The sequence below is a fragment of the Notamacropus eugenii genome, chromosome 2 (assembly GCF_028372415.1).
Source record: "Notamacropus eugenii isolate mMacEug1 chromosome 2, mMacEug1.pri_v2, whole genome shotgun sequence".
Classification (NCBI taxonomy): Eukaryota; Metazoa; Chordata; class Mammalia; order Diprotodontia; family Macropodidae; genus Notamacropus; species Notamacropus eugenii.
Genome location: NC_092873.1, coordinates 267,354,245 through 267,415,192, shown reverse-complemented (window position 1 = coordinate 267,415,192; position 60,948 = coordinate 267,354,245). Strand labels below are relative to the sequence as shown.

The 60,948-nt window shown below is 39.3% G+C and overlaps 4 protein-coding genes and 1 pseudogene across 7 annotated transcripts in view; 3 read left to right on the top strand and 2 right to left on the bottom strand.

Moving 5' to 3' along the window:
* The first annotated feature begins 9,517 nt into the window (after positions 1-9,517).
* PDCD2 (programmed cell death 2) lies at positions 9,518-25,668 on the top strand. Its single transcript, XM_072643958.1, is given in 8 exon segments — positions 9,518-9,577; positions 9,579-9,675; positions 9,678-9,971; positions 13,006-13,248; positions 14,773-14,931; positions 20,187-20,290; positions 21,449-21,562; positions 24,725-25,668. Coding segments are annotated over 8 exon segments (1,230 nt in total). The 3' UTR covers positions 24,884-25,668.
* LOC140530432 (large ribosomal subunit protein uL23-like) lies at positions 13,619-14,254 on the top strand. The gene is made up of 2 exons (XM_072649949.1): positions 13,619-13,625; positions 13,717-14,254. Exons 1-2 carry the CDS (start codon positions 13,619-13,621, stop codon positions 14,208-14,210), a joined length of 501 nt encoding a protein of 166 aa, XP_072506050.1. The 3' UTR covers positions 14,211-14,254.
* LOC140527202 (eukaryotic translation initiation factor 3 subunit H pseudogene) lies at positions 15,075-16,330 on the bottom strand (annotated as a pseudogene).
* Positions 25,669-31,204: 5,536 nt separating the features above from the next.
* Positions 31,205-49,853, bottom strand: TBP (TATA-box binding protein). Of its 4 annotated transcripts, none has more exons than XM_072643961.1 (8): positions 49,635-49,853; positions 42,988-43,180; positions 41,440-41,783; positions 40,613-40,700; positions 39,101-39,192; positions 36,493-36,660; positions 33,180-33,274; positions 31,205-31,899 (listed from the first exon to the last, which is right to left on the bottom strand). In XM_072643961.1, the coding sequence occupies exons 2-8, from the start codon at positions 43,039-43,041 to the stop codon at positions 31,820-31,822; spliced, it is 921 nt and encodes a 306-aa protein (XP_072500062.1). In that variant the 5' UTR covers positions 43,042-43,180; positions 49,635-49,853; the 3' UTR covers positions 31,205-31,819. The 4 variants fall into 4 exon arrangements, with proteins under 4 accessions (XP_072500062.1, XP_072500061.1, XP_072500060.1 ...); XM_072643960.1 differs by having other exon boundaries at positions 49,677-49,830; XM_072643959.1 differs by lacking the exon at positions 49,635-49,853 and adding an exon at positions 49,141-49,520 and having other exon boundaries at positions 42,988-43,182.
* Positions 49,854-53,877: 4,024 nt separating this feature from the next.
* PSMB1 (proteasome 20S subunit beta 1) overlaps positions 53,878-60,948 on the top strand; it is a 13,175-nt gene continuing 6,104 nt past the window's right edge. Inside the window, exons 1-3 of the mRNA XM_072643957.1 lie at positions 53,878-54,188; positions 59,256-59,363; positions 60,746-60,827. Coding sequence (XP_072500058.1) covers positions 54,067-54,188; positions 59,256-59,363; positions 60,746-60,827 — 312 coding nt within the window. The 5' untranslated portion in view covers positions 53,878-54,066. The remainder of the gene's footprint in view (positions 54,189-59,255; positions 59,364-60,745; positions 60,828-60,948) is intronic.

The following is a 60,948-nucleotide window of genomic DNA, read 5'->3' as shown; positions in this document are numbered from 1 at the left end:
GAGAGCTACACCTAGGGCAAACTTCATGAGTACCCCACAAAGGGAAAAAAGGACTTTCAGGGTTTGGAGGTAGCCTTTTGCTACGTGTAATCTACATATGTACCTTACTATAACTATTATAAATTTGAGCTTACTCTTCTCTGGGATTCTTATGTGTACAAGACAAGAATGTTCCCCTGATTTGGGGGTGGAGGGCTATTTTGTACCAATTGTTCTTACTATACCTTCTTAATAAATATCTTTTGTAAAAGCTAATTGTCTGGTTGGCTAATTACTGATGGGGAATATATCAATGGACATTTGTGAGTGAATGTATTAAAACCTTGGCCCATCAAGCTCCCCTCTAGATTAGAACCCTAAGAGCAAATAGCAGCTACTTTCTGGGTACTCTAAACCTTGGTAGTGAGTATGAGTTGGGGAAATAGTCATAGAAATGCTACATAACATTTCAGCCTTTCTGAATTTATAAGTCCTTTATTCCTGATATAGTACACTACATATTTTACCTAATGAATTAGAGTTAAATTGGGGTACATAGAAATCAACTGAAAATGAAACTGAGATTTCCATATTGTTGTTTTCCAGTCATATCTGACTCTGTGACCCCATCTGGGGTTTTCTTGGCAAAGATACTAGAGTGGTTTGCCATTTCCTTCTCCAACCCATTTTACAGAAGAGGAACTGAGGCAAACAGGGTTAGGGGACTTGCCCAGGGTCACTTAGCTAGGAAGTGTCTGAGGCCAGACTTGAACTCATGAAGATGACTCTTTCTGACTACTGGCCTAGCACTCTATCCACTACACCACCTAGCTGCCCTATATCTATATTCCCTCCTATATTTTTTGGAAATTGGCCTCTAATGACTAATTTTATGATAAACTAACAGCCACCTACCCAGAGTAAAAGATACTGGCCATATGTACAGAATTTACATATCCTAATTGAGTTTATTGAAGGATATACTCCATAGCCAGTAGGGGTCTCTGGGGCACTGGAAATGAATTGAAACATTGCCTAATCTATATTGGCTCTCTACCAGCTATCTGAGTAGCATTACTACAGAGGCCTGAGGTTTTAGGATCAGCCTTAGTGGAGTGATGACTGATGGAGGTTTAGTACCAAAAATGGCACTAAAGAGGGTTACATATATGAGGGACCAGTGCTGTGAATGAAGTAGAGGGAGTACAGACTTCAAAAATAGCTCACCAGCTTTTCCTTTATATACAGAAAAAAAAAAAAAGGTCCCACATAAATTAAGGACTGTAAGTCAGTGATTATCTAGAAGAGATTGTAGATATATAGGATTAGAGGGCTCATCTTTAATATCTGCAGAATTCAGAAACTTGTAATCTATAAGAACTAATGTGCTAAAAGAAACGATTGCACATTATTTAAAAAAAATATTCATTTTGAACTTAAATACATGAAAACAACAACAACAAAAGAAAACATTTTCATGAACACAGCATAACCTAAAAAGAGGATTCACTATAAAACTATGAATTGACATTTTGTATCATTTCTTTTTTTTTTTTAAAAAACCATAGAATAAGTTTTACTCCTTTTTGAAGCTGCTCTGCTTTCTATGTTTCTTTCTTCATTTTCTTTTATTCTCTGCTGTGCACTTTTTATATTTTTTCCCATCCAGACTTCTGTTTATCAGTTCTTTCTCTGGAAGTGGATAGCATCTTTCTTCATAGGTCCTTTGCAGTTCATTTGAATATTTATAAAATTCAAAATGACTTATTCACTCAAAGCTGTTCTTAAAACAATATTGCTGTTAACTGTATACAATATTTTCTTGGTTCTTCTCATTTTGCTCTTTATTATTTCATGCAAGTCTTTCCTTGTTTTTCTAAAATCAACCAGCTCATCATTTCTTAAAGCACAGTAGTATTCTATCACAATCATATACCACAACATATTTAGCCATTCCCCAATTGATAGGCATTTCCCCAATTTCCTGTTCTTTACCACACTATGAAGAGAGTTCCTATAAATATTTTAGAACATACAGGTTCTTTTCCTTTTTCCCAAGTCATCTTGCGAAATAGACCTAATTGTGGAATTGCCGAGTCAAAAGGTATAAAGCAGTTTAATAACTCTTTGTGAATAATTCCAGATTGTTTTACAAAATGGTTGGATCAGTTCACAGTTCCACCAACAGTGAACCAGTGTCCCAATTTTTCCACATCCTCTCCAATGTTTGTTGCTTTCTCCCTTTATCATTTTAGCCAATCTGATAGGTGTAAAGTGATATCTTAAGGTTGTTTTAATGTGCATTTCTCTAATCAGTAATGATTTAGAGCATTTTTATATGACTAAAAGTTGTTTTAATTTCTTCATCTGAAACTGCCTATTCATATTCTTTGCCCATTTATCAATTGGGGACTGTTCATACAGATTTGACAAAGTTCTTTATATAGTTGAGATATGAGACCTTTATCTGAGAAACTGTCTATAAAACTTCCCCCCCAATTTTCTGCTTTCCTTCTGATCTTAGTTAGCTACATTGTTTTTATTTGTACAAAACCTTTTAATTCAATGTAATCAAAATTATCCATTTTATACCTCACAATGCTCTGTCTCTTGTATATTCATAAATTGTTTACCTATCCATAAACCTGACAGGTAACATGTTTCATGTTCCTCTAATTTTCTTGTAATATCTCCCTTTATATCTAGGTCACATATCTATTTTGACCTTGTCTTGGTAAACAGCGTTTCTGCCAGAAGACTTACCAGTTCTCACAACAATTTTTACCAAGTAATGAATTTAAGTCTTTACCCTTGTCAAACACAAGGTTACTATAGGCATTTGCTGCTGTATGTTGTATGTCTACTCTGTTCCACTGATCTACCTTTCTATTTCTTAGTCAGTATCAGAGAGTTTGATAATTACTGCCTTATAATATAGCTTCAGATGTGGTACTGCTAGAAGGGCAGCTAGGTGGTGCAGTGGATAGAGCACCAGTGCAGGAGTCAGGAGGATCTGAGTTCAAATCTCACTTCAGACACTTGACACTCACAAGCTGTGTGACCTTGGGCAAGTCACTTAACCCCAATTGCTTCATCCTGGGTCATCTCCAGTCATCCTCATGAATATCTGGTCACTGGATTCAGATGGCTCTGGAGGAGGAGTGAGGCTGGTGACCTGCACAGCCCTCCCTCACTCAAAAACAAAGTCAAGTGCAAATCATGTCATTCCTTTCTCTGATGGCATGGTCTTCTTCTGCAATGAAGGATGAACATACACACACTGCTAAACCTTCTTTTACATTTTTCATGATTTCCTTTGACATTCTTGATCTTTTGTTCTTCCAAATGAATTTTGTTATTTTTTTCCTGATTCAGTAAAATAATTTTTGGTAATTTAATTGGGATGGCAGTGAATATATAATTTAGGCAAAATCATCATTTTTATTATATTGGCCGTGCCTACCCATGAACAATGAATATTTCTCTAATTATTTAAATTTGACTTTATTTGTATAAAAAGTCTTTTTTAAAATTTTGTTTATATAGTTTCTGGGTTTGTTCTGGCAGGTGGGTACCACTCCTGAGTATTTTATACTGTCTGCAATTATTTTAAATGGAGTATCTCTTACTACCTTTTCTTGCAGGGTTTTGTTGGTGATATATAGGAATCTTGATGATTTATGTGAATTTACTTTATATTCTAAGAGGCTGTCATTATTATAAATTTGGAAGTAGAGAGAAATCTTCCCAAAAGATGTAAGACAGAATAGCAAAATTGCAATAAGTTTCCTAAGAAAGTGGGAAAACAAAGAAAGTGTTTTAGGGAGTATTTTTTATCTTTTAACTAGATACAATACTCTGGGTGTTGGATTGATTACATTATAGACAGACTTTATGAAATGTTATAGTTTTGTTTAGACCAAAATAATGTCCTACTATGTGACTGGTTTTTGTGTAAAGGCATTGTTGATACTAAGCAGACTTCTTAACATTCCCATTCAACAATAACCAAAGATCCATCATAGCTACATTTTCTTTTTTTTTTTTTTTTCCTTTTTTTTTTTTATTTAGCTTTTAACATTCATTTTCACAAAATTTTGGGTTACAAATTTTCTCCCCTTTTCTCCCCTCCCCCCTCAAATGCCAAGCATTCTAATTGCCCCTATGACCAATCTGCTCTCTCTTCTATCATCCCTCTCTGCCCTTGTCTCTGTCTTCTCTTTTGTCCTGTAGGGCCAGATAGCTTTCTATACCCCTTTACCTGTATTTCTTATTTCCTAGTGGTAAGAACATTACAGTTGATCCTAACACTTTGAGTTCCAACTTCTTTAGCTCCCTCCCTCTCCACCCCTTCCCTTTGGAAGGCAAGCAATTCAATATAGGCCAAATCTGTGTAGTTTTGCAAATGACTTCCATAATAGTTGTGTTGTATAGGACTAACTATATTTCCCTCCATCCTATCCTGTCCCCCATTACTTCTATTCTCTTTTTGATCCAATCCCTCCCCATGAGTGTTGACCTCAAATTGCACTCTCCTCCCCATGCCCTCCCTTCTATCATCCCCCCCCACTCTGCTTATCCCCTTATCCTCCACTTTCCTGTATTGTAAGATAGGTTTTCATACCAAAATGAGTAGGCATTTTATTCTTTCCTTTAGTGGAATGTGATGAGAGTAGACTTCATGTTTTTCTCTCACCTCCCCTCTTTATCCCTCCACTAATGAGTCTTTTGCTTGCCTCTTTTATGAGAGATAATTTGCCCCATTCAGTTCTCCCTTTCTCCTCCCAATATCTTTCTCTCTCACTGCTTGATTTCATTTTTTTTTAAGATATGATCCCATCCTCTTCAATTCACTCTGTGCACTCTGTCTCTATGTGTATGTGCATGTGTGCATGTGTGTGTGTGTAATCCCACCCAGTACCCAGATACTGAAATGTTTCAAGAGTTACAAATATTGTCTTTCCATGTAGGAATGCAAACAGTTCAACTTTAGTAAGTCCCTTATGACTTCTCTTTGCTGTTCACCTTTTCATGGTTCTCTTCATTCTTGTGTTTGGAAGTCAAATTTTCTTTTCAGCTCTGGTCTTTTCATCAAGAATGCTTGAAAATCCTCTATTTCATTGAAAGACCAATTTTTCCCCTGAAGTATTATACTCAGTTTTGCTGGGTAGGTGATTCTTGGTTTTAGTCCTAGTTCCTTTGACTTCTGGAATATCCTATTCCATGCCCTTCGATCCCGTAATGTAGAAGCTGCTAGATCTTGTGTTATCCTGATTGTATTTCCACAATACTTGAATTGTTTCTTTCTAGCTGCTTGCAATATTTTCTCTTTCACCTGGGAGTTCTGGAATTTGGCCACAATGTTCCTAGGAGTTTCTCTTTTTGGATCTCTTTCATGCGGTGTTCTGTGGATTCCTTGAATATTTATTTTGCCCTCTGGTTCTAGAATCTCAGGGCAGTTTTCATTGATAATTTCATGAAAGATGATGTCTAGGCTCTTCTTTTGATCATGGCTTTCAGGTAGTCCCATAATTTTTAAATTGTCTCTCCTGGATCTATTTTCAAGGTCAGTTGTTTTTCCAATGAGATATTTCACATTATCTTCCATTTTTCCATTCCTCTGGCTTTGTTCTGTGATTTCTTGCTTTCTCATAAAGTCCTTAGCCTCCATCTGTGCCATTCTAATTTTGAAAGAACTATTTTCTTCAGTGAGCTTTTGAATCTCCTTTTCCATTTGGCTAATTCTGCTTTTGAAAGCATTCTTCTCCTCATTGGCTTTTTGAACCTCTTTTGCCAATTGAGTTAGGCTAGTTTTCAAGGTGTTATTTTCTTCAACATTTTTTTGGGTCTCCTTTAGCAGGGAGCTGATCTGCTGTTCATGCTTTGACTTCATGTCTCTCATTTCTCTTCCCAGCTTTTCCTCCACCTCTCTAACTTGATTTTCAAAATTCTTTTTAAGCTCTTCCATGGCCTGAGCCCATTGAGTGGGCTGGGACACAGAAGCCTTGATTTCTGTGTCTTTGCCTGATGGTAAACATTGTTCTTCCTCATCAGAAAGGAAGGGAGGAAATGCCTGTTCACCGAGAAAGTAACCTTCTATAGTCTTATTTCTTTTCCCTTTTCTGGGCATTTTCCCAGCCAGTGACTTGACCTCTGAATATTTTCCTCACACCCACCTCACCTCCTGATCCTCCCAGCCAGTGTTTGGGGTCTGAGATTCAAATGCTGCTTCCAGCCTCAGGGCTTTGGGCGGGGGCCCATAGCTACATTTTCTAACATTTTGTTTAGATCAACTTCTTTGCCATTTATATTTCTATGAGATTTGTCAGAAAGAGCAATGTTAAAGCCTACTGTAATTATTTTAGTACTTTCTAGGTGTTATTTTAATGTTAGAAGCTCTTAGATAATAAAAAAAAATCTCAGCGGAGTAAGCATGTGGCATTTCTAGTAAGAACAATGTTGTAAGGTTTATATCATATTTGTTCTTGTTTGGAAGAGGGTCACACCTATGTAATGAGATACTTTGGAGTCTCAAAAGATGTAAAGGATGAAAATACTGTCAACATTTCTTAGTGAAGGGAGCAGCTAAAAGAAACCTGCCAATTGAGTAACTTCTGATCATAAGAACTCTGGCAGACACAGGAACAACAGAGTTTTGCTAAGAAAGAACAATGTTCAAGGAACACATAAATTAACAGATTAGTGGGTAGCTATCCCATTCTAAGCTGTTGAGAGCTTGGGTAACTTGCCTCTTTACCGAATTGTCGCCAACAGTGACAGTGAGATGGGAGAGTTACATGAACTCTCTGATGAACAGGTGGAGAGAAATGCTAGACATTCACCTCAGTGGATTCTAAGCAAAAGAGACCACTCATCAGTTGTATAAGGACTGCCTAAATCAGATAATTTATAAAGGAGCATTGCCGTTGAAAAAACACCACCACCACTACTCTATACTGTTACTCAACTTTGCTTTAAATTGAGGAAAATCGTAATTTAGAAAAGGGGAAAGGATCAGTTATAGAACAAAGAGAATTCACAGGGCATTGAAATGTTGGCTTTTCAACAAGTTCAGGTGTAAAGATGGAAGGACTGTGATTGTGAAAGGGATGATCATCAGTCTCATTCGAGAGGTTTAGGGGCAGAAAGGTCACAACTGATGTTCTAGGTAAAACTGGAGAAGTGGTTACACATGACACCAGGTGACAATCTAGACATACAAGATGCCTTGGATATAACTGCATATACATGTTTGAATTGTGTTCCTACTTGATTATTTGGCTGTTAACATTTGTTTCTGTGCTAATATAACACAATAACTCCTGTGTTAGTTCATCATTTTATTACCTTTTTACATGTATCCTAACGTTTATGCATGTTTTTTTCTTTTTAGGTCTATTCATATCACTATTGCTGGGTTTTTTTTGCTACTATGAAACAGAATGGAAAAGCATTTATTAAGCACTTTTAAACATTGTACTAAGTCCTTTCTCTCAAGGAACCTACATTTTAATTACAAAAATAAAAGATTTAGCTTCTGGAAGATGATAAGCTACAGGGTTATGATTATACTTTATATGATCACTATACTTTAAGCAACTAAGGGGCACAGTAGATAGAGCATTAGTTCTGGAATCAAGAAGACCTAAACTGAAATTTAGCCTCAGATACTCTTTGGTTAGCTACAGTTTTTTTTCCCATCATCAGCCTTTCGTAGGGATAGGTGGTAACCTAGGATTGGTAGCAGCTTTGTTCTCTTTAACTTCCTACACCCCGAAGTCCGACACACCGCCAGGCAGGGCACAGGGACAATTTGCTTTTACGGGGTTCCCCAAGCAAGGGAGCCCCCCACTGCTTATGATGATCATATCTATCCCATTTCCCAGGTTCCAGTCAGGTCTCATGCAGATGAGTGGCTGGAAACAAAGGTATAAGGGCAGTCTTGTGCACTAGAGACAGATTCAGTCATAAAATAAGGATGTAGATTATTATTTAATTAAATTATATTTATAAATTAAATTACATTTATTTAATTCTATAATTTATATAATGATCTATTTACAATACTCTGGGTGTTGGATCGATTACAGATCAATGCAGGTGACTGCTGAATCCCTCACTGCAACTATAAATGAATTCTTTCCACTTGTGAGAACACAGCCCCACAATGTTAATTAACTCAGGATAATGAATAGGCTCCTTTTATAAGAATTCTCTTCATCCTTCACCGATGAGGCAGCTGTCAAAGTTGAATCAGTTCCGCTCTCCATTGTACTTCCAGGCTGGGCCACCAGGGGCGCCATAGTGCAGAGTGCTCTTCTTCCCTAGTTCAAATATGACCGCAGACCCTTCCAAGGTCTGGCTCTGGGCAGTCACTTGGGTCTCTCATTTCCTCATCTATAAAAGCAGCTGGAGCAGGGAATGACAAACCACCGCAGTCTTTACCAAGACAACCCCCACCATGGGGCTGAAGAGGTTCAGGGGTGCTGGGGACCCCAAAACACCGACAGTCCGGGTCGTGCTCGAATGGATTCGACTCAAGCCTTCTTAAAGCCAAAGAAAACAACGTTTATTAAAGATTCGCCAAATTGGGTTGCCTTTTAAGGAGCCTAAGCATTTGTGAAGCTTGTATTCACAAGCGGGCCAGACAGAATCCCAGCTAGACAGTCTGAGGTGGATTGCATCTGAGCGCCTTCATGGAGGCGCGGTGGAACTTAAATACAGAAAAGAGTATAGGAGGAATGGGGGGTGGGAGGTGGGGGGGGTCTGGTAGTCTAGAGTGATGGGAGGGGGGGTTTAGGAAGGGGGTTCAAGGAGGGAATCCAAGGAATGTCAAAGGCTGGAAACAGCTGGAGGCCATCAGGAGACATCAGACTAAGGAGGCTTTGGGTGGGAAGCAGGTGGGGCAATGCAGAGATCTAGATTGGGACTGTATGGGAATGAATACAGATCTTGATGGGAGTAGTCGGCAGCCTGGGGAAGGGGGTTTTGGTGGGATCAAGGGTGGGGGGTGCAACAGAGACCGGAGCAGAATGGTAATGAAAAGCCCTTGGGCTTCCGAGACTGCCGGAACAAATGGGAAGATTAGATTTGAGTAAGAAAGGCCAGATTAAGTGGGAAGATTCAGGGGGAGCTCCCGGAGGCTCCCAGAGTCTGAACCTCATCAGGGCCACGAAGAGTCGGACACGACTGGCATGGATTCGTAGTGGACCTGGAGGCCGGAAGACCGGAGTTTAAACGTAGCCTAGACACGGCAGTAGACTAGATCCTGGTCTGTCTGCCTCAGTCTCCTCATTTGTCAAACGGAGATAATAAATAGCACCTGTCTGGAAGGGCTGTTGTGAGGATAAGATGAGAAAAATGTAAGATAAAACGTTGTAACCCTTAAAGAAGCACGGGCTTGTTAGCTACCATTGTTTGCCCTTTGCAAACTTTAAAATGTTCCATAAATACCAGTTATCATTTCCCCATAATCATTACTTCTCAATTATGTTATTCTCTGCGTTCCTCCCTCCCTCCCCAACAAGAGCAGAGCGGAATGACTCTGACTGGGAACCTACCATCCCACGTCCTGGGTGTCCGGTGTGCGCCGGACACGGTTCCCCCCGGGCACGCTTCCGGTGGCGGCAGGGCTATTTCCGCTTCGCGGCCTTCGGGAGGAACGTGAGAGTTGTCTCCCCGGTCTTGGTGCCGGGGTGCCGTCATGGCGTCGGCCGCAGGCCCGGCCCCGGCAGTGGAGCTGGGCTTCGCCGTCGAAGCGCCAGGCTGGCGCCTGCGGAGCGAGCAGTTCCCCAGCAAGGTGGGCGGCCGGCCGGCCTGGCTTTCGGAGCGCGGCCTTCCGGGCCTCGCGGAGCTGGCGTGCCCGCTGTGCCGCCGGCCGCTCGCCTTCCTGCTGCAGCTGTACGCGCCGCTCCCGGACCGCGCCGACGCCTTCCACCGCAGCCTCTTTGTCTTCTGCTGTCGGGAGCCTCCGTGCTGCGCCGCCCTCCGAGGTCAGCCCCGCCCCCCCTCCCCCCTGCGGGGCCGGCCCTGGCCAGGCCCGCTCGGCCTTTGTTAGAGCTGTGCCCGGGAGGGAACCCGAGCCGCGCCCGCAGGGCCCACTGGTGCCGAGTGTTCTCTCACTCGGTCCTCGCAGCCACTCCAGGAGGCAGGTACTGTTATTATTCCCGCTTTCCAGGTGAGGACACTGAGGCAAGCAGGGCTAAGTGACTGGCTCAGGGTCACACAGCTGGTAAGCGTCTGAGGCCGGAATCGAACTCGGTCTTCCCGACTCCAGGAGCGGGGGGAGGGGGACCTAGGAAAAGAGGGGAGCCGGAAGCCCTACTGTGTGTATGTGTGTGGGGGGCGTTGGGAGAGAAGTGCTGTGGAGTTCAGGTTTTCAGCTATTTACCAGTACTCCCTCCTCTCTTTTTTTCCACCCTCTGCCTTAATTATTTCTTTGCTCCTTTAAAAATTTCCCTCTGATTTCCTTCTCGCCCCCGTTTGGATTTTGGCTCCTTTGAAAACAAAGTTAGCCTCCTAGGTACCCGGAGCTCAGAAGGACTTGCTACAATTGTTAGCCCCAGTTTATAAGTGAAAGCAGAGAGGACCAGAAAAAATGAAGAATTGCTACATGGTGGGTTACAGTAGCTGGCAGAGGCTGGGGGCAGCTCGGCGGTGCAGCGAATGCAGAGTGCTGGGCCTGGAGAGGGAAGACCCGAGTTCAAGTGGACCTCACGTACTTACCAGCCGTGTGACCATGGGGAAGGGACTTAGCCTTTGTTTGACTCTTTGTTTCATCAGCTGAAAAAACGGGGATAATAGTACTTACCTCGCAGGTAAGTTGTTGTGGAGATCAGATGAGATAGTTGTAAAGCCTCTAGCACATAGCGAGTGCCATATAAATGTTAGTCATTATTAGGTCTCTTCGTTATTAGTGTGTGCTGTGCTTGTGTTGCCTGTGATGTCAGGCACTTGAAAGGCTGACATGAAAGAGGGATTACATTTGCTCTGTTTGGCCTCAGATAACAATAGTAATGATGGTGATAATAAGTCAGGCTTTTGTGGTGCTTTAATGTTTACAAAACACTTTAGAAATATTGCTTCATTTCAATCTCACCACGAGCCTTTGAGGTATATACTATTAATGCCTCACTTCTACAGGTGAGAAGCTAAGCTGAAAGAGACTAAGTGACTTGCCCAGGGTGACAGTTATTAAATGTCTTGAAGAAGAATTGAAACCTAGATGTGCCTGTTTCAAGTCTATAGCTTTTATCCACCAGTTTGGGTTAACTCCTCAGCATGTAGACCTACTAACAGCGGGTGCAATATGTAGCAGATAAGCAGATTTAGGATTAGGTACAAAATACCTACAGAAGTAAATATATGGTAATGTTAGGGGCACCAGCAACTGGGGCAGGAAATCTGAAGAAAGGCCACTTAACTTGACCCTTTAATGTAGTCTGGACTTCTGGAGAACAGGAGGGAGAGCATTCCAGGGGTGAGGCACCACCTGTGCAAAGTCATGGAGGTGGGGGAATTGGATGTTATGTTTGGGGAACAGCATGTAAGTCCATTCGACTGAAATGTGAAAGTCTCATGTGGTAATGTGTAATCAACTTGGGAAGAGGCTGGTGTGAGGTTGTGAAGGGTTTTAAATCACAAACAGGAGTTTATATTTATCCTACAGGCAGTGGCGATCTGCTGAAGCTTTTAGAACCTGGGAGTGACATAGTCAGACCTGTGCTTTAGGAATATCAATTTGGCAGCTATGTGGAAGGTGGTTTGCTGAGGGGAATGACTGGAGACAGGGAGACCAATTAGAAGTCTTTTGTAATAGTCCAGGTAAGAGTTGATGAGGGCCTGAATGAGAATGGTTGTAGTGAGAATAGAGAGAATGAGACAGATGAGAGGGATGTTGTGGAGGTAAAATTCACAGGACTTGGCTGTTGAATTGACATGGAGGGATGAGTATAAGGAAAGAGTGTCACCCTCAAAGGATGGTGATGTCACTGATGTAAATCAGGAAGTTAGGACAATGAGTTTAGAGTGAAAATTGTATTTTAGACTTGCAAAGTTTCAGATATCTGTGGAACATAGAGGTGGAAGTGTCTGGTAGACAGTAGATGATGGGTCCAGGATAGAGCCAGAGGGTACACCCACCTCAAGACTGGGATATGCATGATGATGTTTCAGAGGAGGTTGAAAAGAATCAGTGACATAGGTGGGAGGGAGTGGTTGGCAACTTCACATACTACAGAGAGCTCTGGGAAGATGAGGACCAAGAAAAGGATTTTTGTTGATATTTTTTTAAAACTCTTATTGTATGATTTTTTGTGCCATGTTTATGTTCATAAAGCTTGAAAGTATAAAAGGTGGGATTCAGATCTAGATACCTTCTGACTTTCAAGTCTAATGCTGTTTTTGGTACATCATGCTTCTAGAAAAAAAGATATTTTCTTTCATTTTTTAATAGTTCAAACTGATAGTTAAGTTATTATGTTGAGTTGAAATTTGCCTTCACTAAAAAAAATTGCCAGTTCCTCAATTTGGCATATCTAGGAGTTAGGGACCTCAAAGATTGTCTTGTCCAGTCTTTGCTTAAAGCAGGAATTCCCCACCAGCATATTTCTAAAATGTTGTCTAATAAGTATTTCCATGAAAAAAATTCAGAGCAAATGAGGAAAAAAGTCAAATTATACCTGATAAAGAAACAAATGAAATGGAAAACTTATCTAAAAAGGAATGTTCACAACAATGTAACATTCCCTGTTATCTTTAGATTAAACTGGAGGCAAGAGTCTGTATTTTTGAACAGTTTATGAATTGTTCAGCCCAACTCTGTTTGTGACCACTCAGTAAGTAACAGATTCTTTCACATTATGAGCAACTCCAGAATCATTGAAGCACTGAACCAGGGTTGTTACTCTAATACCAGCTTCCTGTGAATGCCATAATTTTTCCTTTGACATAATTTAGAGAACTCTCTTTTTAGTGGCATACTATTTTTATGGATATATTTTGACTATTTTCATCCTACTTTTCTAGTTTTTAGGAATCAGCTACCCAGGAAAAATGATCATTACTCTTATGAACCACCATCTGAGGAGCCACCAGATAAAGAAGATGATTCTCTAAGTATGCAGCTTCGATCTGGTGTTCATCTCTGTAGGGTTTGTGGCTGTTTGGGTCCCAAAGTTTGTTCCAAGTGTCATAAGGCCCATTATTGTAGTAAGGATCATCAGACTCTCGATTGGAAGTTGGGACATAAGCAGTCTTGTACAACATCAGGTAAGTTAAATACTTAAAAAAATCATTTTCCAAGTAATTTTCCTTCAGCTCCCTGTCCTTCTATTTTGAGTTCTTAATAGTGATGTCAGTTCTTCTATCTGAGTTCTTAATAGTGATGTCAGTTCTTCTATCTGAGTTCTTAATAGTGATGTCAAAAATGATTTTGTTTTCAAAAGATGAGCCGCTGGGGTGTACTTAATTTTTAAAATAAAATTTTATTGATATATTTTGTTCACATCACTTGCCTTTCCCACTGTGCTCCTCTTCCCATCTCCCTCCCAGAGTCAGTCAGACCTCTCTGATAAAGAATTTAAGAAGAAAAATAAAAAGGTCACATAAAACTAATCAAAATACTGAAAAGGTTGACATTATGCACAGTATTTCACAGCTGCAGACCCCTTTCTTATGCAAAGAAGAGAGAGGATGGCAAGGAGGGCACACTTCAAGTTAGCTCTATAAGCTCCTGAGAAGCACCGCGGAAGACCCTTTCCCCCAAGATTGCGCTGAAGGTGAAGAAGGAAGCCGTCCCGCCCAAGACAGAAGCCAAGTCCAGGGCCTTGAAGGCCAAGAAAGCAGTGTTGAAGGGTGTCCATAGCCACAAAAAGAAGAAGATCCGAACATCCCCCACCTTCCAGCAACCCAAGACACTAAGACTACAAAGGCAGCCCAAATGCCCTCGGAAAAGTGCCCATCGGAGAAACAAGCTTGATCACTATGCCATCATTAAGTTTCCCTTGACCACTGAGTCTGTTATGAAGAAGATTGAGGACAATAACACCCTAGTTTTCATTGTGGACAAGGCCAACAAACATCAGATCAAGCAGACAGTAAAGAAGCTGTATGATATCGATGTGGCCAAGGTCAACACACTGATCCCCCCTGCTGGAGGGAAGAAAGCTTATGTCCGTCTTGCTCCAGACTATGATGCTTTGGATGTTGCCAACAAAATTGGAATCATCTAAACTGTGTCCAGCTGTCTCACTGCACCTACAATAAAAAGTTTTCTTTGATTTAAAAAAAAAAAAAGGAGGGCACACTTCCTTGTAAAGTGACACTTTTGACTGTTAAAGCTGGAAGAGATGATTACTTTCTATGTAATTTATTATATTACATCATATGATGTGATTTAGTATCTTCTGGATGGATATCATTAATTGAAATATTAAAGCATGAATGGAATTATCAAAAAACATGTTAGAATTTCTGATAATGTTCTTTAAGAATCTTGGTGTGTAAAAATAGGTAGGTCTCCATGTACAAAAATATTTATAGCAACTCTTTTTGTGGTGGCCAAAAACTGGAAATTGATAGGATGCCCATCAGTTGGGGAATGGCTGAACAAGTTGTGTTACCACATCCCTTCTAAGTAAGCCTTTCCTCAGCATACATCATTCCTGAACCCAATAAATACTTTTATTTGAAGGGCTACCAAATAAAGATCATGAACTTTTTAAGAGGCCCACAGAGTCATTTTTCTATTACCTATAACTTTACATGCTTATTAATGCAGATATATTCTTTTAGATAATTTGAATAGTACAATCCCAGACCACGAGTTCCTTTTTCCGGAATATGAAATTGTAATAGAAACAGAAGAGATAGAGCCTGACGATGTTCCTGTTGCTGACTGCATTCCTGAAGGCCTGGAAAAGTGTGAAGACTCAGAGCTCATAGGCAGTATGGGTAAGATAAATTTTTTTTTTTTTTCAGAGAAAGCAGGGAAACTTTTATTCACTGTTTTGTACATGCATTCAAGACAGGGAGCAACTCAGTTGCAGATCAGAGTAAGGACCAAATCAGAAAACAGTAAGAATATTAAAAACAGATTTTATTTTTTTCATAAGAACAATTTTACTGTCAAAGTGAGTCAATGATGTCAAATGAGTACTGTCATTTTCATTAAGAAAATTCTATTTCTTGGAAGGGCTGTCCACAGGTGACCTCAGAGTATGTATGAGCACCTTTATCTGGAAACAATTTATCAGACGAGAAGTCATGGGTTTTCTCTTTCTAGTTGTTGTATTCTTGGAGAGCCTGAGCCATGAAGAGTTTGCCCAAGTTCTGTGCAGTGAACTCTTTGATATTTTGGCAGTAAGTATTAATTTGGCCTGCAATAAGGAGTGAATCCATCCTAGCAAGAGGCTGAGGAGGTTTAAAGAGTTTGGACATGTCTTCTTCAGGGAGAGGAGGTTCTCCTCTGCTCTGGCGCTGTAGATTCTCCTGCTGACGGCGTTGCTGATACTGATGTTTCTGCTGCTGCTGCTTACTGGTGTTTCTCATATAGGTGTTATATTTAACAATATCCTGGCTCATTTCATCCACTCTGTCCATCAATAATTGTAGGCTCTTCCCCAGATGATTACTGCTGGCTAGACTAAGTAATTCATGTTTATCTGCCACAGCTGATTTCTTTTCTAGTTCCCACATTAGTATGTTGATCAGATGTGAATTTTTAATTATAATTGGCACTTCTTCAAACATGTGCTCAAAGGTGATATTTGCCTTTTTCAATGCTTCAGGAGAAAAATCTTTCTCTTTACAAACTTCCATCAGTTTAGGACTCACCCTGTATGCCTTCAAGGATAGAGACCCTTGAGCAGTTTTTATGGGATCATAAATGAGAACTACAGACTCTTCGATTGCATGTTGGTAACTGAATTGAGAATCCAGGAAAGCATGGGTGACAAAAGAGCCATAGTATGTAGACTGGTACCAACCAACATGAAGATGATCAATATTTACGTGACGAAGACTGCGCATCATTTCCATCTGATATTGGACTTCATCAAAATCAGCATCATCCTCTGTGTGTTGGGGAAAGGGAAAACAATTGGTGATTTCAAGTCTGTCTTCCACCACCAGACCCAAAAGTACTCCTTGGACAACTTTATTGCCCTGTCTTTCTTCTTAATGTTTAATTATTTTCAAAACAACCAGGCCGTCGATCTGCACTTGCTTCACGGCTGAATCCCCCGAGCTGCCTTTGCCTTTTCCTTTGCCCAGCGACGCCGGTTGTAGAAGTCAAACTGGCGGAACCAGAGCCGGTACCTTCTTTACAGGACGCCATCTTAGTGGAGGACCGGAGGAAAGAGCAAGAAATAAATTTTAAGAAGACAGTTCATTCGCAGATAAATAGAATATAACTGCAAAGATAATCTCATTGTTATTAGCTAGGCAGATGTGCCAACTATAAGTGAAGGAAAAAGAAGGCTAACTTGTGCTGTTCTGTTCTGACTCCATTATGTAATAGGATAGAAGCAGAGGCAGTATGGAATAGTGGATAGAGAACTGGCCTTGGGTTCCAGTCCTGGCTCTGCCATATACTGGTGTTGTGATCCTGAGGAGGTCATTTAACTTCTCAGTGACCTAGCCAGCATGCATTTTTAGAGGGAAGTTCTTCACCCAGAGCATTGGTGAAATCACAGGACCAGTCAAAATAAAAACAAATGACAGGATAAAAGCACAGAATATCAGAAAATATCAGAAAAGACTTTCTTAGTTTTTTAGCAATAATTTGCAATAGATCATTTGGATTCTTGGCTCTCAGTGATGATTTTCACCACTAGATATCAATGAGCCTTTCTCACTAAACATCTAGGATTCTATCCCTCCCTAGTAGAGAAAATGCTAGGATTCCAGTCATTCCAGTTGGCTCAGGTCCAGGCCAAATGTCACTGATCTAGCCACCTCACTAGCTGCAGCCTATAAATAAAAGTGTTGCAGATTGAAAATATATATATATCTTCTCCCTCTTAGCTTCCTTAGTTCTAGTTCACCCTTGCAGTTTTTTGTAGCTTCATAAAAGAAAAAGAATGTAGTCCATGATACTATATATAAATGTGGCTGTTAACATCAGGAGAAAGTTTATCAATTCATCAGGAAAATTTTAATTCCCTTGTCTTGGGAGGCATTTTCTAATTAATGGTGGCCACTGAAGTGGTTAGAGAGTTATACTCACCCAGAGAAATTAGATGTTTTGTCTTAAGCAGTTTACCCTAATTTAGCCCGTTCATACAACCCAAGTTAATACCTTGTATATATCTGCCAATAATTTGACAGAATAAGCCATTTCAAGGCAGTTGGAATAGTATCAAATTTGTGTTGAGAGTCCAGGTTTAAATCCAATTCTAGCGTTAATGTGGAGTTGAGAAAAAATTTAGTTTCTAGCTATACAGTGGAATAACACATTCAACAAAATTGTGTACAAAGTATTTGAAAATTACATAGAAACTACATTTTCATAAATATTTTTAGGCTACTATGATAAGAAGTTTTTTTAGTGCTAACTACCTATAATTTGAATTATAAATACCCAAATTTGAAGGCTTATTTGGTTTTGATTTTTTTTCCTCTCAATATCAGGTTGCATTTAAGTTCTTTTGGACTTGGGAATTTTGAATTCTTAAAAGCTTTCCCTCCCTTTCCTTTATGGAGAAAATAAAAGTAATTGGGCATGAGTTTACTCATCTTCTATCTTCTTTAGCTTAATATTCTGCCTCTCACCAGTCTCTTTTATCCCTTATTTTTGCTACCACAACAAAAGTGTGCCTCTAAATGTTTTTATATAAATCCTTCCATTTGTCTTTGGTCTCCTTGGGGTATGTGTCCAGTAGTAGTATTACTGGGTCATAGGGTATATACAGTACATTGACTTTTCTAGCTTCCAGATACTTCCAAATTGCTTTCCAGAATAGTATGACTAATTTGCAGCTACACTAGGAGGATTAGTATGCTTTGTCCTTCTAAAGGCCCTCTAACATTAATCATTTTAATTTTTTGTTATCTTTGCCAGTCTGATAGGTGTGAGGAGACACCTCACTCTGTTTTTAGTTATAGCTCTTATTTGTGTTTTGGAGTATTCTTTCATATGACTGATAGTTTCCATTTTTTTCTTTTAAAAACTATTTTATGTCCTTTAGCAACTGTATCTATTGGGAAATAAATCATTGACTTTTTACCCTCAGTATACAACTATGTCCAAATCTCCTACCTTGGAGGGAAAATTTTATTTCACCTTGTTCTCACTGTAATTCTTCTGTTTACAGTCAGATTTTTTGAACTGATTAGTTTTTATTGGCTAATTCTACTTTCTTACTGCATTGCAATAGCTCATGATTGGGCCATTATAATAGTTTGTCACATCTTTTTCCTTTTCCAATTCCTTTGGCACCTTGATGCCAGCTAGATGGTTCAGTGGATAGACTGCTGGGCTGGGAGTCAGGAAAATCTGAGTTCTGATACAGTCTCAGACATTTCCAAGCTATGTGACCCTGAGCAAGTCACTTAGTTTTTGTCTGTCTCTGTTTCCTCGTCTGTAAAATGAGGATAATAATAGCACCTACCTTGTAAAGTTGTTGTGAGGATCAGATGAGATTGTCATTATTATTAAAGGCAGCTCTCATCTTGTTATCCTCTTGCCTGAAAACCTCTAGTGGTATCCCATTACCTGCCAAATGGTCTTGACTTATTTGCTTTGTCATTCAAGTCTTCTCATAAACTGGTCTCAACTTCTATTTTATACTTCATCACTACTCCCTTGTGTGAACCTTATACTTTAGTTGGCTTGTCTTCTCAGCTTTCCTGAACTTGTCTTTGTCTTGCCTTCTTCTGAGCTTCTCCTTGTGCCATCACCTCTATCTGAAGTGCCTGTTAGACTCCATATTGCCTTCTCTGCTTGTCATCATTTATGTGTCTCACAAGTCCCAGCTCATGTTACCTCCATTCAGTTTTCTCTGATTCCTTCCCCACGCCCCCTCAGAGAAGACTATCTCCTCTGTAAGGTATAGACTCTGGCCCTTGTCTTTTGTTGTGATCATTTTGTCTGGGGAAACCACTTTACTTCTCTTTTGTTCCCTCTTTTGTAAAATGGAGATGTTAATAGCCAGTATCTTGTAGGATCTCAAATGAGGTAATATCTGTACAGTGCTTTGTAAACCTTAAAGTGCTCTGTAAATGTTAAATAGTATTTTAATTTTTCATATGGGCTAGAGTACATAACACAAAGAAACAGCAATTAACTTTTATACTGTACTGCTACTATGTTTACAACCTAGCTATTACCATACAAAGAAGGAAATGGGAATGATGTAATGAAAGGGATAGAATTTGAAGCTTGGATAGGATTCAGATCCTGAGGAAGGCAGTGAAAATAGCTGCCTTTAATTTTTTAACATACTTACAGGAAAATATATGCATGGCATCTCTCTGCCTTCTTTGAGAAGTGAGAGATTATGGGTATAAAATGTTGTATATCCTGTTAGACTCAGCTGATATATATTGGTGCGTTTTGCAGTCTTCTTTTTTCTTTTTTTTATTCTTTGTTTACTAGGGATGGCTTGCTGGGAAAAGGAGAGGTAGGAATATTTGAATCAATGATTGAATGAAAAAGCATTTATGCTGGAAGGAAACATTTATTAAGTACTTACTATGTGTCTGGCACTCTTAAAAACTTTACAGAGATCACATTTGATCCTCACAACAACCCTGGGAGGTAGGTACTATTACATTCCTCATGTTGCAGATGAAGAAACTGAGGCAGACAGAAGTTAAGTGACTTCCCCAGAGTCACACAGTTATTGTCTGATTTGAACTCAGATTATCCTGACTCCAGGGCCTGCCTACACACCTCACTTAAATTTTAGAAATAAAGGGGGTATAAAAATAGAAGATAAAACCATAAAAAAAGATGTAAGTGCATGAAAGTTACTTTGAATAGATTTACCATGATATGGTATAGTAGGAAGGACCCCCTGACAAGTTACTAACATCTGTGATCCTCAGTACTGTAATCTGTAAAATGGGGATAATATTGTTAACAGTTACATCACAGTTGTTAAGAAAGCTCTCTGTGAACTATAAAGTGCTAAATAAGTGGATTATTGTTATTGTATATCTATTGCCATTAGAATTTGTTTATAGCATTTGTTTGTTTCTTTCAGATGAAGCACTTGAGGCAGAATTGGATTCCATAGCAAAGCATGAATCTAGAGAAGATAAAATCTTCCAGAAATTTAAAACTCAAATAGCCCTTGAGCCAGACCAGGTAAAGTAGAAAAAGAGTAATTTTTATATCTTTTACCTTAGAAAAATATTTTTTGAGTAATTACCATAGAAGGTAAAAATCTACCACAACATATTTTTTACAAAGGACTGTGCCTTGATGGGCAGTCTATAAAAACAATGCTCTGTAATATGGTTGCGTTAGTACTTTACAACTGATAATTTTTACAGAAATTTTTTTCTTTTTACGATGTCTTTGCATCCTTGTATGATGGGGTCTATGCAGTTTGCCTTTTCGGGAAGAAGATAATTTACTCTCCTTTTTTGCTTTGTGGGACTCTGTACTTTTCAGTTTGAATATTTCTCTTCACCTCAAACATGCTAGCTACCTGAAAAAAGCCCATTTAAGTTTGTGTAAGTCCCATCCCTAAAATATAATGAGACCCAAGTAACAAGCTCAGAAGTGAGCAAGGGTATAAGTGGGAGGAAATTCAGATCATTACTTCATATGATGTTTGGATCTTATGAGTGAAGTGTGTGATTTCTAGCTGGGTATTAATTTTCACAGTATCCCGTTAGAGCAGAGTGAATATTTGGTAGAGTTGATTCATTAAAGGATTTTACCTTAGAGTGTTTCTTCTGGCATTTGTTCAGTTTTTCTCTTTGTTTCTTAATTCTTCTGGCTAACCTTAAACATATATCTTAAGTATAGGATGCTGAAGAGCTGAGTGCTGCACTGGAGATGTATTCTGCTGGACCATAGGCTAGATTTAGACTGGACACTCTGCTTTCTTATTTACTGCTCTGCTACCAGCTGCACTAAGTAGAATGCAAAGATAGTGACAAATGGAATAAGCATATAAGCATGGAATAATTTTGAGATCTTTCTGTTGAATCATAATGCTTTCATTACTGATGAACTGAGTAGATTTGTCAGCTTTGACATCACAGTGTATGTTTTAAGAAAGCATTACTGTTGCATAATAACATAGGTATTTTCTGGCAAATGTATATGTGTTATGTTATATATCAGACTATTTCAGATAATTATTTCTGCCACATTTAGGAGAACTTTAAACTTCTGTAAGCTTTCCAAAGCTATCTGTAAAGCCACATTATTGATGGAAAATCTTTACCTCATAACTCTTTTTGTAAGATTTGTGACTGATAATGTGTTAAGAACTTTCCTGTTTGATTTTAGATTCTTAGATATGGCAGAGGTATTGAGCCTATCTGGATTTCGGGTGAAAATATTCCTCAAGAACAAGATATTCCAAATTGTTCATGTGGTGCCAGGAGGATATTTGAATTCCAGGTATAAGTTCTGACTTAAGGGATGATCAAGGTTAAAAATTAGTCCATTTTCTGAATTATTAATTTTTTTTATCTATATATTTGTCCTTGATATATAAAAGGAATGGATCCTCTATGGAACATTTGTGAAAAGTCATAAATTAGAATCACATGGGGTGACAAAACATTGGGAAGAGGTGATCTGCATCAGGGAAAGTACTCACAGTGATGAACATGGATCTATCAGACTATAAGAAGTATTTGCCTCTGTAGTTGGCTGTAAACAGGATCCTTTTCAAACAGAGACCCATATGTACAAAAATAGTTATAATAGCTCTTTTTTGTGGTAGCAAAGAACTGGAAACTGAGAACGAGTTATAGTATGTGAAAGTAATGGAATACTGTTGTATTGGAAGAAATGATGAAAGGGAAGATTTCAGAAAGACTTATTATGAACTGATGCAGAGTGATGTGAGCATAAGGAAGAGAATAACTTATACAGTAACATTAGTATTATAAAGACACATCTTTGATAGACTTAAGAATTCTAAGCAACACAGTGACCAACTGGGATTCCAAAGGACCCATGAGGAAACATGACATATACTTTTTGACTTAAGGTACATAACGGGACATTAATTTTTTAGACATGGCCAGTGCAGAAATTAGTTTAGTTCGACTGTGTATAGTTGTTACAAGGATTTTGTTTTCTTTCTTTTCACTGAGTAGAGGGAATTGGGAGAGAACCAGATCTTTAAAAAATCTAGATATTTTTATATCATATGGACTAATACCATTGAAACCTATATGCATTTAGTGGAAATGTCCTGAAAACATAGTTTCATTATTCGGTGGTGAATAGGGACTATATTTTGTAAGAGGATTTTAGGTAGGAATTTATTTTTTCCATATATCAACTTGACATTGATTTTTAAAGCACTAAAGTGTGTCTCCTAGTGGGTTATTTTGGAATTGCAGTGATTTTTAGATTAACTAGTATATGATCTTATTATAGGACACAATTTCAAGAAGAATTATATTGCCCCGATTCTAACTTTTTACTCTTTTCTCAAAATAAATCAGTAGGTTATAGTTTCTGTATACATTGTTATTTATAGTATTCATTCTTAACATTAGAATATTTTAAATTTAAAAAGAATTTTTAAATAAAAATTTAACAAAAATTTTTTTCATTCTCCTCAAAGGAGGGGGAGGGATCAAAACCTTTGTAACAGATATGCACAGTCAAACAGAACTTAATTTTGCATTGGCCATGTCTAAAAATGTCTCATTCTGTAACCTGAATAGGGGTGGGTGGCATGTTTTCTTATGGATCCTCTGGAGTAGTAGTTGGCCATTGTGTCGTTCAGAGTTCCTAAGTCTTTCAAAGTAGTTTTTCTTTATTCTTGTTATTGTATAAATAGTTCTTTAGGTTCTGCTTACTTGACTGTTAGACTGTCCATGTTTGCTCACTCTGGCAATGCTTGTATCAACATCATTGTCAATGTGTACATCCCTGGAAAGTATACTACCAAGGTAAGTGAACTTATCCACAGCATTCAAAACTTCTCCATTTGTTGTATCCGATGGTTCCACATGGATGGTGTGGTGGTGGCTCAGTGTTTGGGAGGCTCCAAAGAAAAGTTTGGGAGAGAAGAAGTATTAGACTGACTACCAAACTGAAGGTTTACAGAGCCATTGTGCTGACCTCATTGTTATATGCTTGTGAAATATGGACAGTCTACCAGCACCTTGCTAGGAAACTGAATTGCTTCCATTTGAACTGTCTTAGGAAGATTCTGAGGATCACCTGGCAGGATAAGGTACCAGACACTGAAGTCTTTGTTTGAGCTGAACTGCCAAGTATTCAAACTGTGCTTCAGAGAACACAACCCTGATGGGCTGGCCACGTTGTTTGAATGCCAAATGTACGCTTGCCAAAAAGACTTTTATGGAGAACTCACATGGGGCAGGCAATCACATGGTGGTCAGAAGAAACAATACAAGGTCACTCTCAAGATCTCTCTCAAGAATTTTGGATTTGACTATGCAACATGGGAGACACTGGCACAGGACCACTCAGCATGGCATGCCCCCGTCAGAAAGGGTGCTGTGCTCTTCAAGCAAAGCAGAATTGAAACAGCACAAAGTCAACGCAGGATATGCAAATTTGGGATATCCACCCCAAATATTCAAGTGGACTGTGCCCAACCTGTGGTAGAGCATTTCGAGCTCATATTGGCCTGATCAGCCAGTCGGACACACTGAAACTTCACTTTATCTTGGTGATGTCACTTTGGTCCTCTTTGAAGACAAAGGACAACGACCAACCAACTTGACTCTTATCAGTTCATGTATGTCTTCTCAAGTTTGTCATGTTTTTACCTTTAATTTCTTAGATTTGTATATCAATATTTAGCTGTTCCCCAAGTGATGGGCATCTCCTTAAGTTTTCAGTTCTTGACTTTCACAAAAAACCCCTATAAATATTTTTGTACATATGGGTCCTCTTACTCTTTCTTTGATCTCTTTGGGTTTTAGTCCTAATAGTGGTATCACTGGATGAAGGAGTATATGCATGTTTCAGTGACTTTTTAGGTTTTGGTTCCAAATTATTTTACAGAATGACTGGGCTAATTCACAGCTTCACCAACAGCCTGTTTTTCTATAGCCTCGCCAACATCTGTCATTGTCCTTTTTTGTTAGCTTTGCCAGTCTGATAGATGTGAGTTGGAATTTCAAGAGTTGTTTTAATTTGCCTTTTCTCTTGGAGCATATTTTTGTATGGCCTTTGGTAGTTTGGAGTTCTTTGGAAAACTACTTATTTGTGTCCCTTGACTAATTATAAAATGAGGTAACATTAGTGTTCTTAACATTTTTAGTAACTGTAACTGTTAGAACTATTTTAATAAAAAACAGCCAGGACAGATGATCTCTCCAGGACTTATAGATTGTGAAGAGACTTGCACCTACTTACTTAGTTGGCTGCTCCTTCCCAATAAAGAGGCATATGTTAAACAGAAGGCTACATGGAGCTGGAGAATGTCAGTTATGTAGTAGATCTTTCTTAAAGAGTTTAAATAATTTAAGATAAAAGTATAAAAACCAAGCTTGTTATAATTAGCCTTAATCTGAACAAGAACAGGGGTGTGCTGCTCTCCAATTCTGTGTTGTCTTTTCTCAGGTTATGCCACAGCTTCTAAATTACCTGAAGGCTGACAGATTGGGCAGAAGTGTTGATTGGGGGACTCTGGCTGTATTTACCTGTTCGGAGAACTGTAACATGGGCACCGAGTACACAGAAGAATTTGTTTGGAAACAAGACTTTACAAACACAAGTTAAAATCATGAAAGATAAATCTCTAGTCTGGTTATTTTGTACCCTTCGCATTTTACAATAACCAAAGGATCTTCAAGTCTTGAGTGTATTGGTGTAATGAGGAAAAAAGCTAATGTTATAGTAATCTAGATAAAACTCAACACAACAATCCCAGCGTCTACTGGCAGGCTGACTGTGATGGCCATTTAGTTTAATGTACATGCTGATGTGCTTGCTAAGTCATGGGAGGAAGGATTTTATTAGTGAACTGTAAAGCCTGGATATTAGGGAACTTATGATTAGGTCATAATCAGGTATCAATTTATTGATGGTTTTTTGTTTTTACAATTAACAGAACCCAAAGCCCTTGCAGTACTATTTTGTACATGTTCAGTATGCTGACATAGGATAGTACAAAGCCATACCTTTATCCTTTTAATGATAAAAAATCTTTTTTTATCTTTTTAACGCTTCAGCAGATCAACTAGGTTGTGGTAGGGAATGACAGGAGTAATTGAACTCCCTTTTGCATATGAGGCTGCTAATCACTTCATTCCTTAAATCTAAGGTTGGATGTTTTGTTTTATTTTCCCCTTTGCCTTGTGTCATCTTTTTTTCTGTCTCCTCCCTTTTGTCTTATTTGTTTTTCCTTATATTCTCTGTAGCTCTCAGACGATAACACCTTCCTAAACTAATCCTTTTTTGCCTTAACTGCCAGAAGTTCAGTGCTCATCTGGAGTGAAGAATTTATCACATTTGCTCCTTTTAATTGTTTAAAAAAAATAAAAATTTCCTGTCTTTTGTGTTAACTTGTATACATTGTTTCAAACTATCTGAAAGTAGCAGGGCTATAAATCATAAATTGTAAAACATTCTGACTTACCTTTTTTCCCCTTCCAACTTTGGTCATGAGCATTGTGTAGGAGAGAAAGTGCTGGATTTGGTTTTGGAGGGACTTGAGTTTAAACCCTGGCTGTACCATAGGTAAGTTCATTGAGTGACTGAGCAAGTTGCTTCGCCTCTCCAGGCCTCATTTATCTCATCTCTAAAATGAACTGATTGAACTGAGGAGCCTCTAAGCGTCTAATCATATGACTAGAGACTTTAAAGAAAATTAAAATGTTATCTAGGTCTAGATTTCTTTCCCTTTGGGTAACAAATTACTGACAAACAGATTATGGCTCCAAATTTTGCATATTGGCAATAGTTTCATCTTTTATCTTGCTATTTTAGTCACTCACTGTTCACAAGAATACTTTTTTTTGGTAATTTTGAATTAGCTGTTTTATCAGTTTGAGTTTTAGCTCTGATGTGGACCATATCCCTTTCTCCACTTCCTTACACTTTCTTATCCTGGTTGATTTTAGTTTTGTTTCTCATAGATGTTCCAGAGGAGCTCAGTGTTTGCTGGAGGCAAAAAGAAACAGCACATTAAGCTGAATGATAAAAGGAGGCTTTTATTATCAGGATGAATATCACACTATGTGAACAATCTACTTCCCTTTCTGGTCATAGGGATCTACTGATGTATTTTGATGTATCTCACTCTATTTGGGCAAAAATTTGTTATTGGTAAACATGCTATATGATTTTGCCTACCATGTTTCTATTGCCCTCTGCATGACTTATAATTTTAATTCTTACAATGTTATGGTGCTCCATAATTCTGAAGTATCACCGGGCACTAGAATCCTCACTGGATAGAGCATTCTGGCCTTAGCCTTTGTTTGCCTTAGTCCACTGGAGAAGAAAATGGCAAACCACGAAGAGTAGGCCACAACTGAACAGTAACAACGTGGCATCACCAGAATGTTGTTCTAAATACGTGAGCTTTTGCACTAGCAGAGATTTTTGAGATTTTGAACGCACTGTGGAGTTTCCTAGTGCAGTCCATCTTGACATACTCCACTTCTAGGTTCCTAGCTCACTGTTGGTCAGTACATCTTATATGTGTACAAGATTACAATGTCTTAGTAACATGTTGAAAGGTTTTGTACTTAGCATAAAGGGAGGCAGTTATTGGGGGAAGCTGAGTTGTACTTGTAGCTCCCAATTGTCCAAGAGTTAAGGAGTACATTACTTCAATATTTTGAAGATTGGAAGTACACTCTTCACTGTTAACAGATCACACATCTTGCATACTTTTAAAGATACTCAATTTGCTGTGGTCAAAATCACTGGTTAACTGGTGGTGAGCCTCTCCGAACTTAACATTGATGGTCTGGTAATGGATATATTAGACTTGCCAAACCTGTACTCCAAATGGTTCCATTGTAGGTACGAGATTTCACCACAACTTGACTCCTTTGATAGCCACACCTCTTTTAAAAAAATTACTGATACTTTTATTTTTTAATTATCTACCCTGCCAAATCCCTCCAGCCCCCAGTGGAACCCTCCCTTCAGCAAAAAGCAACCAAGTTTAACAATGTGTGTAACATTCTGCATCATCATCATCACCCTCACCTGAGAATAGAGAAACATTTTTCATTTGTTTTTCAGAGAAAGGTTACCTGATCAAGAACCCAGGGTCAGCTATACTAGGATGAGGGAACTGAGTAATGTCAATGTTAAGATTATCCTTGGTGACTAATCAGAGTATTATGGAAGATACTGAGATTTCATCTTTAAAAAAATATTTTTTTAAAACAGAGGTTTAAAAATGTCCATAGTGGAGAACTACATAGTAACTACTAAAATGGAATTTTAATTTAGACTACCCAAAGCTATATACTGCCTGACCATTATAAATTGTACTGGTTTACAAATTTATTATTTTTATGTAGGCTAAGATTTCTCCTGTATTCCTTTCTCCTCCTGATGAGTGTCAGGAAAGATACAGGAACCTTGAGTCTTGAGTTCCCTGGGTGGGTTGTCTGGAATGAAATCAGACTCAAGAATTCTTGAAGTCAAGGTGGTAAAGATTTATTGTTATGCTTTTCAGTGGGCATGAGTTCTTAGGGAACCTGCAACATTAGAGGGGTACAGGTAAAGTTTATATATTCTGTAGTATTGCATGTGCCAAATAGGCTAATTAGGTGATTTAGGGTGGCATTAGGGAGTGGTTGGTTCTTAAAGAACATGTACTTTTAGTATTGCACAAATATTTTACCCAGAATTCATCAGAAAATAGCCCAAGGGGGGGTGGGGCTACATGGAGGTGTGGTTTTAGGCCTGAAATGTCACTAAGTGAAGTAACAGGGCTGACTGCTATCAGTGTTAGGCTGCTCCCATCAATGTCTTTGTTAGACGAGATAGACTTACATCTAAGTCTAGGATACATATGATTGATCAGTGAGTAGTAAATCAGTACACAGCCACTTCAACTAGTACGTAAGCTGGTTCAACAGATTTTTACACCAGCTGGCTTCTGTATCAGGAAGAGAGATACAGGTTTTGCTAGAGCAGGCTGTCTTCTGGCTGGAGAGAACCTGCCAGGGATAATGCTTTGAGGCTAGACAGAAATGCGATTTTGGAATTGGGATCCAAGCACAGGCTCCCAAGCACCCCATCACTCCCACCTCAGAACCATTCCATATAAAAATTTTTTTGGAAAGAAAAGCATCAAATATATTAAACATCTGATATTATGCAGTGTTCTATATATGTAGAACCCTCTCCCACCCCTGCAAAGGTGGTGGAGAGGCATATTTCTTTGGAACCAAGTGCATGTGATCCAAGGCTGAGCTTGGCAGAGCACAATTGGTGATATGCTAAGGGGGCCCTACCAAGGAAGACAGCATAAAAGTTTAACTGGCTCAAGATGGGGGAAAGATGAGTGTAGTTAGTGTGGGGGAGAAAACAGTTTTGAGAGACTGGAAGTTACAATGTGAATACAGAATGGGGTTTCATGAAGGAAGGCAGAGGGCAAAGTAAAAGCTTAAAAAGATTGTAGTAAGATAAGGGTATTTCAGAACTCTTGAACACAGAGATATGGTGCCTTGGTGAGTGATGACAAGATCAAGAGTATGACCATTTTTCAATGAAGCTGAGGTAGGGAGGAGTAGGTCATGGAGAAATGAGTTAGAATGAGGAACTGTATGGTTATGGTGTTTGAGTATGGGGAAGTCCCCTACTGTGAGGATAGTTGAGAGATAAATTGTGATCCAGATTGTGGTTTGTCCCTCATTTTTGAAGAGGACCATCAAATTGGGAAGGTGATACCATGGCTTGCAAGTGAATTGGATTTAAGCAAGGCAGGGCTCTGCAAAGTCTCTGTCCTCCAGAGCCATCTGGGTCCTGGAGCAACATATAGATCAGGACAACTGGAGATGACCCAGGAAGCACAGGGAGATCTTGGCCTTTCTAAATTAAGGTCTTTCCCAGGTCTCAGTTGATCTAAGGCAATGCTCATTCAGTGATTAAGGCTAGGTAAGAAATGAGGCAAAGAAGTGGCCTCTTTTACCTAGTTTAAAAAGAAATCATTTTGGGAGGGGAAGTTCCTGAAGGTTTCTGGCCCAAACAGAAACAAATGATACTTACATTCACTCTGAGCCATCAGAATCCAAACAGAAACCAAGGTAGGCTTGGGCTGGGACTGATTGTTGGCCAGTCAGTAAGAGTGAGAGTGATTTAAGGCATGGTCCTTAAAAAAGAAATCTAGCCTGTAAAACACTAGATATATCTTGTTTTTCAGATCCAGGTACTGAACTTGCTGAGGGAGGAAGGGGAGTTGACCTAGTCTATAGATAACAGCTACTAGATGTTGTTGGGTGGTAGATAGCAACAGTGTGAATCAATGGAGAAGAGGTTACTGATCCATGGAGGAAGTGGGAGAACTGGAAGCGGCTGATGGTGAGTAACTCACTTCAACCAGAGAGGTTCTGTCAGCAGGGGAGGAATCTTGGCTTCTCTGAAGACTGAGGAGGAAGTGGAATTGGGTGCCTAGGGGGCACATTGGAAGGGATAGGTGGCGTTGGTTACAAATTGGGTACCAATCACTGGTCTGGCAAGAAAAAAAAAAAGCAGTAAAGATATGGTTGGGGCTGGAAACTTACATTTCCTGTACTTCCTTGCCTAAATTACCTTGACTCCTAACATTCTTTGAGGTAGAAAAAAAAACTAAAACCAAAAGCAAGTGCCTATGATTTAGGAAGCACCTAAATTGTGATAAATTAATGTAATAGGCTGTAATAAAATAGTATGAATTGATGCAGACTAAAAAAAATGTAATTATGAAAGAACATTCACTTACTATAATGTTGAGCAAAAATAACACTAGGCAGTCCCTCCCTGAACTTCTGGGCTCACTGTAGATTATAGGCAGTGGGTCCACACAATACCCTTTCTAGCTCCAGCCTAAGCTTCTGTATACCATGGTGAACAAACAACTGTATTTATTTTCAGGCAGAAGGGATTCCTCCTCAGGCAGCTTAGACAGCAGCATTGGTGGGCATTTAAGGAAAAGCCTTAGAGTTAGGCCTTCATTTTCAGAGGAGGGCTATCCTAAGGGTGCCTGGTCTGTGCCACACTGGGTTCCTTTCTCTGCCCTGCGTTGTAGGCAGGATTTTAGGCACAGATGCCTCTACGAATGCAGAACAAATATCTCTTTGTTGTTACCCAATGTAACCCAACTATTTACTAATGGCGATAGGTGTACTTTTGCCCTAGCTGTAACACAGAAAGATACATTCTCATTATTCCATGATCCATTTTCTACTGTTCTCTGACCTTGCTGTTGTCATAGGGAAATCCTTGGTATTTAAGAGTATTAATAACCTCAAATTTCATCGTGACAAGATTATACATCCCAGCCTATTTGAATACCATTTTGCATGGGAAAACTTTACTGTGGTACAAAAATTTAAGTCCATCCAATGAAGGCTCTTTTTGGTAGAGTAACAGTTCATTCAGTAAGCATTTATTAAACACCTATGTCCATATTGTACAAATGAAGGTTTGTACAATGTAAATGCTTATCAAACTCAATTATCTTCCATGTGTAGCTGGGACCCTTTGTCTCTCGGGGTTTATTTTCTTCCTGTGGTGAGGAGATTGGACAATTGTCTCTAAAACCCTTCCTAGCTCAGATACAATGACTCAATGGAAGGTTCACAAATTACTCTTGGGGGTACTTATTGTGGCTGTATTAACAGAGCTGTAGGGAAGTACCCTAAATTATTTTTGTAGGGTATCTTAGGGTAATCATGCTGCTGGAAGTTAGCTGGCCATTTATTTGCCAACAATGTCACAAAAGAAATTTTTGCTCAAGCACAGTTAGGATTAGGTGGAAATCCTTTTTACTTGGATTCAGTATACATGAAGAGATGATACCAGATGCTGTATCTAATATACTGTCTTTTTGTAATATGAACACCTCAACCTTGTGAGATAACATTAAAACAATTTCTCACACTTGTATAAACAGCATTTATTGTACAGAGTGCTCTGAAGAAATAGGATAGTTCTGGTCTCAAAAGAAGAATATGTACAGCCAAGCTTTTAGTAATACATCTGTTTTGTCCTGCAACACTGGAAAGGGAATGTGTGGCACAAAACAAAAACAAAACCCTTTTAAGTTATAAATCAGAAATAAACACTTTTAAAAAGGTTTCATTTTATGGTACAAATATAAAAATTATGGTTTATGGGTGAAAGTTTAAAACAAACCCCCCCCCCCAACAATGGAAGTAGTTTTTAACACTTAGTAACACAGTTTTTGTCTTTTAAACCAACTTGTGAATTACAATTGAAGATTAAAGTGTTTAAAATCTAAACATAAATAAATGGACAGTGCTGCTCCAAAACAGCTCCACAAAAGCAACTCACAGTAATGCCGCATAGATGTTCTCTGTAAGAAATAATAGTTTCTTCAACAGTGCCAGGAAATAGGCACTAGAAAAGTATCTTAAGTGTTGCAGTTTGCAGCTGAAAGTCCATCTCATTTCTGTGCTGTACACAATAACACCATGTAATGTACCAAGACAACTTGTAAAAAAAAATACAAATGTGAGAAAACAGTTACGTTGTTTTCCTGAATCCTTTTAGAATAGGGTAAATGTTTTCAAATGCTTCATATATCTCTGCTCTGACCTTAGCACCTAAGGGAATATGACAGAGAAAAGAAAGATGTTTAAGCACATTTTGTAAACATCCATTCAGTTTACTTAAATGTAGCAAACACTAAGTAGCCACTGTGCAGGGCACTGTGTTCGGTGTGATAAGAGTGTGTGTGCGTGCGCGTTCGGTGTGATAAGAGTGTGTGTGTGTAAAATAGAAGCCACAGTTATGGGGAAAACGTGCCCCTCCCCCTCCAATAATTCTGTGTGTGAGAGACAGACAGGCAGGCAGACAGCCAGAAACACACACACTGCACATGCATGTGTGCCCTCACTCATTCTGGACTTTCTTAACTTCTCCACTATCTGCTGGGTGTAAACCCCTCCCCCGCCATCAGATTGTTTGTGTACTGCTTTCCAGCATTAGACTGTAGGCTCCTTGAACGCAGGGATTAAACTCTGTCATATTTGTCTCCCTAGTGCTTAGTACCGTGCCTGTCTCCTAACAGGCGCTTAACACATTACTAACACCATCTGTGATAAATGCAATCACCACAAAGGAACACCAGGGAAAGGCTTCATTAAGGAAGGGGTGTCTAAGTTGGGCTCATAAACTTTTTTTAAAAATACATGATAACTGTAGTTCAATATAATTGATTTCCCTTTGTAACTCTATATATTTGAAGCATTTAAAAATATTCTGAGAAAGGTTCCACTGGTTTCACCAGACTGCCACAGGGCTGTGTTATGAAAAGGTTAAGGACCCCTACTGCAGAGAATGCAAAAGGAAAAGAGGACTAAGATCATGAGCCAAGGCAAGGAGGCCCAACAGGTCTGGGGAATGCTACCCAGGGGAGTAACATGAGCTAAGGCTGCAAAGCAGAGTGCTGCTTTATGGAAAGTTCTGCTTACAGGACTGTGAACTTAAACACTGTCAGTAATCTTGGTGTTAGAGAAGACACGAGGAAATGCCCCTCCTGCCTTTCTTTGTAAGAGTGAAGGACAATGGCTATGGAATGAGGGCATATGTTGTCAGAGAGGATCAGCGTACTGAATGGTTTTGCTTAAGGCTTTCCCCTACTTTGTTACAAGGAAAGTGCTCTGGAGGTAGGAGGAGGAAAGGGCGCAGCAGGAAACAACTAATGATTTTAAAACAAAAGGCATCAAAACTTCACAACAAAGTATTTAAACTTCTCTACACTCAAGTAGACTTAAGAGAGAAGTACATTTAACACATCGGTAACTAATTATTTTCAATATGAATCACTGACCCATATGGCCAACCATTAAAACTCTAGTATGCCAAACACCTTCCAACTTACCAGTTAATACAACTTTTCCCGAAACAAAAATAAGCAGGACAATTCTGGGCTTGATCATTCTGTAGATTAGTCCAGGAAATAACTCTGGCTCATAACTGAAGGAAAATGAAAAAGAAGGTTAGTTACTACATATGATCACTTACCCCTTTAGCCAGTATTTTGAAGGCCTTGCTCATTACATTTGTACTCAAAATTTTTGAAAGTGTTACTGTTAAATTCACTTATTCACAAATGCCTTTATCATCTTCCCAGACCTATGGAATTAATGTTTTTAAAAATTTGTGAGCAGAGATGCATGTTGTTTAATTCAAAAAGGGTAATTCAGTTTGAGTGGAGCACAGAACACATTAAGGGGAGTAACAGGAAAGAGAAGGCTAAAAACCAGGCAGGGTGGTACTAGATTTTGAAGGATCCTGAATATCATACTGAGTCCCAGAAAATTTCTGAGCAATGGAATCAAACAACCAGATTGATGCATGAAATATTTCTTAGTAAGGAAGACTTGTACTAGAGAGGCAGCTGTGAAAAAAGAGAAGGGAGGAAAGGAGAGGAGGAATGGACAAGACTCACAGTTGGATATGAAAAGTTAAGGGAGAAGGATGACTCAAAGATAAAAACCAAGGTTTTCAACATGGGAGACTGGATGAATGGTGCTGTCACGCACAGAAACAGTAAAGTCAGTGGGAAGAGGAAATGTAGAAAAAAAGGACAATGAGCTCAGTTTTGGACAAGTTAGGTTTGGGGTGTTAGTAATATCTCAGTACTGAAGGCAGATGGAGATGCCAATCTGTTGGATACCATATGGATAGATATGATAGTTAAGACTTTCAATAGCGTGTGTGGTGATGTGTAAAAGAGTGTGCCAAGGTCATGTCTTTGTAAAATATCCACATTAAAAAGTAGGACAGAGGATGAAGAGTCAGCAAAGGAGATTGAGAAGGTGTGAGAGAGGAAAACAAAGGTAAATTCCATCTATTCACCAAATATTTATCAAGCACCAGAAGCTGACATTCTATTGGGAGGGATGTATGGACACAAAAACACGAAGGCAATTTGAGAGAAAAAACACTAATAATGAAGATTAGATGAGGCCTATAGAGGAAAAGTTGAGCCTTTTAGGAAAGTAAAGATTTGAGGAGACAGAATTGAGGAGGAATTATGTTCTAGGCATGGGAATAGTTTTGAGTGAATACATTAGTGGAAAATAACACGGTTGAGTTTAGGGAACACTCTAGTTTGCCTGAAACAGAAGAAATAAAGTGAAATAAGCTAATAGTACCATATAGGAAGGGGTAGGTCATCAATATTGACAAATGATGTGGAGAGGTCACTGTGGATGAGGCCAAGGATCTGATCATGATTTCATTTGAACAAACAAATGTGCCTACTATGTGCCAGGCCACTCAGCATCACATGCCTGTAGGAAACAGGCTATGCTCTATGAGCAAAGCAGAATTTCAGTAGCTCAAAAGAAACTCGAGATGCACAAATTTAGATATTATCTTCACTCCAAATGTTCATGTGGACTATTTGTGCCCAACCTATGGTACAGCATCCCAACCTTATACTGGTCTGATCAATTTGGGTCCTCTTCTACAATAAAGAACAATAACCAACCAATTAGTTTATCACTGATTATCTCTGTGAGATCAAATAGAGTGGTGGGGATACCAGACTGCAAAGGAGGAAGGGAAAAACTAAAGCAAAAAGGATGGATAAATATTCCAAGGAATTTAGGTGTACAGATGAGAAGAGATATCGCCAGTTGCTATATGGGGGAAGAGAGTCAAGGAAGGTATTTTTATGACTAGGGAGATATGAATATGTATTATGCAAATGGGAAAAGGCCAGTGGAGAATGGGATGGAGGCCACAGAGAGAGGAATAAGGATAGCTCTGCTTCTATGTCCAGAGAGGAGTTCGTCAGTGAAAAATAATTTGTTATGCCCTTCCTAGGTGTCAGGCACCCTGCTAAGGGTGGGATATAAAGAAAGGAAAAACATCACCCTTACACCAGTATGAATTTTTTTTTAGGGGTGGCATTTAATAGATATTCATAATACTAAAAAAGATAGTAACGACGAACAGAAAGGATGTTTTTCATTAAGTTCTAGCTGTCAAACTACTAAAATACGCTTTTCTTTAAACTTTCACAACGAGCACAGGTATTGTCCATGGTATGAAAGAAAATGTTTCTGTTACCTGCTAAAGATTTCAATTAGACACAAATTAAAATCTATCAAATATTCTTGGGAAATGACTGTGCTATTCAGTTTTCCTAAATTTTAGTTTTTCTCTAATTTAGTTAACTAATTCATTTTTAAAATATGAGGCACAGATTGGGAAACCTAACTAGTTTGACAAGTTATAACTGATTTAATAAAAAATATTTTTGCTTCAAAAATGATTTTTACTACTTTTAAAAATTAGAACATATGTGAAAATTAAATAAATCAGAGAAACAATGATAGCCTCCACTTGCAGTACCTCATCATACTTTAATAACACATATACACTTCCTTTTAAAGTTGATGTGAATCATGACTGGCCTTTGGCAATAAATGGGTATGAACCTTAATGAGATTTTTTCAAAAATGCTTTCCAACACCTTGCATTGCTCATACGTGGTCACAAAGCAGAATCATTTCCGTAAGGTGGATCTTCAATAAATAAGTTATTTCTGGGGGTCATAGCTTCCAAGAAGTTCAATTCTAGTTGTGTAGTTTTTAACTTCATTAACTTTTCTATTCAAATCTCTCAGACTGCTTTCATCTATATATAGTTTATAATCAAAAGATGAGGAAGTCTACTTTGGTAATCTGCCTGGTAATAAGATTCATGGTAACGCTATGTTGCTTTATGCAAGTTTGCCCTTAATAATCAGCAAGGTTTCTTATTTCAGTGCAAATGTTGCTGCACTGTCTCTTCAGCTTATCTGATATTTTAATCAGTTACAACTTTCCTAAAAACTTTCTGCTATGGATGAGTAAGAAGTATTACCCACACTTATGAAATGCAAAGACTTGGTCCCCTTTATGGCTATTTTTCATTCCTACTCTACAAATCTCTTTTCATATTAAAGAAAAAGATGGGGCAAAAACCATAGGAGTGAAATCAAATTAATTCCAGTGAAAGGGAATTCTGATTTGATGAAGTGAACTAAAAGCTGGAAAATTAGCGGGTGAAGGCAGAAGATTTATAGATAACCCAGGCAACTAATCAGAAGTTTAAAATTCTGGATACAATTACACAAGTATTAGATTTATTTTGGAAGCATAGTCTCCAACACAAATTCCTTACACTTTTTTCCTTACCTACTAAATTGTTGATGTGTCAGTACCAGCCCTTCTAACCTTATGGGAAACTTCACATCGCAACTCCCCACCATATTTTGAATCTTAAAATCCAAGAACTTGGCTGGAAAGCCCAATTTCTGTACAACTCTGGCATATTTCCTGGCCGCTAATCTGGACTGTTCTTCACTGAGGAGAAAAAACACAAAAATATTTCTAGCCCCAAATAGTCAAAAGATGATATAAAGCAAAAACAAGTACTATAAAAGAAACAGAATGTGTCATCTGGTAATCAACCAACAACAGGAAAGAAAAACAAATCATGACTGTTCTTTAATGCTATATCAGAAAATTTGCCTTAAGCTTTGGCCTTGAAAAAAGTATGAAGATGTGGTCAGTTTTACTCTTTGTGACATTATTTGGTAATTGTCCCTAAATTTCCAAGGAAAGTAGGAAAAGGGAGGAAGGAAGAAAGAATAAGTCTACTCTTACCGACTCCCTACCTCATTCTCATTTAGACTTCTCAATAGCCTTGTGGGGCAAGTACCATTGGTATTATTATCTCCACACTACAGGAAAGTTAAATGATCTGCCCATGGCATATAGCTAGTTAAGTGTTAGAGAAAGGATTCAAATTTGCTTCTAACACTACAACTCGAATGTTTTTTCCTTTATACCAAGCAGTCTTTCCTGTCCTTAAAGGTGATGTTCCTGAAGGTTCTCTTCTCTACTCTTCTCATTCAATAGGCAATTTAATTCATTCCCTGGGCTTCAACTATGCCCTCTATATAGACACCTTATCCTTTTCTCCTCAATTCCAGACCTACAGTAATTTCCCATATGACAGCTCCATTTGGATGTCTAATTGACAACTCAAATATAACCTGTATAAAAATGACCTTATCAATTGATTCATTACTTCTTTCAGTAGCAGTGCCATTTGCCCACAACTCAAAGGCTTAATGTTCTCTTTGGAAGTTCCCTCTTCTTTCTTTTATCTAATCAGTCACCACATACTGTCAGTATCTCTCCCATCCACACCATTACTTCCAACTCTGTTCCCACAGCCACCATCCTAGCATGAGCATTCTGCCTTTGTTACACTCCGCTTTGTTCCCACCATTCCCAATATATACTTTACTGGGCAGTTGATCTTTTAAATTCACATTTCAGTACATTACTCTTCTGCTTAAAACACCTTTAATGATTCCTTTCTGCCTACTTAGTAAAGTTCAAACTCCTAGCCTAGCATTGAAGAGCCTCACTCTCAAGACTGATTTCACACCATTGCACTCCAGTAACACTGCTCTGGAGTTGGAGGACCATTCCCTACCTTCCTAAATTAGCTTTCTTTCCCCATACCTTCTGCTCACGTGGTTCCTTTTTTTTTTTTTCAGAAACTTAAATGCATTCCTTAGAGTCCAATTCAAATTCTACTTCCTTTCTTGATTTGCAGTTAGTGATGCCTCTTCACTTCCTGTCTCTCAGATAGCACACTGCTCATACCTCTTTTATGCATGTAGCATGTTCAAGTGTTTCTTATGTTTTAATCATACCCCCTATTAAGCTGTAAGTTATGTTAAGGTAACAAGGGCTTCTTATCTAAATTTTGTATCACTCCTCTGCAGCCCATGTCCTATATGCAATAGGGGCTTAAACATATTTGTTGTTTAATCATGTTTGACTCTTCATGACCCCCATTTGGGATTTTTTTGGCAGAGATATTGGAGAAGTTTTCCACTTCCTTCTCCAGCTCATTTTACAGATGAGGAACTGAGGCAAATGGAGTTAAATGCCTTGCCAAGGGTCACATAGCTAGTAAGCATCTGAGGCCAGCTTTGAACTCATGAAGATGAGTCTTCCTGACTCCAAGCCTAGTTTTCACTCCACTACATCACCTAGCTGCCCATTAAAAAAAAAAAAGGCAGTGGAGAAAAATATTTATGGAACTGCACTTTTAAAAGGAAAAGATGAAACAAAGGAGTATTTATCTCTATCCAAAAAGTTTACTTTGCCTATTTCTTTACCCCAGTGTCAAACTCAAATAGAAAAAATTCCTGGAGCAGCATATTGACTTAGAAAACCACAAATGAACATTATCTATGTTTCCTATTCTTTCTCTAGCTACATATCTTTGTGTGGCTAGATTTTCCTAATATACTTCAACCAAAATAAAAAAGGGTAACAGAATGAATCTGGAAGCAGACAGAAGAATCCAGGTGTCTTCTATTAAACCCGATATTAAACCAATGTCATTTTCTGTACTAAAAATTTTTTGGAAAAGTTATTTTTCATAAAAATGTTATTTATGTTAACATGTAATTAGTTTGGTATTATTTTTAAATGAGTATTATAAAACATTTATTAGTTTTAATTTTAAATATGGAAAATACTGAATCCACATAAATAAAAACTCTTTGGGGTTCTCAATAATTTTTAAGAGTATAAGGGAGTCCTGAGACCAAAAATTTTGAGAACCACTAGCCTAAGAGCTTGGAAGCTAACTTTACTAACAGAAAGACAATTAAAACACCAAAGCAAACTTTTAATTTATCCTAATAGTTCCCAAACCCGGGTCATGATCTTTTCCTTAAATGTTCACCAAGAGGAAAGCGATGCTTGCTCCTACCTTTTAGCTCCTGTGCATACCATCTTCCCAGAACTGAAAATAAGGGCAGTAGTCCTTGGCTCTCTTATTCTCATGATGACTGCAGCAAAACGCTGAAATGTTATCACAGAAAATCCTCAGTTACTGAACAGTGATTCTACTAAACGATGGAGGGCTTGACTTACAAAGCATTCTACCAAAATGTCAATGCTCCTTTCTGGAGGTCTTACTCTAAAAGAACTTTCTGAAGCTAAACAGCAATTAGTTAGAGGATATTAGTGCTGTGAATATTATCAGTTTTTCAAATTCCCATTTGTTCAGTGTATATTTTGTTTAGTTAAATTTTAAAAAATGTCTTTTGTTTTAACACTGCCTAAATTTCCCCATGTATCCCTGCCCCTCCCAAAGATCCATCTCCTATAACAAGGATTTAAAAGAAAAAAGAGGAAGAGAGAAAAAAAATTAAGCAAAAGCTATCAATATACTGGAAAAAAAAATTTGATAATATATACAATGTTCCACACTCATGGTGACAGTCCCAGTTCTATAAAGCATCAGGGGAAGGTTTCTTTTCATGTCTCTTTGGGACCAAACCTGTTCTCTATGACTTTGCAACATTTATTTTTGATTGCTTTGTACTGATTTCCCCCTATTTACACTGTTGTAGTCACTGTGTATAGTTTTCCTCTTACTTCACTCTGCATTACTTCATGTGTGTCTTTCCATACTTCTCTGTGTTCACCATATTCATCATTTCTACAGTACAATAATATTCCATTACACTCATGCGGCACAATTTGTTTAGGCATTCTCCAACTGAGAACTGTTTCCAGATCTTTGCTCTAAGAAAAAGCCCTGCTACAGATATTTTGGTGTATATGGAACCTTTCTTTTAACCCCCTGGGAGTATATGCTTAGCAGAATTTCAATTTTTTTCCTGTCCCCAGAGACAATATTCATAACAAATATATGGAAAGAGTGGCAGTCTCCACACTGGTATTCCACACATGCACAGTTTTGCTTAAAAATATTATGTCAATGCAAGACAGAAAGAATAAAAGTTCCATGTTTAGCACTGACATGTGACTAGTCAATGGTAAGGTAAATTTAACATATCTCTCTAGGAGAGTTTCTTTGGATAGGCAAGTAAGTTAAGAGGAAAAAAATAATTTGAGTTTTCAGAACATTATTTACTCATGATCTATAACAGTTTTATTTGTTAGTTAAATTTCACAATATCCAGTAGAAACTATGTGGCAATTCTCTTACCCATCTTAAGCAAAGGCAGGGGAGATCTCTCTAAAGTTATAGTGAACCTATGCTTTAAGCTAGAAACATAATTTAGAGCAGTTGTCAACTTTTTCTATTAGCCACTGAAAAATATTCTGTTTAAAGACTATCACTTTATATATATAAAAAGAAGAATTCTGGGTTTTGTAGTCTTGTTTTGGAGATTGAAAGAAACCTGCAAATGTGATACAAGATGTGTTCTGATATAATTTAAAATTTTGAGAATGTTAAACCAGCTTTTACCTTGGGATTGTATTCAGCATTTCGGGCACGAAGTGCAATGGTTTTTAGGTCGAGTTTACAACCAAGATTCACTGTGGATACAATGTTCCTATAAACAATTTAAAGAGAAAATAGAATAATTTACATAATCATTTAACCACTACAATATACTAACATAAAGAATGGACTAGGAGTAACAGTTGCATAAGAATACTGAAAGCTCTGCCTAAAAAACCACCAATGAATTTAGTATTAATGAAGAAGACACAAGAGAACAAAAGTCTACTTATTCACAAATTAGAGCAATACAAGTAAATAAGATAGACCAAACCTATCTTCTAAAGTAAACATCTCTGGGCAAAAGGTGATAGACTCAGGCTCTATGTTACAGTCTTCTATTTAGGACAAAAAACTCTGTCTCCTTTTCTTGATCAAGTGGGTTACCACTGACCAAAGAGAAAAAAAAAATTGTCTGTGAAAGGAGGACTGGAAGGGGAAAGAATATTTAAAATAGTCTCTGATCAGTAGGTTAATTTTAATTATTGACTATTCAGGGGAGTAAACAAAGGACCCTCTTGAATCCCATTATCTCAAGTTCACACATGCAATTTAATTCAACAAATAATTATTCAGTGCCTTCTATACAGTACAAAATTAAAGGGAGTTAGAGGCAGATAAAATACAAAAAATAATCCACTTACTAAAAGCTCATATACAGAGGCTTCTTTGAGATTTGTAAGAAATAGTCGTTTTAACTAAGATATTACTACGGACATTTAAAAAATGAATAAACCACCAAAAGAAATACTTTCTCTACTAACTCAGCAGGTGGAAGTAGAAAGACTTACTGTAGTTGTGGTACAATTCCAGAGCTTTCAGATGCAGGTGTGGCTGGTGTAATGGGGGTCATAGGGGTCATTGGGGAAGGATACAAGGGGGTAGTGCCCGGCAGAGGGGCTGTGGTAAGAGTCTGTGAATGGAAGAGCTGTGGGGTTTGGCCAGAAGTTCCCTGTGTTGCTTGCTGAGATGTAGACTGTTGGGCGGCTTGCTGCTGCTGTTGCTGCTGCTGCTGCTGCCTCTGCTGCTCCTCCAGAATAGAAAGGCTGCTAGTGCTTTGGACAGGCTGCGGAGTCAGTCCTGTGCCATAGGGCATCATTGGGCTAAAGATAGGAATTCCAGGAGTCATGGCACCCTGTAGAGAACAAGAATAAAATAAATTACACAGGCATTTGGCTGAGTGTATATGGTTTGACTGGCATTTGACATTAGTAAAATATTGGGAAGAGAATGTTCTCATTTTAACATTCAGTCCTAACCCTAAATTTATGATCTGAGGTCCTATCTAAGTCTGGGATACTGAAAACAAAAGAGATTGCTTTCAAAAATGACCAAAATCATTATTCTCTATTCAAAAGTGCCTAAAAGAGTTGAATTCTACTCCTCACAAAAAAGGCAAAATGAATAGTCTTCCATCATCTACATGAATATCCTGCAATTCTAAAATTATTTCTAACTTTTAAAGTCATACTCATGTAGATTATTTCATCCTCACAAATATAGAGCTAGTTAAGAACAGCATAATTATTCTCAATTTTGCAGTTAAACAAGTCTCAGTTTTCTGAAGTTTATAGCACGAGGTAATGGCTATGCAAGGGAGTTTAGAACCCACACTTTCTATTTATCTCTGCTCCACTAGACTATACATGCTAATAACCAAGAGATACTAGAGATTCACAACTTTTTCCTACCTACAACATAGGGCAGAAAGTATGAACTCTTTCTATTTCAAAGGAATAAAATATTTCCATTAAGTAGTTTCCACCACCCAAAATATTGGTAGAAACAAGACAGACTAGAAATGGGAAAAAAAAACACATACTAAAAGTTCTAATATTATGTGCATGTGCTTACTTTATTAAACTATCTACTTAAAGGTTCAAAAACACATTTACAGCATGCAGAACAACCTGATTGACACACCATTTAGAGCTGATGCAAAGTAATCATTACTACTAGATTTTTTTAAAAAATAGGCCTGTGGTTTAGGATTTTAAACATATAGGCTTTAAGGATAAAACTAGAAACCTAATATTTATGACAAGTTTTTTAAATCTGACTCTATGATTATTTGGTATACCTCTAGGATTTACCTGAAAATTAGGTAGTCCCATTGTAAAAAAAATACTTTTACTAGTTTAAAATAAAATCCTGACTATGACAAAAGCCTTTGTAATTTCTATTCAAAACCTGGTGGAGTTGTCTGAACAAACAGTAACAACACAAGGTTCAAACAATAAATGCAAATCCATGCCAATATTTCAACAATTCACCTCCCTTCCCTCCCTCTTACCTGTCCCTTACAATGCAGCTTTCTACCCATGGTCCAACTGTATTACCTGAGGAGAGGCCAAGCCCTGGGCATAAGGCGGCAAGCTGTTGTTTTGATCCATGATGTTCACTTCCTTCTTAGACAAACCAAAGAGTTCCGGTCCCTTTGCTTCAGTTTGTCCTTCAAAGCATCACAAGTATTTATGTCTTAGCTCCTTTCAAAACTCTTTAGGTTATATCCACTTCAAGGAAATGTGATGTCTCTTGGGGGAAAAAAAATCAGGAGCTTACATAGGGAAACTGTGAAGTCAACAATATCTTAAAACCATGTCTCACAAAATACCAACATTACATTACAATAACGTAATCCTCTGCACCTCACACTATGGGGTGCCACACTCTTCCCATATCTTCAAATTTACCATTTCTATGAAAATGTTAATAACACATTATAATACCTCATCTGAATCTATGGTGTGAAAGTCACTCATCTGACTAAATTAATTATCGGGTGACAGTTAACTCATGTTACCTAGGCATGACAAGTATGCCACATAAAGGTTGTGACCTCTATAAAAAAAGATTTAATTTTTGCATTCTAAGGCATGTTATAAGCAATGTGTATTATCAGTCCCAAAATACTAACCACCAATTGTGAACCTGTTGCTCTTTTAGATACCAGTCACAAAGTGTGGCCTCTACTTGTTAATTTGTAATTTAAAGCAAGAGGTTCTTAATCTTTTCTGGACCCCTATGGCAGTCTGGTGAAGTTTATGAACCATTTCTCAGAATGATGTTTTTCAGTGCATAAAATAAAATACACAGGATTACAAGGAAACAATATTGAAATATGTTGAAATAGTTATCAAAATATTTTTTAAAAGAGTTTCTTGGACCCAAGTTGAGAACCCTTGATTCACAGGGTTGAATGATACATTTTGATAAAATAAACACACATATACATACAAACATGCATACATGTTATTTTTGGTCCCAAACTACAATCTCATCCCTGTAGGGAACATCCTATTCCAATCAAGCAGATAAGCAACTCTGACACTGAAAACCTGACTGGTTTATGATCATGAAGCAGAGACGTTTAAACCTAGGACTTCATGACTCAAAGGCTGTTTCTTTACCCATAGTCCATATTGTTTCTCAAGTATGCATACATATACATTTAAAAATTATACATTTTGCTATTTGTTTCTTTTTAATCTTTTAGAAAAAGATTACAAGTTGTTTTAGGATTGTGTATACACTGTGAAGGGGAATACTGTAAATATAGGCATATCCAAAGAAAGCTTATAATAGAGAAAGCTAGGAAATAAGGTAACTATAAATCGAGCTGGGCTTAAAAGGAAAAGATTCTAAGAAGTGTGCCAAGATCTTTTTGTTTCTGTAATGGCTGATAAACTCTTTGATCTGCCCCTTACTATGGCAAAAGAAATGCTAAATCTGTTACTATATACCCTTTAAATTCTTACTTATCTTCTGCTTCAAAAAGGAGAAACACCCATTTTTGTGCAAGCTAAAATTTATACATTTAAAAATATTCTTTATAATTTGAATATTGGAACAGCCCCTGGACCAACTGGAGGTCCCTTCAATTAAAAACATGCATTCTTGTTGCAAGAATATCAGGAACCATTTGCAAATTTGTAGTGTCACATATTAAGACTTGAATTTAGAGTAACAGAGCCTGGTCTTGGATCCTAGCTCTGCTCCTGACTATCTCAGACAAGTTCTTGACACTTTCTGGGCATCAGTGCTTTTATCGGAAAAATTTAGGAGATCCCTCAAGGTTTTTTCCCCAGCTCTAAAATTTATTATCCTAATATAAGTTGAATGTTCACACTAAATTTGAAATTTCTAAAAAGTTACTCTATCAAGTTTGGAAAAATAATACTACTTTGTGCTTTTTATGCTCCCTGAGAAATTTAAAAGTGCAAAAAAAGTGCTTTCACTATTGCCTCAACTTATTCTTACTTAATATTACAATAGGAATTTTATACATACACACGCACATGCACACACACACACCCCTTCATGTTGTCACCTCTTGATTTACTACTACCCTAACTATAGCTTATACCACACTGGATAGTTAATACTCATAATGTTGGCAGTATAAGTGATGATGAGGCAAGAGATATTGGGGTGGTAAAACCTCGACAGGACTTCGCACCTTAATGAATGTGAGGAGAAATAGTTTTAGCAGCTAGGATCACTGAGGTTCCATGTAAGGTCTAAGAACATGATGAGTATCACCATCAAAACAGGAAAGTTGGGATGCCTGGAGAATACAGATCAGTTCAGTTTCAGGCAGATCAAACATCCCAACAGGTGTTGGGAGGTCATTCTGGCATAAAATGTCTGATGTTTAAGAGTCACTTTAGGATACAAAACTGGAACTCAAAAGAGGTATTTGAGGATGGATAACCAAGACTTAGAAGTCTCTGTAGAAATGTGACCATGGAACTTCTGGGAACAAGTAAAATCAGCAAGAGGAATAGTACTGCCAAATAAGAGAAGAGGACCCAGGCCAGAGTCTTAAGTGATATCCATCATTTAGGCAGTTCAAAGTCCATTAGGCAATCCAAAGATTCTGTATCCCTTATTGTTCAGTCCTGTTTGACTCTTCGTGATCCCATGGACCATACTGTCCACAGGATTTTCTTGGTAAAGATACTGGAGTGATTTGGCATTTCCTTCTCTAGCACATAAAGACAAATAGAGGTTAAGTGACCTGTCCAGGATCATAAAGCTAGTGTCTGTTTCATGCAAAAATGGGCATGATAAAAGAAAAAAATGGTAGGGACCTAACAAGCAGAAGAGATTAAGCAAGTGACAAGATACACAAAAGAACTATACAAGAAAAATCTCAAATCACCAAAGAGCCAAATATCCTACCGAATGAAGTCAAGTGGGCCTTCAGAAGCATTGCTAACAATAAGGCTAGTGGAGGTACTGGAATTACAGCTGAGCTATTAAAAACCCTAAAAGATGATGCTTTTAAAGTGCTACACTCAATATGCCAGCAAATTTGGAAAACTTGACAGTGGCCACTAGATTGAAAATGATTTATGTTCCAATCCTAAAGGAGGACAATGCCAAGGAATGTACAAATTACTGAGCAACTGCACTCATTTCACACACCAGTAAGGTAATACTTAAGATTCTGCAAGCTAGACTTCAGAAATAAGTGAACTGAGAATTATCAGAAAAGCAGGCTGGCTTTCAAAGAGGCAGAAGAAGTAGAGACCAAATTGTCAACACTTGCTGGATTATGAAGAAAGCAAGGGAGTTCCAGAAAAACATCTACTTCTGCTTCATTAACTATACTAAAGCCTTTGTGTGAATCACAACAAAATGGGGCAAGCTCTCAAAGATGGGAGTACCAGATCATCCCACTTGTCTCTTGAGGAACCTGTATGGGGGTCAAGAAGCAACAGTTAGACCCGAATGTGGAGCAACTGATTGGTTTAAGATTGAAAAATGAGTATGACAAAGCTGTATATTGTCACTTTATTTATTTAACTTATATGCAGAGTATATCATGAAAAATACCTGGAGAAATAAAAAAATGGAATTAAGGTCACTGGGATAAATATCAATAGCCTCATATATGCAGATGACAGCACTGTGAAGGCAGAAAGTGAAGAGGAATTAAGAAGTCTCTTGATGAGGGTGAGAGAGGACAGTGTAACTGTTTTGAAGCTTAACATAAAAAAAAAAACAACTAAGATCTTGGCAACTGGTCTGGTCACTTCCTGGCAATCAGAGGGAGAGGAAAAGGAAGCAGTGTCAGATTTTATATGCTTGGGCTCAAAGATCACTGCAGACAGCAACTGTAGTCATGAAATTAAAAGACGTTTGCTTTCTTAGTAGGAAAGCTATGGCAAATATGGACAACATACTAAAAAAGCAGAGACTTCATCTTATCCACAAAGGTGCATATAGTCAAAGCTATGATTTTTCCAGTAGTAATGTATGGCTCTGAGAGTTGGACTATAAGAAAAGCTGAACACTTCAGAATTGACACTTTCAAATTGCGCTGCTGGAGAAGACTTTTGAGAGGCTCTTGGACAGCACAGAAATCAAATCAGTCAATACTTAAATTAATTCAGGCTATTCAGTGGAAGGTCAAATATTGAAGCTTAAGCTTAAATAGTCTGGGTCACATAATGAGAAGATAGAACTTACTAGAAAAGACTCTCATGATGGGAAAGATGGGAGGCAAAAGAAAATGGGGACAGCAGAGGATGAGACAGATAAATAGTGTCATGGAAACAATGAATATGAACTTGGACAAACTTTGAGAGATAGTGGTCTGTAGCACTAAAGGAGCCTGTAGTGATATGGTCCATGGGGTCATGAAGAGTGGGACATGACTGAAGAGCGACAAGAACAACAACTTCCTGACTCCAGGTCCAATACTCCATCCACTGAGTCACCTAGCTGCCTCATGTGTCTCTAGTACAGTATTTTTCATGTAGTAGATATGGAATATAATATGAACTGAATATGTGAAAAATGTACAGACATAAACATTTAAAATAAATTTTACTTATCAGCTGTTCTTGGTGATCAAAGATTTCTTAAGGGGAAGGCTCAACTTAAGAAGTAGTTAATAGTATGTGAATGATAGAACTCAAACAAGCATGATCTATCAATAATGTTTACTAAGTACCTACCTACCATGTGCTAAGTTCTGCATCTACAAGAGAAAATCTGTTAACAACTATAGAGAAATTTAAGATAGTGTTTCAACTTGGGCTATCACAGTAGCATAGAGACTAAAGACCCATAGATTATGGAGTTTTGGAAGTGGCATTTATTTCCTAAATTATACAGTATATTGAAAAAATTATCAGTTCCCCAGCGGGATGTTAATGTCGCTATACCTGCACCTCAGCATTCCAGTTCGAGAGTTAATTTGGACAAGTAGAAAGGGTTAGAGAGGATCTAGAATAAGGCCAAGCTCCTCTGAAGTAGGCTAACTTTTTTAAGAGGGAGGAAGGAAAAATAAAGGACAGAGGAATACTAATTACTCTGTTCTCTCACTTGCTGATCTCATCAGTTCCCATGTATTCAATTACTGTAGAAGACTCCCAGATCTAAACACTTGACCCTCCTCTTTCTCTTAAGCTCCACTTGCTTCAAGAAGTGTTTACGGGACATTTCAAATTGGCTATCCCATAGGTATCTCAAACTCAGAAAGTCCAAAATAGACCTTTCTTCTCCCCCCACCAATCAACTTTTCTTCCGGAACCTTCCCTGTTACTGAGGACAGCAGTCACACCAACCACATTCGCTACTCAGTCATTCAACCCCACATAACCAACTACCTTCCATTTCTTGTCTCTTTTATCTTCATATTATCTCCTCTATATGTTGTCCTCTTCTCTCAACTAACACAACCACCACCCTATTGAATGAATTACGCTAGCCTTCTAAATTGGAACGTCTCAGGTATCTCTCCATTCTCCATACAACTGCCAACGTGATCTTCCTAAAAGCACAAGTCTGACCATGTCCGCTTCTTCATGACCCCATGGACACAGCACACCAGTACTATAGATACGGGAATGGTTTGCTATTTCCTTCTCCGGTGGATTTGGGCAACCAGAAGTTAACTGACTCGCCCAGGGTCACAAATCTTAGACCAGATTTGAACCTCCAGGTCCAGTCCACTGAACCACCAAGCTGCTAGGAACCATGTCAGTCTCTGAATCAATAAATTCCGGTGACTCTCTATTACCGCTGGGATCAAATATACATTCCTGTTCATTTAAAACTCTTCGAAACCTGCCCTCTGTCTTTCCAGTCTTCCTAAACATTTTGCTTCTGCAGAGGCTCTGGAGGTCAGCTGTAGTGACCACCTTGCTGTTCTCCCCTTTCCGTGCAACTGCACTAGCAATCCCCCACCACTGGAACGCTCTCCCTTCTCTCCCCCTCTGAGACTTCCCCGCTGCTACTAAGTTACCCTGACTGCCGTCTGCATCTCGTACGGACTTTTACAGGACCGTGCTGTCTTCCCCGAGGGGCTCCCACTGTTTGAAAGGCACGGGCTGTAGTCCATCTTCCTTCCTATGCCCCCTTTTAGCACGGTTCCCAACCTCTAGGAAGTCACTTAGTAAGTGGTTTGTGGACTGACCCAGCGATTTCATGGGTATAGAAAGGTTCAGAAAACGCCATCATCTCGAACCATCACCTACAGAGAACGTAAAGGTGTGAGGGCTGCTCGGGGCACTGAAACTGGTCCAGGGTCACCAAGACGCCGGGAGTCAGGGGAATCCAGGTTACCCCTCGGGTCCTATCGAGGTTATCACCCAGGTCCGCCTGCAGCGAGCCGCAGGCACGCCTCTTCCACGGGTCACCGGCACGTGCGCAATCTTCCCTCCGCACTTTCCCCGAGCTTTGGAGGAAATTACCGGGAAACGGCCCCAAGCCCAACAATGCCCTGGGCCGGGGGACCGATCGAGCGGCCAGCGGCTGCCGCGTCCAGGGCCCGGCGCGCTCCGGCCGTGAACCCCCGAGCACCTCGCGCCTCCCTCCGGTCGTTCCTGCAGCGCCCCCCGCCCCCCAGCCGCCTCCCGCGCGCCAGCCAACCCTCCTCCCATCCCCCACTTCCCGAAAAGAAGCCCGCGCGCGACACGGCGGCCGTCGCCTCGACCGCCCCCACCGAGTCCACTCCCTCAGCTTTCCCCACCTCTTGACTCTCCAGCGAGGGAAGAAATCAAAAGAATGATACCTAGAGTCTCTAAAGCCACCGCCGCGGCAGGTGAAACCCGAGGTCGGGCCGGAGGCAGTCTCTCCGCCCGCCACGGCGACCCAAGCCTACCCGGCCTTCCTAACCTCCCGGCGCGCCGAGTGACGCCACTTCCGCCATCTTTCCGTTTAGCTTCACTCTCGCCTGCGGCCATTGACTTATATAGCCATGTTCAGTGTGGGCAGTCATATCACTTCCGGAAACGCTCCCACGTGACTGGGAGTGGGCGGTGCTAGGGAGGTGTGTGGGCGGAGCTGGTAGCTAGCTTAGCTCTTGTGGTGCTGCAGCCTTGGTCTCTGGAGCGAGGCTTGAATAGCCGCTACTTGTGGCACTTGGGTCTTTCTGGAGAGGCGCGTGTTCACGGCACCCATTCCCATCAGTTGAGCGGGGCCCTTGTCACTCTGGGTGCACTTTGCCTGGGACTGTGGTTTTCAAACTTTTTGTTAGCCACACCCCTCCTAAAATGTCTTTATTACTACTCCACCCCCTCCTTTTTATAAAATAATCAGGTAAATAATTGCCATTGTAAAGGTTTTATGAAGATAAAATTAAGGAAAAAAGAAATCAAAAAGTTAAAAATCCCTAAGTAAACACTAACACATAAAAATAAATCCCATAAAAAGCGCGTAATTGCCTCAATTCAGGTTTTATACAAATAAAATTAAGAAATCACTGCTCCACCCCACTTCTTTTCATAGAATAAGCAACAAAACAGTTCTCTGTAGGTATCTGGGGGCAAAAGAGATGGGCTTGGCCCGGGCCTTTTGTTGGTAGTCAGCTTATCCAAGATCCCCAGAGTTTTCTACCCTGAGACCGCCAGCCAGTTCCAGTTTTACGTGCAAAGAAGCTAAAGGCTTCCTAAACTCACATGATCGTAGGCAAGCTTAGACACATCCACCTCAAAGTTAACGTTTGGTCACTTTGAAAAAGGCTGCCAGGGACCCGGTCAAACGCTCACGTGGCAGTGTTGGTGGATTGGGAAGAAAGAACATAACCTATTCCTCCACCATCTTCATGAAGAATCTAGAGATAGCTTATTACTTGTCCAATGGAAGAGTTGAAGCAAAGACACTGAAGCTGTTTCTTCTTTTAACTAATATGGTATCTCACCCCCTACTTCTGTCATGGTGGCATGGAGAGAACTAAGAAACCCTTCCAAGGTCATCCAGAATACCTAGTTATTTCAGTGCCAAGTTACTCCATGACCAGAAGTAGACCCCAAAGTTCCCCACTCTGGTCAACTAGAGGGCAGCTAGATGGTTCAGATGACAGGGCACCAGGCCTAGAGTCATGGAAACCTAATTTCAAATCTAGCCTCAGATACTAACTGTGTGACTCTGGACAAGTCACTTAACCTGGTTTGCCTCAGTTTCCTCATTTGTAAAATGAGCTGGAGAAGGAAATGGCAAATCATTTACCAAAAAACCCAAACAGGGTCATAAAGGGTCAGACACAACTGAAACTGCTGTCCAACAACTTGGTCAATCAGAAAGAAGGGCAGTTCTGAGGACTGTTCATGGGATAGCTCTAATTCAAATTTCCCTAGCCCCAAGTATTTATTGATAAACTCTTTTATATTTTGTATCCTTTACTCAGATCTCTCCCTCCCCTCAACATGGGAGTCAGTTTAAATTGACTAGATTCATCAAGGTAGGAGGGCTGACCTCAGATCAAGTCAGATTTCTCTATTGGTTTGCTCCCATTTAGAAATTTCCAGCAAAGCTAAGACTTGGATCATGTTTAGGGTCGTCTCTTGGTTATCAAATGTGGAACGGTTTTTGTATGTCCTTAATAGAAACTGAATATACACAAAGGACTCAGAGTTAGACATAAATAATAAAACACTCAAATATTCTATGAGAGATGATGTTTAAATCCTTGGGAACTGGTGAAATTACCAAGTTTCTATGCAGATGACTTGCAGACCTATATATCTAGTGCCATTCATTGCCCTGATCTCTGATCTTGCATTGCCAATAGCCTATTGAACATTGCTTTTAAAAAATTATATTTCCTTTTTTTTCAACAAGTAAAATTCCATCTTCTCTCCTTCTTTGAGGATGAAAGGAAGAAAGCTGTTACAAACAAGTTGTTACATGGTACAAACATGTAAAGTCAAACAAAACACATAGCTGTATGGGCCACATCCAAAAAACCTTTGTTTTATTCTGCACTCTGAGCCCTTCATCTCTCTATCAGAAAGTGAGGAGCATACGTAATTGTTAGTACTCTGGAATTGTAGTTGGTCATCACACTGATTAGCGTCCTTAATTCTTTCAAAGCTGTGTGTCTTTACCATGTTGTTGTCATTGTATGCTTCATCTATTCCAGGAATTCTGGTTAAATTTTTTTTTGGCCTATGCTGCATTTTTCTTTGTAGTTGTTTTGAGGTAATTTTCTTCTGAGTTTGTCTTCAGCATCCCTATCACCATAAAAACTCTTCATGATGGGATTTTTGTTTGTTTATTTTTCAAGCTTCCTTTCTGACTTTAGACTTAATTTTAGGGCCAAGATCTGTACACTTTTGGAGGGAATATCTGAGCTGCTTCTACTGCTACTTTCTTGGCATATTGAAATGTTGTGTTACTTCATAATCTCAGGAACAACTCAGGCTTGGAGTTTTCAATACTCCTAAAATTGTCTGATTCAGTGCAAAGTCTGATAGCTGCCTGCTTAGTCTGACCTCTGAAACTTCCTGGTGTGGGTAGTAGTAGATTACTGCTGGACTCAGCTATTATCAGCCATCTGAGAAATGCTGCTGGTTGAGAGTAACAGAATTGTAGGCTGGCCTTAGCTCTGGAATTCCTGCCTTGGTTATTACTCTGCAAGTTTCAGGGTGGGCTAGAAGCTAGAACTGAGACCCCTTTCTCCTCCTGGGATCTGAGCCACACTGCTGCTGCTTGCTTCTCATCTCTTTATACAATGTCCAGCTTCTCACCCTCCCCAGTTACCCCTTATAACCACTTTTTTAAAAGAGGAAAAGAAAAAAATTCAGCAAAATTGACATAAAAAAATCAGATATTTTATGTAATATTCTTCACTGATCAGTTACCCCAATGCAAAGGAATGTGTGTGGGGGGGGGGAGGGGGCAAGGAAATGCCTTTTTATATGTTCTTTTTGAAGCAAGGTTGGTCTTTATGATTTTGTACCAATATGGTAATTTTCACAAACTTTTTTAGAACTGGAAGGGACCCCAAAGATCATCTCTTCTCACCCTCCCCAGTTTCATGGAGGAGAAAATTGAGTCTGGGAGGAATTAAGCAAATCAATCCAAGGGCAAAGCTGGTACTTTATTTATTTTAGCTTTTACAAAAGAATATTTTTATGAAGAAGATATCGGAGAAATAAAAGCACAAACCCCTCCAAAACCAAAAGTACACTGTTCCGGACCAGCTCAGTCGCTGAAGAGTTATTAAACATTTTCCCCACCAAGTGCACTTTACTCGCAGAATACAATGTCTTGGCTGCCAGGCCATTCCATTGTTGGGTTGAGTGAAACAGACCAACCCTTAGTGCTGGCTCCTGATGAAAGCTGGTACTTTATCTATTTTTAAAATTTATTTATTTGTTTTTAGTCTTCAACATTCACTTCTATAAACTTTTGAGTTTTGAAAGCTGTAGTTTAACAGCAGGCTCCGAGCTGGATCTGGAGGCAGAGGGCCTGGGTTCGAATTTTGCCCTTCCTTACCAGTCAGACCCTGGGCAAGGCACTCTGGACCTCACATCTTCATCCAAGAATGGGGGGTGGGAGGGAACCTCTCCATCGTCTGGGTAACTCTCCAACACCGGAGACAGGTGAGAAGGTGCGATTGCGTCGGTAGAGGGAGCTTGCTCCTCCGGGAGCTCCCAGAGCCAGCGTCAGGAGAGGTCAGTAGGTGCCAGGGCTGAACCTTGAACCCGGGACTCCCTTTCTCCAAGGACAGCTCTTCAGCGGAGGCCTCTGGGCTTGTGCTTGTTAAGGGCAGCACTTGAACGCAGGACTCAGAGGTCGGTTCTGTATTTTTACATGGTTTGAGCTAGTAAAGCTTCCCAGAACAGGTAAGGCCAAACACCTGCTTCGAGCCCAGGACACTGGCGGTGAGTCTTCTCTAGCTCCGAAGGGAGATCCTCCCTGAACCCCTCCCTCTCACGTCCCCCCCCCCCCCCCCACACACACAGCAAGGAGCCCCAGACAGCGCTTCCGAACCGCAGGGGGCGACGTGCCCGCAGGAGCGGACCATAGAGTGTAGAGGAGCTAGAGCGGCTTTGCCGGAAGCGGAGCCGGGCGGGGGCGGGATCCGGAAGTAACTTAATTTCCGGCGTGGCAGCCATCTCTCGGTGAGACAGCAGCCAGAGGACCGTTCCTGCCGCCGCCGCCGCCACCGCTGCGGGATGTTGTCTGCTGCCCCCTTCGCCGCTGCGTACCCGGGGCTCGGGACGGAGCGGGAGCTGGAGCCTCATAGCAGCGCGGGCCCCGTGCAGCGCCGCTTCTCGCCCTACGCCTTCAACGGGGGGTAAGGGCTCGCTGGGCCTCCTGGCACCGCCGCATTCCTCAGTGGAGGCCGGGCTGCGGACCCGGCGTCGCTTTCACTTTCGATTCGCTCCGGCGCCCGGATCCTGAGCCCGATCCCCTTCCCCGGGGACTTCAGGCCTGCCTTCAGCTTCCCTCTGTGCCAGTCGGCCCACTGGCCTGCGTTCATTTGCAGAAGGTCGTGCCAGGCTTTGTCTGTGGCGCCGTCTGCCCCTGCTCCCCCTAAAGAAGCAGCTTGCGCGTGTACTTGGCCGTAGTCTGTAAGCTGGCTGGGAAGTCAGGATCCCTGGATTCTAGCTTTGACGCTCTGTCCATCCCCGCCCCATCCCCCACTCTGAGCGTCTGCAGCTGTGCATTGGGGGAGCCCCTCTCCAGACCCCCATGCATGCAATCTCGTATCCTCATCAGAAGGGTCTGTGATGCTTCAAATGGGTTAGCGTGTTTTATAACAGATTTTACACGTGCTACTTTTAACGGGAAAAGGATGGAGTGAGATTGTATGGCAAGGTTGGTGTCAGCGCTTTTAAAAGAATTGCAAGAACGATAGAATTTCAGAACTGGAAAGGACCGCTTCGTTATTGTGGTGCGTATTGCACGGTGGCCTGGTGTAGAGGAAGGGCTTCAGGCCTCTGACACCTATCAGCTGGGTGGCCCTGGGCAAGTCACTTAGCCAGTGCTTTAGGGGATTTTTAAGACCATACGTTCCAGTTGGTGGAGGGAGTTTCTTCATCCGAGACTTCCTATACCAATGAAGTCACAAGTGAAGAGTCCCTCTTTCTTTAAGGCTGCTAATTATAGCACTCATTATATTGCCCTTAAATACAATCTCTTTAAATCCAATTGGAAGCTTCAAGCTCCAGTAAATGTTATGTGTCTACATGCACTCATATATTTATAACTTACATAGGGTTGATGTGAAGTCTTACAAGGATCTATTGCCATGTTGTAGATACAGGAACTGAGCAGAGATGCTAAGGATTACTATGGTCACATGTCTAATAAAAAGGGAGTCCAAATATGAAGGAAGGTTCTCTGACTCAGCACTATTGCCACTATAACTGTGATATTCTATTTAGGGCTTGTACAGTTAATATAAAACATAAATCAAAGCAGTGGCTAAGCTTTTCATCCCGACAAGTTTCTGTGTGTATATTTTTCTCATTTTGTATGTCATCAGATATATATTTTTTCAGTCAGAAAAAATGAGTGTAATTAGGTCGTTAGGATTTTGAAAATATTGTTAAGTTTTTCTTGTGTATATTTTTTGTCCTTTTCATAACTGCAGTTCATTTTTTTTTGGTAGCAACATGGTACAGTAGAATCCAATACTAAATATCAAATATATTTGAATCCAATACCAAAAACCAGACTTATTTATATTAGAGGTCAGATTGTCTTCCCTGAATAATTGTATGTTTCAAATGAGATATAAAAGGGTCATAGGATTATAGATTTAAAATCAGAAGGAATGTTAGATACCGTGTAGTTCAACTCTGTCATTTTACAGATGCAGAAAACAAGACTGAAAGAGGTTAATCACTTGTCCATGGTCACAGAGGTAATAAGTGTCAGAGGTGAAATTTGAACCCAAGGTCTTTGAGACTCCAAGTGTAGCACATTCTATCCAGTAGGCTGACAGTTCTCAAAGTTTTTGGTGTCAGGATTCCTTTATGGTCTTAATTGTGGAAACTGCCTCCTCTTCCTCTCCCTTTCCTCCCAACTTTTATTTATGTGTTTTATTTACATGCACACAAACACACCCACCCACTCCCTCCTTCCCCCCTCCCCCCCACCTCTTGTCTAAAGAAAGTGGTTTTGGGCTGGCAGATTCGCTGAAAGTGTCTTGGGTAATCCTACAGGGGTTGTTGGATCACTCTTTTGAGAACCGCTGCATTAAACACCTCTGTTTCTAGATATTCTTTATGGTGACTGATAAACCTGCCCCCTAATATCAGCATTATAAAAGGATTCCAGTGTATTTCTTAAGGTCTGATATATTAACACTTTGCCATTTGATTTTCATAACTACTGCTCTTGAAGGCTATTAATGATCACTTAATTGTCAAATCCAATGATATTTTTTCAGCCTTCTTCTCCTTCATGCCACTGTTACATTGGATATACTGCTAGTCATCTTTTCTTTAAAACTCTACCCTTGGTCTCAGTGGCATTATTCTATTCAGTTATCCTTTCTGCTTTTTGGGCTATTCTGTCTCTGCTTTGTTTCTGTTCCCTAAGTTTGGGAATACCCCCTACCCTTCAGCTCAATTATTGATCCTTTCTACTCATTCTGTGTTCTCTTTATTAAGTTCATGAGTGTTGAATTAAGCCTTATGATAACATTATACAAACTTGTGCAACAACACATCTCTAAATACCTTAACTCTCCAACTGACTTGGTAACAGCACTACACTTTGCTTACTCTGCAAAGTAACTTTGAGCCTTATATTGTGATCAATTCTGAGGTACTCTTTAGTATGACTCAGATGTTTACAAACTCAAAATCCAACTCTGTGACTGAACTTTAGGCCTGTGTCTCTATTGTTCTTGATATTTGGGCATTTGACCAAAGGTTTTCTACACTGTAAAAGGGAGTAAGGGTTAGATAGACTTTATTTAGAATTATTATACAATGAAACAAAGCATAATGCTTGGCAGATAATAACTCCTTAATAAATGCTTGTTGCCTTTCACTGATAGGTTACTTTCATGGATAGAGCACCAGTGCAGGAGTCAGGAGGACCTGAGTTCAAATCTCACCTCAGACACTTGACACTCACTAGCTGTGTGACCTTGGGCAAGTCACTTAACCCCAATTGCCTCATCCTAGATCATCTCCAGTCGTCTTGATGAATATCTGGTTATTGGGCCCATATTGCTGTGGAGCAGAAGTGAGGCTGGTGACCTGCACTGCCCTTCCTCACTCAAAACGAAGTCAAGTGCAAGTCATGTCATTATTTCTCTGATGGCATGGTCTTCTTTGGCAAGGAAGGACAAACACACTTTCATGGAAGAGTGTTATAATTAGATTCCTTCCTATACAGAAAAGTAGAGAGGGAAAGGAATAAGTGTTTGATTACATGTCAGGCACTGTGCTAAGTATCTTTTACAAATATTTTATTTGCTCCTCGCGGAAACTCTATGAGATATTATCCCCATTTTAGAGTTGAGAAAACTGCAGAAAAACAGATGTTAAATGACATGCCTAGCACCACGCAACTAGTAAGTACCTGAAAATGGATTGAAACTCAGGTCTTCCTTACCCCAGGCCCAATGTTCTATCAGCTGCTTCTGGAAATTAAGGATCATAAGATTTATTTTTGTCTTAATTATAGACTTGGTTTAGCCATTGCTTTTGAATAGTGATAGATAAATATGAACAAATAGGACTTTGTGCCCCAGAGGCAATCTGCCCGCATTCCCCTCCTCCGTGCAAGATGCACAAGTCTTAATAAGTAGACTTTTCCCGTTATTTAATGTATTGGCCATTTGACACTAGAATAAATCCTTTTTTTTAAAAGTGTGACAATTCCAACCAAAATGACTAAAAGCAGAAAATAAATTTATTAATTTGTGCAGAAACCTATCTCATTTATATAATTTCATAAATTACGACTATTGAACAAAAGTTTTAAATGGCCATTTATGATCAATGTTCTCCAGTTGAAGCCTGCTTAAATATTGTAAACTTAGATACATAAAGTAGCTCATTATAAGGGATGTCTTTTTGGTTATAAATAAGACAATAGATAACTGGCAGGTTTTTTGACAGAGGCTTTCAAGCCTGCCCCTTCTAATGCCACGCAAGATAATATTGTTTTTAGGGATATATTTATTGGGATTTTCCAAGTACTCCATCAGTGTATTTTCTCCTTAAATGTTGCCTTTGCTTTTGTTGGCACTTGTGCTAGAGAATCTTGGAAATTGACTAATCTTTCATCTACAATTCACACAGATTAGGTCTAGTATTGTGATTACTTTCCTTTTCAACTGTGTAGTCCTGTGCACACTTTCAAACAGAAACCTTTCTAAATCATTCATTGATTTGATCTCACAAGGTCCCATCTCATTTGCCATCTTTGCTACTTTATCTGTCATCTTCCTTTTAATGCTCATGTCTCATGGCTTTATTTAGTACCTTTACACAGTCTTTTACCTATACAATTTTAAATCCACGCCTTCAGCCCTGACCTCTTTTTTGAACATAGCAAGTTTTTTATCTCGCACCGATTGTTGGACATCACATGGATGTCCTGCTGTCACCTCAGTATTCCAAATTCAACATACTTAAAACTAATTTTGTCTTCAGAACTCTTCCCCTACTACCTCCCTTTTCTATTCCTCACTCTTCTTTAACCTGGAGTCACTCATGGAGACCTTTTTCTTTTTTACTTGGCCATACCTTCATTCCTTTTGTCTCCCCACTTTCTAATCTCTTAGTAGTTGTTGCGTTTTGTCCTTTGTTCTCAAAGAGGACCATGACATCAAGATGATGACGTGACTTGCAGTTGACTTTGATTTGAGTGAGGGAGGGCTGTGCAGGGTCACCAACCTCACTTTCTTCTCCTGTGCTATCTGGGTGCAGTGGCCTGATATTCATCAGGATGACTGGAGATGGCCCAGGATTCAATATGAGACCCTGACCCTTTGAGTGTAGGCCCTTACAACTGGACCATTGCAATTATTTCCCATCTGGTATACAGTAGTAAAGAAGGGAGAAGGGACAGTTAAAGATGACTCCCAAGATTTTGAGCCTTGGTGTAGAGACTGAGAAATAGGGGAGTTTGGAAGAAAGGCGGATTTATGTATATCCTAAGTCTGCAGTAAATTTTGTTTTTTTTCTGAGCTTGAGATGCTTTTGGGATATCCATGTAAAGGAGTTTGGTAGATAGTTGGCAATTTGGGCCAGAGACTTAGAGGATTTCCAAGTATATTTTTGGGAATTGTCTGTATAGAGTTAATAATTGAACATCAGAGGGGGAAAAAGGTGACTAAAAGATAGAGCCTTGGGGAAACCTAATTGATTTACCTTCTCTCATTTTTTTCTAGAACTGTCTTGGCTATTGCTGGAGAAGATTTTTCCATTGTTGCCTCGGACACCCGACTAAGTGAAGGTTTTTCAATTCACACTCGGGATAGCCCCAAATGTTATAAACTGTAAGTAAATTTCTGAGGAGATACACAGCGTGTATACATCAGTATGAATTAATAATATGCAAAATGGAGACGATTTCAAATTTATGTGTTCTAAAAATGTCTTTAAAAGTCTCTTAATAATAATGACTAACCTTTATGTAGTTTTAAAAATACTTTCCTCCCAACAACTTACCTGTGAGGTATATGCAACCCTATCTTCCCATAGAAACTATTTTAAATGATAGATTCCTAACCTAGAGCATATAAACCTATTTAATTAATGTTACCGAAATAGCATGAGCTTGCATTTTTATTCCTCAGAGAAGGAAACATTCAGTGTGAGAGGATAGAGGTGTAGAATAAGAAGAGACTTTTCTCTTTTCTTTGCAACAATGGCAACTTGGCATTTGCTACCCTTCTTACATCTTCTTTGTACACCTTTGTTACCTCTTGGTGTCCTATTTCTAGTCATCTAGTTCTCATGTGTTAACCTAGGACCCCAGTTTGGCACTTTGCCTTGATTTATGCTTCTCTTAAAGCACCTCATGTTCTAAAATTACCTTCTACTTAGAACTAGAGAAAAGTTCCCATTATTTCTTCAGCTGTCAATAGATCTTAGGCACAAATCTGACAGCCATGTTATATCTAGTAGCTTCCTATTACTGTCAGTGTAGTATACCCGCTCTACTGTTCACCATTTAAAGCACTCTATAGTTTGGGTTCTAATCCATCTTTCTAGGCTAATTTATATGTTACTTCCTTCAGTCATTCTATGATTTTGCCAACTGGTCTACTTGATGTTCTCCATACAACATTCTGTGCCTTGGCACAGGTTGTCCACCATACCTGGAATATTCTCTTTTTTAGCTCTGCCTTTTGAAATCCATAGCACCTTTCAAGGATTACCTCAAATACCACCTCTTACAAGAAGTTGTTACTGATTCCCACATTGGGCATGTTCCTCCTTCACCAATTAATTTATGTTTAATTGTATTATACCATTTGTATTTATTCTTGTATAGTTTTTTTCTCCTACTGGAATGTAATAAGCTTCTTGATGGCAGGGATTTTTTTTGTCTTATATCCCCATGGTCTGCTATGGTTCCTGGCTTAATAAATACTTATTTATTGAATTGAATTGAAGAAAATAATCTGATTAACCTGTTACTAGGGTGTGAATGAGAACCCCTGATCTTCCTGTAGATATTTACATTTTAAAAAGGACATTTCTCTGTAGGCTACCTCTTCTTTCCCACTTTTAGTTTTTCATATCTTCCCTTCCTCTTCTGAATTCTTGCTTTCTCCCTCATTCACTTCTTTCTTAACCTTTTCCTTTAATCCCTCTGTCTTTCCCTCCTTCCCTGCAGTACAAATAATACTATTTTTGAATTTGTATTTTACAGAACAGACAAAACAGTCATTGGATGCAGTGGTTTTCATGGAGACTGCCTTACACTTACTAAAATTATTGAAGCAAGATTAAAGGTAGATATGCTTGATACAGTCTCACTGATTCATCAGGCTCTGTTAGCCTGACAGTTTGACAGACTGTTACTCTTTGAACACTAGATTAGGTGAAACTGTAGAGACCTCACATCCCTTTCAC

Bases quoted from the DNA above. Each gene is read 5' to 3' on its own strand.
- TBP (XM_072643961.1), bottom strand. From the start codon at position 43,041: ATGGATCAAAACAACAGCTTGCCGCCTTATGCCCAGGGCTTGGCCTCT. The intron at 39,193-40,612 runs GTAAAAGCTGGT...ATAACATTTCAG, and splicing joins ATGCTGAATACAATCCCAAG to CGTTTTGCTGCAGTCATCAT. The intron at 31,900-33,179 runs GTAAGTTGGAAG...ATATTCCCTTAG, and splicing joins GGGAAAAGTTGTATTAACTG to GTGCTAAGGTCAGAGCAGAG.